This window comes from Galendromus occidentalis, unplaced genomic scaffold, assembly GCF_000255335.2.
Source record: "Galendromus occidentalis unplaced genomic scaffold, Mocc_1.1 scf7180000077525, whole genome shotgun sequence".
NCBI lineage: Eukaryota > Metazoa > Arthropoda > Arachnida > Mesostigmata > Phytoseiidae > Galendromus > Galendromus occidentalis.
The window spans coordinates 80,393-147,144 of record NW_003805513.1 but is presented as its reverse complement, the minus strand read 5'-3'; the positions used below and the strand labels follow the sequence as shown (position 1 = coordinate 147,144).

Sequence of the window (66,752 nt, the reverse complement as noted above, 5' to 3'; positions counted from 1 at the left end):
TTGAAACGTGGCGTTCATGCCGGATTTCGTCGCCCTTATCGAGGACCGACAATTTCGCTGCCCGCGAGGGCGTTCCCTCGTAAGATAGAGGACTATTGAGACTGGGGGAAAGTTTTCATGATATCGAGTCTCCCGTCGTGGTAGCTGTCGTCCGGACATATGTTCCGGTATAAGTATACGAAGGAGTGCTCGCCGGCTGGTTCAGGGAATGAACCCACGAAAAAACCTGAAAGGAAATCTCCTGTGTTTCCCTCTAGAGCTCCCATTCGAAATCGTCCTGATCGGTCTCCTCGAGGTCCGGAAATTCCCAGCTTTCTGGAATTATTTTCTCTGAGTGAGAGGAATCTGAGGGAATATCTTCGTTTCGAACGAGTGATTCGCTCAGGCGCGCATTGATCGACTGAAAAAAGCGCTCACCGGTCGCTCGACCGCGGAATTCTGTTCCTTATCCTTCGGAGAACGCGCCGAAATCATGAAAGCATCGTTCACGAGAATAATTAGAGTCCGTCACTCGTATTTCTGCCATTTCGCCTCTTCATCAGAATCAAGCGAGCCAACAGGATGTCTACCACGGCGATTCTCAGAATGTTTTGAATGTTGGCGCGCTGTGGGTCGTCGGCCTAAGCGTTACTTGAACGCGTTCATCCGACTCCGGGGGAGGGGTACCGAGGACGCTTTGGGGTATTTTGATCTGTAGCTGAAGGCCAGTTGAAGAGGCGAAGAAAACAAGGGATGTATCGGGGGTTGTTATAGTTCTGGCCTCGACTGTTTCCAACAATCATCGCGTGAAGTGTCTATGAGCTCCAGAAGGGAGCATCAAGGTGTGTGTGTACTTAATTTTCACTGCTGCGGCCACTGGGGTCTGTGCGTGCCGTCCCTGTGAGCTGCCTTAAACATGAGCGTTCTGAATTCTTCTGGGTGCTAATGCTAGTCTGCGAAGATGCCTGTCCGATGCCTTTTTTCCGCGAGAGCGCTGCGCTCGAAGACTACAGTGCCTGTAGTTTCTAGTGTTCGAGTCTCTGTGAGTTTGTGAGTCGCTGGCGGAGGCGTGAACCGAGGAGAACGCGTGACACGACCAAATAACGTACGATCTCCTCTCGGACTCCGGTTCGTTGCTGGAGGGTACAACAAGGTATCGCTCCCCCTTCCGGAGCGTCGGGCTCGAAACGCCGGAATGGAGCTCGAGTGCCCGCATCGTCGCTCGAGCCTCTCCGTAAGGATTTCTTGGACGTTGAAGTCAGAAGTTGAATTCGCGATCGTGTGCTTTCATGTTAGGTTGTTGCTGCCCTCACAGTGTGGCCTCGCCGCCCCAGTGTTCTCGGCCGAGGATGTGCTTATTGAGGATTTTTTGCTCGAACTTTCATGTGTCCGCCGCAGAGCGAACGGTGACCCGTCCCAAGGTGCCGCGAAGACGTTCACGAATTGGTTCGCGTCGCGTTGAATAATTGTATCTACTTGTTTCGACTCGTTTTGCAGTAGTTCAAATAGGAACGAGGCGACTTCTCAGCGTTCACACGCGTTTCGGGTGAGGGTGCACCGCCTCGAGTCCGGATCCCGCGGGTGAACGGAGCTAGAGACCGTAAAATGATTGGCATTTCGCTTCAGTAATGAAATAAACCGAGCTCGTGGCTGTCGCGGTGTCGCTCCCTGAACACTTGAGGGTCCGGCACGCTCCGATTGCGGTTAAACGCTGTTTCCCTGCGGCACCCTCTATGAATCAGGCGGGCGGCGATTTTTGTGGTGAGATGGTGCTGCTTGCTCTGCCGCTGCTACTGCGGCCGCCGCTGCCAGGATATATGATTTCATGTGTCATCCTTGTCGTTGATGAAGTTGTTATTATTGCCGCCACCTCAATCGATGCAGCTTCAAATGATTGCAGTCAGAGCATGGCGTTCGCTCGAGCTCAGCTCCAACATTTCTCGGTACACGATCAGTAAAAGATTTCGCGCTCGCGGTTCGAACCCTCATTTGGAAGAGGTTCATAAATTTGCATACATCGCTCCTTGCTGGACAGAGCTCAGGTGCTGTCTGTCATCACCGACTTTAGCGAGCATTCTTCATCCTCACCGGTCAGAAGAAATTTATCGCTCAGTGTATTTGCATGCTCTGCTCCTGCGTGAGTGTTGCTTAGGTCGTGAGTTCCGCTCGCAGAATCAGACGCACGCCTCGAGTGAATTTGAATAGCTCAGAAGAAAAATGAATGCGGCCGTCGCTTGACTTCCCGATCTGCTGCCGCTTTGATGGACGGACGGTCGGACGGTCGGTCAATCGGCCGGTCCGGCGAACGGTCGTTCGGCCGCTTGCTTGTCCCGTGCGTCCGTCTGCGGTCCGTCGATACGTTCGTTTGTCAGGTCGAAGATCGCCCCGCGAAGAACCACCTGGTTGTCCACACTATGTTGATAAATGGTGTGACACCAAGGCAAGCGGTTTGAGTCGATCAGCGTCTTTTTCGCTCCTTCTGTCGCTGTCGGCAATTAGTCCCCTCCTCTTGGAAAATTCTCCGTGAGCGTTGGCACGGACGATCGCGAAAAATCAACGCTTGTCGCTCGTCCTTCATTCGGCGCTCGATTCGTCACTCTCACTGATTTCTTCGCCGAGAAAGAAAATCCAAGGGGTCCTCACCCTTTTCATATTAGTGGAGATTTTCTAGAAAATGGCCAGGATGCGGCTCGGGAGCGGAATTCGCGATGATACGCTCTGGTTTGGAAGACGTTTGAAGTAATCTTGGAATCAACTCTCCGAATAATCGTTCCGCTATTCGCTCGAGTCTCCGAGGGAGACCACCCGGGACGAGAATCTATCCGTTCCTGAGGAACCCGAAATACTGGTGGACATCACCCGAAACTTGGTCTCAGTTGAAACGGGAGAATATCCGGTATGAGCTGACCAAATATTCGGTTCCTTCTCCCTGCAAGACCGGCTCGAGAGGGACGCCTGTGATATCTGCTTCCCCGCGAACTAAGTTATCGTGGGAACTACGCTCCCCGGCGGGCTCCGATCGACATTTCGACGGGGTTCGGCATCGAGAACCGATTCCGTTCCGAGAAAAAATCCGCTCAACCTTCAATCCCGAGGCGGCTTCCGGGAGCTGAGTTTTTCCCAGAGATTGTGGCTCACGAATGACCTCCGACGAATTGGAGAAATGAGCGGGGAACGCATCTCTGGAGCTTCGCTCGTAGGTACCTACTTCCCTCGGCCTCACCGCGAGCTTTACGGCTTGGGGACTGCGGGCTGGAATAATTCGAACGGCTCCGAGAAGCAGATCCGAATTTATGTCAACCAAACATTCATAGCTCTTACGGATAGGACGCGACTTCGTTGATAATCTGGATGACTTTCTCAATCATTCATGGTCCGGAGCATCCTCAGTCTTGCCACAGCATGACTTGCCTCCTCGCTCCTCCTCCTCGCAACGGATTCGAAAGCCGAGAGGCGGCGGATTGCAAAATCACGTGATGATTTTGTGTCCTCACTGATCATCGCAGGCTGGCGAGGTCCTTGCGTAAACGAACTCATAGAACCGTGACTCCAATTTGAGATGATTTTTGTTTTCAGCAACAGTGTGAAGAGGTGGGAGGTGGAGCAGTGATGTGATTGTCTTCGCTAGCTGACTTCACGGCCTGTCCGCGACCTCCTCTCCGCTTCAGCAAAGCCCGAACTCATCATGCTGTGAGTTTACGAGAACCACCCTGAAGCGGCCGACTTAGCTCGGTATGGCCTCTCACGTTGCAACAACTGGTAGGTTCTTACCCTCGCTGGGAAACGCGCTCGCTCTTTGTTCGAAGCAGGTTCCCATACCTGGATCGCAAGCGTTTGAGGGCATAATTCTCAAAAATTAACTCGAGTCGTGCGTCTAGGCACCGAGATGTCGTCGGAGACATCAACAAGAGTGGAGGCGTGGCGAGGCTTGGACAGGGGGCGGCCCTGGGCATCGGAACTCCAGGGGCGACTGGGTTCCCATGGGAATGCCAGAATGCCGAATTTCCATGAAAAATTATTCCCATTGAATCAAGATTTATCTTGACTCCCGTCGATATGCATAATGTGGAATGATAGATTCGGAGAAAAAACCGAGGAGGCATTGAGTCGAGGTTCCGGCCCGGTGTTCGAGGATTCTGCCCCAGGGCCGCTGATCCCTTGACAGGGAGGTGTCTCCATCTCGAGAATCCATGTCACGAGTATGCGCAGAGAGTCTGTCCTGAATATCTTCATCATGTAGATACCAGAGGTCTCTCGGATCATGCGCACTGACTAATAGATTCCCGACTCGGAATCTTTTCTACCTATCAGGCTCGCGGATTTGAAGCGGAACAAACTCGCTGCTACTACGGGCCTCGTTCGTTGACCGGGACATGCAATGATGAACCGCGCTAGCCGATAAGATCTCGCGAGACGATTCGCGTCAATCCAGGCGAATTCAGCGTACGTGACTGCAGAGCGTGAGAATGAACTCGATACGCAGAGCTCTGGGAGTCCCTCGATCTCGAGGAGGGGCGGCAAGAATTTTCTACCGGAAGCCACTTCGCGGTCCGCTTCCGACTCTATGGAGCAATATTAATTTTCGCCGCAGAGATCGATCCGCCTCAGTGGAGGCGACGCTCAAGGGACCAGTATACGTTCTCAATCGGTACTAACGCAGGGCCGACGCGCCCTAAGCCCGCCGGGGCTGGTAGGCAGTGGCGTAAATTCGGGAAAAAGAACTCCAGTGAGCTGGATAGCGGAGAAAGCAACTAGCTGCTACAGTTTTTTTTCTGTCTGAACGCTGATCATCATCCGAAACGCCATATACCAGTTAGACACATGTGTGTTGAACTGTCTCTTCTGTCCGTCTGCGTGTGCTGCTGGCTGTGTGTCTCCGCGACTGCTGGTGTGCTATGCCACTGGCGGTTATGGCGATGCTGCTGCTGTTCTTGCTGCTGGTCGTGATTGTGGCGGGTATCACTGCTGCAGAATGTAACTAAGAGTAGAAGTGAAGTTATCGTCTAACGTTCCGATGATCGATGAGCGATCTCTGGAGGGACGAGAGGAAGCGGAAGGAAGATCGGAATCATCTCTTGTGATGTTCTTTCGAGCTTAGGATGGCTCCGGCGACCAGCACCCGCTCCCGCACTTCGGCGCAACCTTCCAGCCCTCACAGTAGGCGATGCTATTGCTGTGTATCGAAGCGTGTGTAATTTTAAAGCATCAATAACTTGACGTTCCGACCGCCGCTTCCGGTTTCCGAGCGAAGTACTCGCGCTTCGCCGGCGCGGACCACCCCACCCCCCTCTGCTCTTCCGGAACTGCCACTGATCTCCGATTAGCGTACGAAAACACTGATTTCGGCCGGAGCTTCCGCGCGTGCGTCCCCGGATGCGTAAACGCCCTCGGGAGCTCTCACGCAATTATGACGCATTCTCGGGATAGTGACGAGGTGGAGGATCGCCGGAGATGAGCGCTAAGCAGTGATTCCTTTTCAGATGGCGGTGCGCCGGAGCTCAAGAGCGGTCAAGATGGCCACATGGCTACATCGGTTGATAAAGGCCTGAAAATGAAGATCAAAAGAAAATCAGTCAACTCTGGCCAGAGACATGAAATCGTTTCCGAAGATGATATTGCTCCCAAAGCGAAGAAAGCGGCTAAAGAAGACAAAGATAAAGCGGGACAGCATCGTGTCAATGGAACCAATGGCCAGGCGACGACGACGACAACAACGATGACGGCTGCGTCGGCTGCGCATCAGCAGGGACCGCAGAACCAACAGCAGCAGCTGCAACAACAGCAACAACAACAGCAGCAGCAGCAGCAGGCACAACCACATAATACACAACAAACAGCAGGTCAGCAACAACAACAACAGCAGCAACGGCAACAAGACCAAGAAAGACAAAGCCAGCAACAGCAAGCAACGCAAAATGGTCCTTCAATCTCCGCACCCGAAACTGTCGTGCGAAATCGCCCTACTGAGCCCGTTTTAAACCGGGATCAGGGCACCATCTGCAGCTCCGTTGGAATCGTAACCGAGCCAGACTCACTCGGTGTTTGCGAACCAGGCACCAGTGTTCTCCTCGAAGGGATCGTTTGGCAAGAAACAGAAGGCGGTAAGTGGCTCATCGCTTGTTTGAAGACTCAAGTCGGATTCAACGAATTCTCTCTTGACACGCTTTACGATACACGAGCATTCTACTGGGAATTTCCCCTAACCCGGTGTTCCGTTCCGCAGGAGTGTTGGTGGTGAACGTAACGTGGAGAGGCAAAACATACGTGGGAACCCTTTTGGACGCGACAAGACATGACTGGGCTCCTCCACGTTTGACGGAGGAAAGCGACGAACGAAGTCGCAGTCTAGGGTTCGGAGGAAGGGCCAAAAGAACGGGGCAGGCTAGGTCGCTGAGTGGATCAGAGGACAACAGTCTCAGTAAATTGAGAAATGGTTCGTGAAGTTCTGTTTCTTCGATCGAGTTCTTCCGTTGGCGTTCTCGAATACATTGACGTTCAATTATTATCATTCGATCCGTTAATCCATCCATGTTCGAAACAGGGAAAGGCAGGAGGGCATTCACGCCTGTGCCGGCTAGTCCCGGCAAGTGCGCCTCTCCTGTGGCGGCGGACTCGCCCAAGGTGAAGAAGCCGATGTCAGAGCAGCAGCTGGCAAAGGACAATGGGGGCCAGAACGACAAGTCTAATGAAGACAGAAACGCAGGAAGTACTTCTTCGTCGTCGTCTTCCGAAAGCGGCAACAACGTTAAATCTTGCGGGAACGGGACAACCGGCGGGAGCGGGGCAACCAGCGGCGTGTCCTCGTTGTCGTCCGCCTCAGCGGTGGGTCTGGGTCGAGTGACACGAGTAATGGCCGAAGACGAGGACGCCATCGAGGAGGCCAGCATGCTCAAGTGTCCGGAGCCCAGTTGCCACAAACGCTTCAAGCAGCTCAACGGCTTGAGGTACCACCAGACTCACGCACACAACGACCGGACGCCTCCGCCCCCTGCCCAGAAAGAGGGCGGCGACGACCAGGCCGCTGTGCCTTCCGCCAATTCCGACCAGGTACGTCCCGGACGGGGCTTCGAACGCTGGACGCGGCTCCTCTTCTCAGAAGCGGGGAAGACACAGCGAAGAGAATCTCCGTCCCTAAAGGATGTTTACCGATTTCAGAACGATCATTCGTCGAGTGGCGATGCGGCCGGAGTCGACAAGTCAGATGCGAAACACAAGAGTGACGATAGTGACGTATCGAAAGATAAAAGCAAGGAGTCCGGAGGGAGGATGTCCGCTGCCTGTGATAGAAATACTCCAAACAGTGCCCACACTGCCGAAAGCAATGGCAGCAACCTGAACGGGCCGTCTGCTGACGACACCGACACCCAGGTGAATATGACAAATCGTTTTTCCGCGCTCGACTCTCTCCGGATGTGTCTCGCCGACGATATTCCTCCGAGTTTCTACCATTCGTACGAGTTGTCTAGCCCCGAAATATGGAGTTTTCAGCTCACCCCAGAGTCTAACCGCCCCCTCTCCGCCCTTCACAGAACGTTGCGTCGAATGCGACTTTAGATAACGACGTGCCTGGTGGTGCGCCGAGCCCTGCCTACTCTGATATTTCCGATGACAACTCCGGGGCAAATCCAGCCAATGGCTCCCCATCGGCAGGAAGCACAGCAACAACGAGCGCGTCGACGTCGACGGCTACTTCGGCCACCGCGTCGACGACAGCGACTACACAACAAACCACAGCTACTGACGTAGCAACGACGACAACACCGTCCACGACAACGACGTCGTCCTCAGCAACAGTGACCTCGATGAAGCCAGTAGTGAGTGCAGCAGCTGCCACAACGAATTCCACGACGCCGACGATAACGTCGGCGGCTAGTCCGACGACAACCACGTCGTCGTCATCTTCGACCTCAACAACGACGGCGACAACGAAAACGGCACCTTCGAACGGGGATCATAATCGTCCGAGTCTGTCTTTGGGACAAACGTCGCTGCAACAGTTGCCACCGTTGCCTTCTCAGCCTCAAGCACTTCAGGCGCTGCCGCAACATTTACAACCGATGCAGCAGCTACACCAACAGCAGCAGCAGCTGTCGCTGCAGCAGCACCATCAGCAGCAACTCTCCCTGCAACACCAACAACATCTCAGCATGCAGCAGCAACAAATGGTCTTGCAGCATCAACAACAACAACAACATCAATTAAATATGCAACAGCATCAGATGTCGTCGCAACACGCGGGAAGCGACTCAAGGAGTGATTTATCAAATAGTCATCAACAAAATAATAACGGTCGACCCTCATCGACCGGGAATGTACATACTTCGACAGGTTTGAAGCTCACCCCGCAGTCCTCCAGAAGCACAACTCCAGCCGGTGCGTTGAGATTCTCTTTCGCCGCCTTCGTTTCTACTCCCTCTTTGTCCCGGTCGGTCGAATCACCGATGGCCGGACGGTTCGGCGTAATTATTCGAATTAAATCCCCCCTCTCCCCTACAGGTCTGTCGTCGGACGACCGGAAAGATCTCTCATCCCTCGGCAAGATGGCGTCCTCAATTGTCTCTTCATCTTCGTTGACCCCGTTAGGGGCATCTCTAGGTTTAGGATCCCCAGTGGGAATGTCTCTCGTGGGCAATCATGGCCAAGCCGTTTCCATGGCGAAAACGGCTCTCAGTCAACCGAGTCTGTTCACATCGTTTCCGCCCGGGCTCAAACTCGGCCAGGGTCTACCTCCTCAGTTGGGAATGCCTCCTCAACTGATGGGGATGTCACACGGGCAGTCGCCTCAACCTTCTCCGAGAGGCAAAGCGACTCCACCTTCTCAGGAGCGACTCACGCCGAAGAACTGCTCTTCACAATCACAACCGCTAGGGCCTAATCAATTCATGCGTAAGTTCATTTCCTCCCACGCTCACTCAATATATTGGCCTCTGCTTGTCGTTTATCCGTTCGCCGGTTTATGATATATTTGGTTTGATTCCATGGATTTCGTTCGTGGTTGCAGCACAACTCGGTGGCGAATCCTTGAGTTTCTCACAGTCCGCGCACAAGCGGATGTCGCCATCGATGGACCTTCGGAGGGACGCTGGGGGCCCGTCTCCAAAACCTCTCGGACAGGGTATGCCGGGGCCGTTCGGCGCACCTCCACCGAACATGTATCTTGGACCCTTCGCACCACCTTTCCAATCGCCTTTCGGATTGGATGTGATGTACCATCCGAGCTATCTATCCGAGCGTTTCGGTGGAGTGCCGGGGGTTCCCGGCTCACCCGCCGCTCCGGCCAAAGCAACTCTAGACTTGCTACAACAAGTCAGTGTAAGTACAAGTGCCTAGAGAATGAAAGGATGGCTTGTATGTTCATGAATAATCAGCGTGCATGATTTCGAATGGAGGCATGTGAAGCGCGTGAATGCTGTCTAGATTCCCCCCTCGACCTAGCGTTGTTCGTTCTATCCTCTCCCTGTCTGCCTCGAGTCCCTGTCTGCGACGTTTCCATTGCGAATTTACCATCAATAGGTCGCCGCCTCTCAGCAGACAGCGACAGCCGGCATCGGGCGCTCGGGTTCTACGTCTCAGAGTTCGTCAGGGCCCCCGAAGCCGAAAGCCGGTCCGTCTGCGACGTCGCCGTCGTCTTCGTCGGGGAAGACGGCGGCCCGACCGGGTCGTGTCGCGACTCCTTCGTCGCTTGGGGGTTCGAGCAGCGCTGCGACGGGAGGAAAGAGTAAAGAAAGCGTGTCGTCTCTCCCGCATCGGCATCTGCACACGCATCATCACACTCACCTGGGCATGGCGTACCCAATGTACGATCCCTACGCGGCGGGTAAGCTCTACGTGCGGGAAGAACATCGGTTGATCATTTCATTGAGGTTTCGGTCCCACGTGCGGCAGAACGGGAACGCGCACTTGTGCATGTTAGCTCCTGAGCATGAATTTTCGAGAGCGTCATGAGAGAAAGAGGGAGGGAGAGAGAGAGACATAGCAGGGGAGGATAATTTTTTTGTCGTATCATGGATGACGAATAAGTTTGATTGTGGGCGTGAGAGGCATTCTTCTTCGTTTGATCCGGATTTTCATGAGACGATTCCGTGAGAGCGAATGATTCTCGATGACATCCGATCGAGCATGAATGGTCGAGGCTGATTTATCATTCCATTTCATGAGCATGATGATGAATTCCTCATCGATTTCTCTGAATCCAAAAGCTGGAGCGTCTCGATGGGCGACTCGTGGAGGTGATGTTAGATGTAGAGACTCAATAATTGACTAACGATCGAATTTCCTTGCAGCGGCGATGATGACGACTCCGGTCGGTATTCACCCATTTGTGCCGAAGTAAGAGAACGTCGTGGAGTCAGAAGGTAGAAGGCGCGTTTCTGCTGATTAAGTGATCACAATACATATTATCGGTGGGGTACGCCATTGATTCCGAGTTGTTCGATAGCGAGATTGTGTATACGGGAGAGGGAAAAGCGTCCCATTATTCGAAGAGCCCTACGCGAGCAGTGAGAAAGACGCGAAAGCGGCGTCTGAGTAGAGAGTCGTCAGAGGAATGACACCAGAGACCACGGAACGGATTTTCGGCGTCGAAGTTCTTAATAATGCTTGACACGGATGATTCGAAACGGAACGACTTGGCAATCGGCGAAAGGAAGCCTCGCTGTTGAACATTTGTGCATCAATGGCGTCATCCTGTCTGGGGCGGACACGTCGTGAGCGGATCGTCACCGCTCGCGTGCCGGTTCGATCGGATCGCAAGATCGCTAGTTGTACATTGATTGAGCTGCGTAGCAACCGTGCAAGGCGGGTAGTTTGACCTCGAATCATCATAGGACTCTAACCTATCTCAGCGTAGTGATTTCGGTCCGCTTTTGGGTGGGGTCCTCTTCCTCAGGCCCGCCACACGGCGCCAAGCTGCTGACTCAGCTCGAGTCGATAGCGTCCCGTATCTGTTTCCGTTTTTTCCTACCTAGGAGATAAGAAATGATTCCTTCCTACATGTAAATACGATGCAGGGTCTTCACTACAGTAAACGAGGAAGTGTTGAGGAACTTTGAAAGGAGGGGAAGACTGAAAGAGCCGGACGCGTATGATTGATTCTGGTGTCCTGCTCAGCAGGAGAGCGTGTGCGGGCATTGACGAAAGTCGATTACCAACAAGTAGTAATATGGCTGATCGAAACGATAACAAGAATGCTGATTATATGTGAAACAAAGAACATGCAGATGTGTGTACGTACCTAAGTCGACGATGAAGAGAGCTCGAGTACCTTGGATCTGAACCTGTGTCCGACTCATCGGAAGCTACAAGCCTGGACCGCCGCCTCGGAGTGCTCCGAGAGTTCCCACATCAATCATTGATCTGGCCACCTCGAGTTAATTCACTGGAAATTCTCAGTGGACTCAATTCCTTCGTGGAAAAGTCTGGGTTCTCGCTCAGAGAACTCGGTTCATGTTTAATTTTTTGGTAATTTTTTCTTTTCAATCTCATGTGTGAAGCTATTCCTTCCCACGTATGTGGTGCCAAGCTTCGGTTTGTGAGTCACTTTCTGATCGAACGAGTGACGTTGTGATGTTCTAATGCCCGACTGTTTGATTCCACCCTGTCGCCGCCCAGGAATGTGATATTCGCTTGAGTTTCTCAGAAGTTGAGACGGGCGGGTACGAGCGGGCTTATCCGGGAACACAGAGTCGGAGAGTGTACGCACCACGACTAGAGACAATGTTTAGCCCTAAAAGCGTACACTTCGATAATTTCCTCTCTGCGGGAGATCGGTTGATCGTTCGATAGCTCACTCCATGAGAATCTGATCGATGTCGGAAATTCGGATGACGATCCGAAATGAATTATTCCTCCTTGCGGCGGCCAGCAATTTGCGGCTAACGGGAGTCGGACAATGAATGGATACCGGAAGAACACCGGTCAGATCCCTACTTTTAGACGATTTTGGAGGATCGATGTTTGGAGCTCAATCCGGATACTTGGCTTCGTCGGCCTCATCTCACGCGAACCTGTACATTCAGTCAACTAATCAATCAATCAGACATCGGTCTCAAACCGCTCCACATCATCGTCGTCATCATCCAGCGGAGAGAAGAACCGCTATACAAAGCCTCACTTGACGTCATTCCACGCAGCATCTATCTTTTCCACAAACCAATCCATAAAGGATAACCAGGAGAAGGTTCATCGAGAAGCAGAAGCTGGGAAATAGATGAGCGAAGATATCCGGAAATGATGAGCTGATGATTGAATGCTTGAGGGATTGATTGGAGATTTGAATGATAGACTTGTCTCGAGAGCTGTGGTGGATGAGACAATGAATGAGCATCGAGCTATCGAGCGAAGCGAAATCGTTGCGTTTGCTACTCGAACAAGCCGCAGTATAGCGTACATCGAGCCAGCGCATTTGTATATTTAGCGTGTAGAAACGATATGACCTTCGGAGACGATTGCAGAACGAGTGGAGAACACTGTAGCCGATCTGAAATGGAATCCAGTAGTTCTTTGGCTGACTGAGAATATCTTGTCTGTGTAAATATCCCCCAAAGTCAATGCTGTCAGCCATTGGCCGTACATTGATACATTGATTGCGCGGCGACAGGATTTCTTGTTCACGTACTCGCGGAATGATTCGGCACCAACTTTAAATATCGAAGAACAACTTTCGTGGGCATTAGCTTAGGGAAACCATGAGGAACGACGACGCGGTACGAACACAAAGAGGGAAAGCGTAGAGGGAAAGTAGAGTTTATTGGGTTGTATCATCAAGTAAAAAACACAAAAGCAAAACCATAAGGACATGGAAATGGGACGACGTTTTGGTTTCGGCTGTTCTTATGCAACAACCAAACAACGATCATGACGATTTTATTATAACTCTTGATAATGTGAGAAACTGAACGAACCAAACAAACAAACTGGCACGAGAAGAAGACGTGACATCAGAGGAGAACGACGCATAAATTCCACGGATTTCAGTTCAAATCTTCAAATCTCAGAGACGGCAACGATGACGAGAAAAATATTCATCCTCAGCATTTGTTATGTTGATCTGCTGATGAAAAATAAGGAGCGCTCTATTTAACTTTACCTTACGCCTGAAACGAGTGGAGAAATAAAGTACAATCATATAAAATAAACCGAGTGTCGTCTCTTGATGCGCGAAGCCGCGAGCACTATTTTCTTAAGAATCAATCCCGCTCAGAATCTCTGATGTATGCCGCCATCCTCATCTGGGCCTGATTTTCTTGAAAACTGTTAGACATCCAGGTATTCGGTCCGACGTTTCGGTACCCCTCATCCGGAGGGAAGGGTCCTCAAGATTCTTTGTGCGCCAGTGGAACTGGGAGGGAAAATGAGCCATTCTCCCTGTCGCTATCATTGGGGGAACCAGGGATTGAGAAACTGACCAATCAGGTACGCCTGGGGCGCTCCGAATGCGCTCATGATACATATCTCTGAAAGTCACGCTTCAGAAACCGAGAACACTCTTCTGGATTGAAAGCCGAATCGACATCCACGAGACGATTCTCGAGTGATGACGCTATCTAGGAGAGTCGGCTGCTCCCGGATACCCCACTGAGCGTCCTCGTCTCTCGACTCATGCTCGAAGCGATCCTCGGCTACGAAAGAAGCAATGACATAGCCATAAACCGAGTATCCAGTAGAATTTATCCCCAGGTGAATAATTCGGTGCAACAATCGGATCCGCTAGCCGCTTCTGTACAACAATCTCATTCATCCTGACCGGTGGATGTAGAGTGTGGCAACACTGCGGAGCATGTAGGTCATCGTTCCAAAACTCCCCGACGGAGCCGAGTCGATGAAGAACTCACAAAGACCAGCTATTTTGTGGCAGGGATCAGCCTGTGATGTGTAATTCAAGCAGCAGAGCGTCGAGTTCCCCTTGTATTGCAGCTGATCAGCGAGGAAAAGATCGTGTGCGGTCTGTACTATCGTGTCAACTCTTATGAAATTCGGCATCAGCATGTCCTGTTCGCAAGTGATGGAAAGAATCATCAGAGCTTCGACAAGCATCTGTCGGTACTCAGGCTCGGGTATATGATTGAGAAGAGCTTCGACGCGCAATGCGAACTTCAACTCTCCCGGGGTCATCTCTTTCGTCAAGCTGTTCGTCAAGCAGTTGTTGTTGTCCAATGATATCGCCTCGCATCGTTGCAACACCTGAAATGAAGTCGGAAACTCTTGCGTCACAAATCGATGGGTCAGATAAGATTCAGAGTGGGGACAGCCTCGATCAAGAAACACGAGGATCCCGGAAACGCGAAAACAATACTTCGGAAGGCCTACGAACGAACCTTCCAGATGAGCTCGTAAAAATCAGCCGGTACTCTGTTCAGAGCCCCATCGAGTCTGCGTCTCCTGAGCCACTGTCCACGTTTAGCATCTTCTTCGTCGTCTTTTTCGTTGATGATGTCTCCAGCTCGAGTTCCCCATTTGGAGAAATATTTCGACGTCAGGGACAAGCTCCCGGGACCCATCGATTTGAGCGAGAACTCCCTCCCGGAAAGAATGTTCTTCAGAAGGTTCTGCATATCGAACGGAGACAGCGACAGCAGCGCATCGGCAGCATCTTGCGTGCTGCAATCCAACGATCTCTCGAGTTCCGAGCACATCACCTGGATGATGAGACCGATCCGGAGGCGGATCATCTCGTTGAAGAGCTGAGGTTCAGTATTCATGAACATTGCCAAGTATACAATCAGCTCCTGGGTGAGCATCGCCGTGCTCTGATCTCCGGGATGAGCTTTCTCGATGATTGCACGAAATTCTTTCGTGGATAAGGGCCTTGTGAGTGTATGCTCGTTATTAGGGGGCATGCCCACCGTGACCTGTTTCTGCCGGACCAACAGATCTGTGAGGCTCTTGGCTAGGTCCTCGACCCGCTTGCCCAATGAGGCGGCGAAATGTCTGACCAACCCCCATTTTTTCGCTTTACAAGCTTCGTGGTAGAATCTATGGAACAGATCTTTCACAGTGATGACCGAATGGGCTTGACCGAGTCCCGTGTCCCAAGCCAGGCCTTTGTTCGTCGCTAGGAAATGCAGTATGTCCCCTTGCTCGTCCAGATCCTTCGTTTCTCCGAGTTGGCGCAACATCTCGGTCACATCCACCCTACTCCCAATCGTTCCGGTTGATTGCATAGATTGGATGTCACCGGGGTCACCGACGACGGAACGCGATCTGCTAATTATACCGGCGACGCCTGTGCGTCTGATTCGCTGCATCCCGGGCGCTTGCGGGACCACAACTCCGGGATAGCTGAGGTAGGTTCGACGGTACTCTCTGTCCAGATAGTCTCGAAGTTCAGGCTTCAACTCCTGTCCTTCCAGGAAGGATAAGTTCGATAGGCACGAGGTGTTGAGGAAATCCGATATCGTACCAACTGTGACTCGAGTACCGTTGATGTACCCGCTGAGGAGCTTCTTGACGGCCAGACGCAGCGGAGGAGGGATCTTGCCGTTGTCCAGTTGACTACTTCTGATCATCGTGATTATTGTTGGCCTGCCTAACATGTTCCAGCTGCTCTTGAGAACAGCGATATCCGATCGCATCGTGCTGAGGAAGAGGTCGATGTCGTTGACCAAATGGAATTTTTCTACGTCGAGGTTCTGCGGAAGGAAAGCGTAAACCTTCCCGCCCAATGTGTAAAGTTTACTTGTGCTGAGAAGTCCAACGTCGGTGGACAGCCGACCGCTGAGCTCCATCTTCTCGTTCAAACCAAGGCACGAGTAGATTTTCGAAAGCACCCGCGCGGAACGAACTTGGACCGGTGCGGCTTCTTGGATGCTTTGAACACAGGACACGAGAGGCAGGAGCGCCTCCTTGGTCTCCTGGTCTTCGGCAAGAATGGTGACTTGAACCACAATTTCTGGCTTTCGGTTCGTGCTGAAGCGTCTGTTCAGAGGGTCGAGTTCCCCTGGAGCTATCAAGCCTTCCATCAGAAGTCCCGCGATAACGTATAGACTCTGCGCCCAGAGGAACGGCGTGGTACCGACGGCGTGCCGCACTTGACTGTGGGGATTCCGTTTCTCCTCCTCTATGTGCTTCTCGGCCACTGCGTACATCTCGGGTATGAGGCTGAGGCCGTTTTCATCCTTGACGACGATGGTGTTCAGCAGTTTCAAGTAATGCTCGGCCGTGGATCTATCGTTCGTGAAAAGTGAATTTATCACCATGTAGCAGTAGAATAGGGGCCATTCGCACTCGATGTCCTCGAACATGCTGAGCTCCCACGGATCGTAGTAGAGGCGTTTACTGTCTTCCCGAGCTGTACGGTAGCCGTCTCGCAGGAATCGCTTGCAACCATATTTGCCTGGAATCGTTGTGGATAAGTGAAGGATCGATAAGCCCCTTGCATGAACCCTGGAAATACGATATCGACGGTTGCGAAGCTTTTTGCGGAAGTTGTTCCTTTAGGTACAGGCCTACCTTGCAGCTTCTCGAGTATGGTATCTCTGGTTTTATCGACAAGCTCTTGCTCGGAAACGGCGAAAGCCGGGAATCCGATTATTGACAACTCAGCCGCATCAACTTCCTTCGAGTTCGATTCGCGAGGCAGCATCGATCGAAGAACTGCGTCGCATTTTTGGGGCTCATCGGCGAGGACCTGTGAATGGGAACAGGTTCTCACCGTAAATCGGGAAGTCTAAGCTTTCAATCTGAGAACTTAGATCTGTTCCGGCAGATCTCGTCCCGGAAAGTAGTCGTACCCTTGATGATCAGTGATCACTTACTTGGATAACGGACTGAGGTCCGCCGCGGCCTCCGAAGAGATCCAAGTCGTTCAAAGCTTCCAGAGCGGCTTTCGCCATTCCTATAGAGCTGGCGTTCAACTCTGGGAGGCCGTGATTGGTCTTGTCGCCTCGTTCCCAAATGCCGTAGTCAGGAACGAAGTATGAAGATTCGATATAGAATACGAGATTCTGCACAAATGCCACCTCGTCCATATTGAAAATGATCTGGAGTCCCGAGGCGGTCATCTGTGCCAGGGTCAAGAGGTAGAGAGACGTAGCGTCCAGTTGCAAGTGACCCCACTCTGTGTCTCCCACGCATGGGTTACCGTCGACAGAAGAATACTTGGCGTGTAGACAATCCATTTGACACAAAGTCTCTTTGAACTTTTCCACTTTGTGACTCTGCCGCATCATCGAAACCAGGAGACCGCGCATGTTTTTCACCTGAAGATCAAACGCGGTCATGCGCGAATTTCATTCGGATGAGAGCACAGGATTATCATTATTACAATATGTAGACACGAGACTCGGGAGAGCTTCTGCTAGTAAGTCCTATCAATCAACTTACGCAGCTCTGTTCCAGTTCGTAGGCACGGGACGGGTCGAACTTCTTCAAGGCGAGGCTGAGAGCCCAGACGCACATTATCGTGTAGACGTTGTCCCGGACCCAGGCATGGTTTTTGAACTGGCCTTGGCTTGGAATCAAACCGCTGACAGGATCTTGATGCTCAAGAATATATTGCTGTACCATGCGGTTGTAGTAGTTCAATCGGGACGAGTACGTCCCCGCACGTGAAGCGGACATTTTGCTGTAATGACCAAACGGAGGAAGTTTAAGCGACTTGGAAGAGCTGCGTTCTTCCGAATACTCGATTTGAACGATTCGGGAAGCGTCTCGGCACCAGGATGAGCCATACTGTAAGGAGATCCAAGGCTCTTGTCTAGAGTCGAGATTGAATGAGAAAACCCTCTCATTCGAGAGCGATGTCCTCGATAAGGATCATCGCTCTCGAACAGCTGAGGTGATTTCCGCCGGATTGCGGGAAGTTTCCTTTTGTCAATTGTCCTTCGATGACAGAATTCCGCTGTGATTGCCGATAGAGCATCGGTGCCATTCCAGTCACTCACCTCCTCCTTACGTTTTGATTCTCCCGCTCTGATGGTTCCACTATCGGGATCGGGGGCACTGGCGAAATTCGAACATCAAGTCGATCTCCTGGGGAGAGCACACTCCGAAGAGCATCGTAGAGAGCGTGCCCTTCCTATGTGAGTGGCCTTCGTATATCTGAACAGTGCGATGAAAACAACGGTGGACGCTGCCAATGGCGTCGCCTGCACGAGCAACCGCTACAAATGAACGAGATGGCAAGCCACCAACAACCGATCACCAACACATCGTTTAGAGAGCCAGACAAATATTCCCACTGCGGGCCCTCTCCAATAGCGCATGCGCGCTATCGTGGTACCGGGTTTCCCGTTGGAAAGGGAAACCGGTTTCGGAGATCAACATGAGCTCACCGGGATTATCAGCGATTCGATATAGCTCACGAGCGGGGGGGGGGGGTATTCTTCAGATTCACCGATCTTCCCAAAACTTTGATCGGCGCCGGGATATCCCAACGGTTGATAAGTTCCAAGAAGCCTCCGCTTCCCTCTGACTCCATCTCCGAATGTGCGAGTCTGCAAAGTTTCCATGTATTCATCATCGGATCTGCGAGTTTGATTGAACGGCCGTTTAATCGAGGCCTCGAGTGCCTATCGCTGGAGAATCGATTAGAAATTCGGAACAGATATCTCTTTCCTCCACTTCCTTCGTGAGAATCATCCATTGAGCTTATTATGCAGAGCTTTGGATGTTTCGCGCGGTTGGAGTGTGACGGAAACCTCGTTACTGAGCGTGATCAATTTCAAGCTTCACTGACCGCCTGCGGCATTGAGGTTGTAGGTAGACAATTTTCGCGAAATTCGGAACCCCCAGATCTCATCTGGAACCCGGATTAGGTGATTGACTCGGGGAAGAGTGGCGCCATCTAGCGTATACGGCTCGCGTTAAGGAAGTAAACACAGCAATGCACCAGCTTGACGCGCGGATGACCTGCGTGACGCAGTGAAGCCTACAAGTCGGAGCTTGGTTCGCTATTTCTTTCTCGATATCAGTTCATGAATCGAATCGCCGTCGTTTCGCTAGACTTCACAAACACCCTTGCGAGATTCCGCCACGCTCCAGGCGGTGTATACGCCAAGGTCGCGCGCGAGTATGGAGTGGAATTGGCGATCGACAGCGTCGAAAAGTCATTCAGAACGAGTTTCAGACAGCTGAGCTCCGATCATCCCAACTCTGGCCGAGAGTCGATCGGATGCCGGGAGTTTTGGCACCGAGTGGTGTCTTCAACCCTCACCGGCGCGGGTCTAGACGCTCATCCAAGAAACGAGATGTTGCGGAAGAGGATTTCCAGTCATCTCTACGAGGCCTTCGCGACCGAAGAAAATTGGAAAGTGAACGATAACTGCAATTCGGTTCTCGAGGAGCTTCTCGCGAGTAACTTGAAACTTATCGTACTTTCCAACATGGACGAGAGATTAGACAGTATATTGAAAGCTCTGAAAATTCGGCAATATTTTCACATTGTGCTCTCGTCATACGACACTGGATTTTTAAAACCTGAGCGGGGAATCTTCGATTGCGCGCTTTCCAAGATTGACGATGCCGGAACGAGAGCTTCAGCGAAATCAATCATTCATGTGGGCGATGATTTTGACTGCGACTACATCGGTGCGAAAGGGGCGGGCTGGAACGCCTTGTGGTTGAATGAGAGAGAGGAGTTGAGACAGCTTCCGAAAGATCACATCGTGAGATGTCTCTCCGAAGTTCCGTCGAGCATACGCTGAGAGAACTTGAAGTTAAGACGAAGGGCTCCGTGACGCAAGGGGTCTGACCTCAGTAGAGGCTTCCAGAGCGGTGAAACGTCTTCCCCCGTTCCAGGAATGATTTACCCAGGCTCAAAATGAGGAATAAAATATCTGTAGAGTTTCCGAGCGGTTTGATCATGCGCTGTACATTATCTCAAATTCCTTAGTCTACGATGAATGAGCTCTTTTTGTTTTGCGTCCGAGTGGTTGCGGGCGACGATTATCTCTGTGAGTCGAAGGAGAAGAGCGAGGAAATACCCGTTTTTGACTTAAGAAAAACTTAAGATTGCCTATGAAATGCGCAAGTCTCTCGTGGGCGTCCCTGAATATTTCATTCGAGTTATCGTATCCACCGTTCGCAATCGTGTTAGCAATCATGTTGACCATACTCGACAAGAGCACCGAACACGCAGATGCGATCATTTACGGCGACCCAAAGCAATGCGAGAAGAATGTCTGAAACTTTCCGGACGATTCCGATCCTCGCGAACCCCCCCTTCGATATACATGAGATAGCCCACAGCAGCTGTCGAGAAGAGACACTAGCTTTGTCCAGAATTACCTTCTAGCTGCGTAATCTCGCTTTATGAGGGTGGACCGTTACAATAGACATGGAAGGAGCGGAGCCTGGCTCGTCTGCGTAGGTCGACCCGAAGAACAGATCTCGAGGATGCGGAATGGGAGGGAGACCGAGGAGCAGATGCACCTGGCGACGAATCCAAACCTGTTCCTCTCCATGTAGCCTGGCCCAGCGCGGATTCCGGAAAGAAAATAGAATTTTGCTCCCCAGATGAAACTGGAATCCAACGATCGACTGAGAGTCAGCAACAGAGTTCGCCCGAATCCCCCGACGTAACCGTTAGCTCCATTGGACATCTGACTAGCTCTCTCTGTAAGGGTCGTATATGAATTCGAAGATGTGTTGCAAGCCTTCCGTCGGGGTTTCAGGGTGAATGCTGGCACACAGTCCGTTCTTGTCAGCACATTCTCTTCGTAGCTGGACATGTCCAACAAAAGTGAGCCCTGCAAGCTTCTCATCGAATCGTCGGCGCTCTCTGTGCACCTCACCAAGCATGAGATTCCGATCCAAGGATGAAGGGCTCGCTGGGGTATTTCCAGGACTTTCGCTTGTAGTGACCCACAAAAAGGACGATACATCTGGGGTGTCCGGATTGCCGAAGTGTAGACCGAAGTCGAAGGAGAGGGCGTAACGGCATTGAATTTCGAATTGAAAACTTCTTTTTCCTGAGCATGGAGAACGCCACAGAGTTCGAGGAGCAGGGCTTCAGCCGAACCTGTCCGAGACATACCAGTAATCGACATTGGTTGGGCACGAGTGGGAGAAAGGTTGAAACGAGTGCTCCATTTCCGGTGTAGGCTCCCCGAAGTCAGCGGAAAGCCTCAAAGACGCATTCTCTCCGGCGGAGGTCCCCGAACGTATGATCAAGACATTACACCACAATCCTGCGACGAGAATCCGCCGTCGCGGGAGTCTGCCTTTGGTGAGGGTTCCTGCTGAAATTCCGGCAGAAGGTGTGGGATTTCAGTCGAAGTTCCGACGTTACTCTCGAATTGCCCTAGGGCGGCACATCCGAATGTAGGGAGCGAGCGGACATCTCTTTTGAATCACAACATCCGATTGCGGAACGTTCAAGGGACCGAGTTCCGTGCTTCAAGAAATCGAATTCGAGTGAAGGCTCGGGAGCCATGGACGACCTCGGACCCAGAGTCGACGAGGTCTTGTCGGAACTCAAATACCGGGTCGATGCTCTCACAACGGAAAACTCTCAGAAATCCTTGGAGATCGATCGCTTAACACAGAATATTTCCGATCAAGAGCAGAGCATATCGAAGGTGAGGTTTGATACTCGAGTTGAAAGAATTTAACACAATCAGGCCGGGAGTCTATTTCTCGACTGCGACTCACGAATTACTCAGGGAGTCTCGAGTCGGTTCTTATAGTGGTAATGAGGATTCGACTTCGAGATTGATGCCGATTTGAGACACCCGCGTTGGCACAAAGTGAAAGGCAGTGCTTCGAAATTATGGGCCCCTTTTGCTGAACCCATTGAGCGCTCCAGGAGCGCTCGTCAGATGCTCCCCAGAGGACCCCTCAACCTTCCGCTGGCAGAAGCGGAAGGTTCAGGGGTCCTGCCGCACTCCCCCGCCTTCGAGAGAAACCTATGCCACGCTCCTGATTCCAGCTCACTCAACACTTAGTCGAGCAAGGCAATAGTTTTCATTGGTTGGAACTGAAATTCGAATCTGTCCGGAAGCAACAGGCAGCCTGCATCGAGCTCGTGAGTCTTTGTTCCCCTATTCTGCCGTGCGCAGCTCCTGATGTTTTTCTGCGCGATTCTCGATCGCTAAACCAAAGAACCACCACAGCTGCTCTCTCCCGGCATGCATCGGGGAAGATCATTTCATAAATCAGATCTGAGAGTTTCCCGGTCGATTCCAGCTCGAGGGAAAGCTCTGCTTCTCGCGGAGGATAAACGAAATCCTATGCGCATTGCTCTCAGCTCTGTCAGCGAATCACCGAGAGAGATACGAACGGGCTCTAGGAGAGATTGAGAACCTCAGAGGGAAACTTGATTCCTGTGACTTCTACAAAGAGAGCATGGAGCATCTACTGAGTGAGAGCTTCGAGAAAAGCAGCCGGGAAACTTCAGAGGTTAATTTCTAAAAGTTGCTCCAGTATCTTCAGGATGAGCTCAGCAAAAGCTCGCGAAGAACTCGTCTCTGACTCTCTTCAGCTCCTGGAACGATACGCCGCGCATGTGCGGGAGGCTCACAAGGAGAAGGATCATCTCGAGTCGACTCTGAAAAACTTCGAGAGCGAGGACCGGACGAGTCGTCAAGAGTTCTCTCGTCTATGCGCCGAACTGATCGACCGACAGAAGCGATTCCTCGAAACTTGTCAATCACCCTGTCGCGGCTCCCCTTCATAAAAAATCGTCCTTGTAAACCTATATCATACCTACGAACTTCGTTTAAGTGGTTCCGTTGTCGTAGATGTTGAGTATATGGAGCTTCCCCCCTGGAAAATTGCAGGAACGGTGTGGTCTCGAGTTCTAGGATAGCGCTCGCCCGTTCATCTAATTGTGAGAGCGTCTCTCCACTAAGGAGCGAGCGATTCGGATGGCACACCAGAATAAATTCAAGAGAGTGGTCCAACTCCATGGTCATTTTCAGGGGGAGAAAGTGGGGAACATTCTTGATCTGTTCGCTCTATACCTCCGTCGCGTCGTGCGTTGCCCACGATGGGGTTGAGTCGCTCCACGCATCGATAGATCTGCGGAATTCTCTCCAGATCAATCATTGTATCCACGGAGCAGATCCAGACACCATCCCGGCTTCGGAGATTAGCTTAGGATGCTCATCCGCAAATTAAGCGAGCATCAGCTTGGTTCCTGAAATATTCTGCGGTCGTCTTCAGCACCCCGTATCGGAGCTCACGCTGCATAACTCGAGAATACTCTCAAGCAATCGGCGAGCTGATGTTCTCGGGGAGGATCGAGGCCGTTACTGTCGTATGTATCCGGCGTAACCAATTGGAACCCTTCCATGAACTCTAACGGAGGATGGAATAGCTGGTTATTCGCGGCGAGCAATTTGACTCGTCAAGAGTCAAAGGTAGAGAGTTCTTCTCTTGAATCAACATTACTCCTTTATTCTACGCTTTGAATTCACTTGAGAATCGAGTGGGCTGTTCATCTATACATGTGTGCTCTTCAGGATCACTCAGGCTTCTGAAGACCAGTGAGAGTGACCTCCAGAGGCTGATAAAGTCTTTCGTCGATGTCATTTTCTTCTCGGATCAAAGCAAAGTATAACATGAAGACGCTCAGCGAGACCGCGACGATCGGTCCTTGGATATCCGGAGCGTCCGTCTTGGGGCTGAAAAGCAATCGTCCTTAATGAGGGGAAATCATCTCGGGCTTGTGTCACCTCGCACCGGTGTGCTTGAGGTTTTCGATGTGCTCTCATTGAGTGGTGACCCGCTCTCTGCAGCCACCCGTACACTGGACAGCTACGCATGTCGCATGATACAGGATACGTCAGCGAGCACTCGTCCAGCAGCAATCGAATGGCTCTTGTAGTCGACTTACTGATTAGTGTATTCTGCCTTCCACTTAGCCGCATCCGACGTTGAGTACTCATAGGGCTCATTGTCGATCTCATCCTCGTCTTCGTTTTTTTTCTTGTCGTCTTTCAGAAGACGATTTGTGGTCGAGAATGGTCGGGGGACGGAGGTCTTCGAGCTCGCCAATGGCCTGATGAGAGTTATTGACCTTCGAAGCATCGATGTGCTGTGGACTTCTGCTTTTCCGGCTGATTTGCACGAACGATCCGAGAATGTCTCTATGCTCAATTCGGTGTCGCACTCCGACCCTTACTTATTTGTCGGAAAGGCGTGCCTCTCCGAATCTCGACTGACTCAGAACAGCGCCGGTACTCCACCGCGCACTCCCGTATTCGCCCGTTGACTTCTCCGCGGTTTCCCAAGTTTTCCAAAGTAAGGCATCGGAAGAAGAGAAATCTTTCACTAAAAAATCATTCGCATCGCTCTCCTGATGGATTTATTCCGCCCACCGCTTCCAACGGGAGCGGTTATCCGAGGAAATGGCTGGGAAAGACATGAGCTTCGACCGCGTCTATCCAACGGCGCACGGTCCTCTCCGAGCCTTCTCCCCGTTTCACTGCTGTCCCCACGAACACTTACATTGGATAATTAATTAATTAAATGAGGTGGAATCGGATCGATGCAGGACTTATCGTCAGTGGAGTTCAAGGGGTGAGCAGCCCGTCACTCGTCTCCGCCAAGGTCGGCAGCACCTTCATCATCCTAAAGTAGATTCTCTTTATTATCGACCTGAATTTAATGAGGAGCAAGGAAGCACTCCCGTAGAACAGACCTTTGGGATCTACTCTTAATCACTCTTAACTGACCCGGCTATGGCGGACCCGAAAAGGACTTTCGGATATTATCGACCGATTTCCAGGCCCCGGTCCGATCTCCTCTCATGATAACTCAACAAATCGGTTAAAAAGCTATAACTTACGACCCATGATCATGATTAGTAGAGCTCGGAAGTTCAGGCATTTTGCCATAAATGCCTATGGCCGAGTTTTTCGACGCTGTTCCATCGAAAATACCTTTTTAGGTTTTTCCGCGCCTGAAGTGCATTCTTGAGCCACCCAGACGCTGAAGTCCGGCCACGATTACTGACCGATACGACTCCCGAAGATCACGTGGATTCCTCATCAAACGGCACTGACGAACGGTTTGATGCGGCGTTTGCCCTGCCTATCACGCCTGTTTTGCCCAGTTTTAGTGCCTATTCTAAGGTATTTCAGTGCCTTTTTGCCTGCCCTTTTCGGCAGTTTCCAAGTGCCTGAACTTCCGAGCTCTAATGGTGATTCATCACGGACCGCTGCTCGCGAAGGGGATTTCCGGAGACGGTAGCCCATTGGACGGTTTGCGAGATTTATCGCCCTTGTGCGCGTCGCGAGAGAGGCTGCAGCGGTATCACCGATGATTCTCACCTTCCGTTCCACCTCAGATACCATCATCGGATACAAACTAGTATGAATACAACGAAGAGTTTTTGCCGGTCCCTTCAATTCCCTTTCGAGGAACATCTACCGTAGTAGGATAGATGGGAAACGGTCGGGCCCCTCTCGATTCGTTCTCTGACGGAGTTTCGAGGAGTTGCCGGTGCTGGCCCGGTACCTCTTACAGAGATTCCAGATCCCTTGGATCGCATTGCGATTATCACAAACGAAACCCTCGCTCCTTCCGTAATTCCCCCCCCTACATCGGCTCTTCAGCACCATCCCTTTGCCGCCATGGAGTAGGTTGACTCGAGAGCACACCTTTATCTCGAATCATAGAATCATTGAGTTTCCGGGGTGTAAGTCAGAGTTGCTTGTAGCAGTTCCATTGTCGGAACTTCCGTGCTTCTCCCATTTTTGTGTATCTCAAAACGATTAACCGAGAGGACGGTACGATGAAAGCTTTTTGTATTCCCTCGGAACGTGTGATCGGTATTTCCGCCAGAAGGAATTTTCGGCGTAGTGGGCTTCGGCTACCTCAACTTTCGGCGTACTGGGTTTCGGGTAGGCGAATTTCGGCGTTCTGGGGTTCGGCGTTCCAGGTTTCGGCTTTCTGGGTTTCGGCGTGAAAGTTTCGGCTTACTGGGTCTATACCCGATGAAACGAGGCGAAGAGCGACAACGCCGCCACGCACATTCGAACTAGAGGCCTGCTGCGGAAATCTTGAGAATATCTCGACTTAGATTTGGTGGTTTAACACCGAAAAGATACTCTCTCGGGCTCCCACCCTTTTTCCCGTCGGTCTCGTACGATTCGATCCATTCGGGGCGAGGCCGAGAGAGATCGACTTTAATGGAGGCGTGATAGCAAGACGTCGAGGTTTCAGGTAATAATCTCGTGGAGGGGCTTCCGACGAGCACAGCTGACGAGAGGCATTTCGTCTGCAGAGCTCATCAGATGCGCTCCGCCGATTCATCCTTCTCGGCCGAGACACCCTCCAATTCGTGTTCACCCTTGATAGAGACAAGCAGACTTGAGTGACCCGTCTCACGCTTGCCACCGCTCTCCCCGTCAGGATCGCGGCCAGAGGGTGGGGGAGAGGGGAGCAGCTGATTGTAGAAGTAGATTTTTTTCCTTTTTTTTTGTTAGAGTAATTGTAGATATCGCGGGAATTCCCAAAGTTTCCCATGGCCCGACCCCGACGAACAGCGATGACCGAGATTGCCAGGATTCCAGCAGGCTTGTCTTCTTCTTCATAGCTCAAGTTGTCCTCTCTCGAATTTATCCATCACACCGAAATCGCACAGACGCGCTAGACAGGTTCTGGATAAGAATCATAAGAGAAAAGAGTCGAGCAATCATTGCGTAGAATTGATGGGAGATCCTGCCTTATCGCCCCGAGTCCGTTACAGTAGCTCGATGAACCTGATCCCAAGCCAATGGAAATCCCCTCGAGCCTCCGTGTTATCGGGCTCGAATCCAGTCCCAACGAAGCGACTCCGAATTCAAGAATGATACGTGATCGGTGGGTTCAACGAAAAATTACCCGGTTTAATCTGCGAGTAGTTGTAGGTCTCGCAACCCGGTAATTAGCGCAAACGCGCATAGAATGTCGATACCTGACTGGCTTCATGGGGTGCCGAACAAATAGAATTCAGAATGTGGGTGGGCGTACGGGCGTGGTCACAATTCACAGCGGAATGGAAACTGGTCACGTAGATGGCTTTGTCTACGGAGATGTAGCAAACCCGCTATCACACTCAATGGGTGGACAAGTGCTCAGAATTCAACAAGCGAATGTATGGCTACGACTGTTGGACTCTTTGTGTCACTGGCTAGCGACCAACTTCTGCAGCGTGAGGCAACGCGGAGCCTCCCATTCGGATCATCGAGTAGGGATCAATGTTTCTCCGGAAGATTCATTCGATCCTTTTCCCTAGCGATGAGCCGAAGCTCTCATTCTGGAACTGATCAAGCCGCATATAGATTCATCCTTCCGTCCACGAGATTATTCACTCCGGCGGAACGTTACATTTTATTCATTTCATCATTCGCGCTTCTCCTCCCGCCATCGAGCACTCGAGAAGCCGCGTAAACGAATAATCCGATCCGGGTTGCAGACCGGGTCGAGATAGATAAGTAAGTACTGAAAACCGCCGAGCCCGCACCGCGCACGCGCCAGCTGTGAGGAGGCGGGACTTGGGTCGAGCTTCGCTAAGAGTCCGCGCACCGGCGGACATGTGTTGCTCATTCCTCCGACCTGAGGTATGTGACAATTCGAAATAGCACCTCCGGACACTCAGAGGTTCCGTCACGCCTTCGCTCATTAAAGCTCACGGTGATTGTTCCGCGCGTTTTCCGTCGCTAGAATCAACCGGACCTCGACCGGCGTCCGTCCAAGGGGCCATGCGACACTCGAGCTTCGGAAATTCCTCGATTAGTACGTACCTCCCGACGACCGCGCGTGTCTCCAATCACTGGGGGATGTCGGGTGAGAAATTGCCTTAATTGCCTGTCACCTCGGGGGAAATAGCCAAATTCCCTTTTCCTGGAACAGATGTCGATAGATTTTGGGTCTTCCTCAATATGTACTTTCATAACAGTCTCCCATCCGAATACTGGATGCCGAAAACGGTCTTCCGATGCTCTGACTCCCGCGGATTCCGAAATTATTCCTAGATCTCGAACCATTTTGAGAAGAAGGAAGCATTCCTTTCAACAGGTTCAGCCTCGTCCGGGTACTCTGAGCAAGGAAAACCATTGGAAAGCTGTGCTAGGGACGCGGGGCTCGACAGTCCGCGATTTGAATCGACCGGAGCTATCGGATGCCCCTTCCCGTGCAGTTCCTGCGGCAAAGAAATCAGTGAAAGGTAAAACCAGATGGCGGGGTCCACTCCTATGGTGGAGTCTGTTGACGTCTAGTTTCTAAAATTTTTTGAATGCCTCAATCGAATTCGAAATATTCCATGCGTCAAGATTCATAATGAAAGTCGTCGGCAAGTTCTGGCATCAAGACTGTCTGAAGTGCTCCGTTTGCGGGTGTCGTTTGACGACATCTTTATTCGAGAAACACGGCGCTTTCTTCTGCAGGGAGGATTATCTCAGGTGAGTTCCATCCCTTGAGCTTCAAATGCTGCCTTAGATTTCGGATATTGATGCTTACAAGCTTTCGAAATCCTGTCCACAGGAAGTTCGGTGTGGATAATCAGTGCTCCGGCTGTTTTGAGGCCATACAGGCGAGTGAGCTGGTGATGAGGAGTTCGTCTCACGTTTACCACGTTCGTTGTTTCTGCTGTTTTCACTGCCGGAAAGGGTGTGTAGGGATTTCGGACGATTCTGGTGATTGTGTCCACTTTTCGATGCGTTCGTTCGTCAGGGGGGCGATCGATGACCATCTTTATAGAATGTTCCTAATCCGTTCTTACTTCTCAAGGCTCAATACCGGTGATCGGTATGTCATCTCTGGCAACCGACTTCTATGCGAAGCTGATTATGAGGGAATGTTGCTGTCATCGAGGTTGTCCTATTATTTCTCAAGTTACGAACCGAGCGGAATGGACAAGCATCCGAGGAGCAACCCGGCGGCTTCGTATTGAATAGCGAAGCTCATTGCCCGTGTCAATGTATTCATTTCCGATATTTAGTCCGGGAAGGTGTCCTAGGGCTCTCGCATCGTGAACCTTTCCTGTCATAAATGACTCAAAGCTTGGCCTCTCGACTTGTCATTCCTGGGGAACTCGCTTCAAGCTCCGATATCTCTGAGCGAAACCATTCAGGCGGCAGAAATAGCCAGCTGAAAATCGACAGCATCGCTAGCCCATAGCGCCGACAGCACGGTTGCACAGGAAATCCCAATTTTCCTCCAGTCCAAAGCGATCCTCGCGGACATCAGGCGGCAGCTAATGAAGGGTGAGAAGGATGAGACAATGTGATGAGAGAACGCTAAGTGCTCCACACCGCAACGTGTACACAACTCTCCTGAATCGGCGCTTCTTGTCGCGCTCTTCCTTTTATGCCGTCTTATTCTGCTGCGCTGATAGCAATGCCATTTACTCCGGCATAAGCAAAGACCTTCGATTAGTATTCGTTGACTCTGTCCTCTCAGAAGACGGCTTCTCCTCGTGCGCCCGAGCCTTGCCAGGCGTCGAAACGTAGGTTCCGTCGCACCCGGTGGGCTGCCGGAGGGATGAAACCGATGCTCTGCAGGAAGGAAAAAAACTGAAAATACATTAGAGAATCAGGAATCTTCCAGTGCGTATCCGCACAAAAGGAGACGTGACCTGTCGCGTGCCGTCACACAGGAGTTGCAGTTTGATTGTTTGTTTGTTTATTTTAATTGGTTCCTCCCCTCATCCTCCTCCCAAGGGACGTGGACATTCCACAGCTGAGCCTCTTCCCTAGAGATTCGTGAGAGCGGTCAAGCGACTTCGCAAAGTCTGTTCCACTGCTTGAGGCACTTCGTGAGTCGTCTCATCGGAGTTCACGCTTCAAAACATCGAGAAAGCGATGCCCCCGGCCTTCGCGAAGCCGCTTCCTTGATCCCTGTCGCCTTTGATGCAGATGTCGTTGATAATGATGTCAGTCAGCCAAAACAACTGAAGCACTCGAGCAACATCGAACGAGCTTGCTTTCACGAGACGGTGATCGAGAGGATCCTCATTCGGGACACGCGCGATATATTCGAGAACCTGGAACGTTTCGATTTTCTCAAGGTTAGTTTTTGTGGCTAGAAGGTTCGATCGCCGGCAAGTATTCCAGGGCGAGAATGGCACGTTTTGCGGGCGTTCTAAGACTGAAAACCGTCTACACATTTTTTTGGGCTATTTCGCTTGTATGGTCCCCGGGCTGGACCAGGATGGGAGTTTGAGAGAAATCGCTGGACTCTGGATGGTAGTCGAACAGAATAGTAGAATCTCAGATGATTTCTTCCGTACCGACGAAGGATGGAAATTTCCTCTCTATTTTCTCTGCTCATGGCTGCGGTCCACAAGAATTGAGACTTGAAGACCGGTCAAAACAAATCTCAGGCTTCAGCTTACTCGTCCCCGCGCGGAGCTCACAGATCCATTCGATAGAGGACTCCCGAAGAACGGCCCAGAGCGAGGACATGAGACGGGCGACTGATGGGGGCGCTTTCGCGGGGAAGATCACACCGGATCAGAGTGACTCTGATCGACGCCTCGTCGCATCCTGCCGTTCTCAGAGACTCTCCGCAGAACCGCTTCCGCAAATGGCTCGGAACAACGTAATCCTATATCCCATAATAATTTTATTGAGCCATAATGCTAGCGCAGTCCATGCTCTTAAGCACGGAAGGCATTCCCCGGGAGGTCTATTCCGAGATCTACAGCGATGGACGTAGCAAGAGGAATCATAGCTTTCATGGTTGTCGGACTCCGGCAAAGCTCGATTGACCAGCCCGAGATTTAATTTCACACCGTGATATTCTCTCTCTCCGAGCTCAGGCATCGTCCCTCTCTTGAGAATCCCGATTCCGTTCAGAGCAAGGCTCTTTCGAGAGCTAGTGGCTTTTGGTCAGCGGCTACAGATCAGTTTGAAGGACGAGAATCACTTGATTCCTAATTCAATCTGGAATGGATACTGCGGTACGGGAAGTAGCGCGTCGATGAGTCGCGACTCCCCGCTCCTAGAACCTATGTAACAGTGACATCCGAAACTTCAAAACATTCCACTGGAGGGAATCGGATCTGCTTGCCAGGTGACCCTCGAAGTCGCTTTCGCTCGCTAGCAAGTGCGCTCGATGAGCACTTATCGTCGGTGGTTTCGACTGGAGCGGGAGCGTCTGAGGATCGGTGAGACAAGTGAGTACGGAGCTCGCACCGCTTTGCCAATCCGCGTGATGATCTCGATACCGTCCTGAGTAAACTCAATAATTCATCCCCCGCGGGAAATGACACTCGGGGAGGCCGAGACGCTTTCTAGAACAGTGGAAAGATGACCATTCCTTTAAACGGCCGTCGGAGGTGGAAGGCGTGAAAAGCTGCCCGCTCGCCGCCGTCTCGCCGATGGGGAGTGCTAGGGATGGGGCTTGTGAGCGCCATCTAGCGGCCCGAGCAATAGTCTATTAGCTCCTGACTCTTGACCAGGAACGGTGTCGGGCCGTTCACGAGCGGCCACGTTGCGCGGCTCTGCGTTTATCAGCCCGTATGGCCGAAAATAATGGAGTACTCCAAGTATGTTTTTTTCTCCCCAGAATTCAGTGAGCCTCTCTAGCTCTCTGGATCGCCGGAAAAATCTTCGAGTTTCCGTTGGATATCACGTGACAAGAGCAAGCCGTGAAGTGAAGAGAGTGTTGCTGAACGGGGCGCCCTAGAACGAGATGTGGAAAACGCTCCATCTCGTGGCTCGCACGTCAGCTCGGGATATCGCTGCGTTCTGGAAATTCGGCAAATATGTCACTTTCATCCGCTATGTCAACTTTCGTCAAAAAACCGTTCCGATGTGGTTCCGGGAGAAAGCGAGCAAGGTCCCGCAAAAGACAATGTTCATCTATGGCGATCGGAAATGGTCGTTCTCAGAAGCGGAACAATTCACGAACAAAATCGCGAATTACTTCAGCAGCCGCGGTCTCAAAGCCGGGGACGATGTCGCGCTCATGATGGAGAATCGTCCCGAGTCAGTCCTCATCTGGCTCGGCCTCTCGAAAATAGGTGTCGCCTCAGCACTGATAAACACGAATCTCCGCGGCGACCCTCTACTGCACTGCGCCAAAATGGTGAATAGCAAAGCTGTGATCTTCAGTCCTGAAATGGCATCCCAGATCGCAGAGATCTCCAGCAGCCTAGAGGGTACTTTAAATTCGAAACTATACCGTTTCGGAAGCCCACAGCACCAAGAACGCGGGGACAAAATGGTTGGATACGACGTCTCTCCCGACATAATGGGCTGCTCATCCGAGCATCCTGAATTCCATGGAAAACTAAGTGATTGTCTCCTCTACGTTTACACGTCTGGAACGACTGGACTCCCGAAAGCGGCTCGCTTACGGCAATCTCGTTTCTTCTTGACGTCGGGAGCTTCTCGATTCCTGGCCGACTGGAGAGATGACGACGTCTCTTATTGCTACCTGCCGCTGTATCATTTTGCGGGTGGAGTCATGCAGATGTCTCAGACCGTGCTCTTCGGGTTGACAGCCGTCATCGTTCCCGGTTTTAGCGCGACCAACTTTTGGAAAGACTGCATAAAACACGATTGCACCGTTACGCAGTACATCGGAGAAGTTTGCCGATATTTGTATCTACAGCCAGGAAAACCTGAAGATCGGCAGCATAAGATCCGTAATATGGTCGGCAACGGCATGAGGAAAGAAATGTGGATTCCTTTCCAGCAACGATTCGGCGTCAAGTATATCCGAGAGATCTACGGCGCGACGGAGAGCAACGGCAACAGCATGAACCTCGATGGGACTCCGGGCAGCGTCGGCATTTACCCGACGATTTGCAGGCTCAGTACGAGGGTAGCGAACCTGTTCTATCACCGTTTTATCATCAAAGTTCATCCGGAGACCGGAGAACCCTTGCGAGGCCCCGATGGTCTCTGCATTCTCGTGGGGCCGAATGAGCCGGGAGAATTCGTTGCCGAAATCACGCGCAAGCCCGAGGGCCAGTTCGATGGCTATACTGACACGGAATCCACGGAGAAGAAGATTTACCGCGACGTCGTACGGAAAGGCGACCGATGCTTCGCTTCGGGGGATATTCTATTATATGACGACGACGGCCACTTGTTTTTCAAAGACCGTACTGGAGACACGTATCGCTGGAAGGGTGAGAACGTCTCGACCGCCGAGGTCGAAGGTGTTGTGAGCAAGTACGCGAATCACTTCGATTGCGTTGTGATAGGGGTGGAGATACCGAACTGCGAGGGTAAGGCTGGAATGGCCACCATCATCGACCAAGATCAAGGAGTTGACCTCCAAGAATTATTGAAGAAGGTAGGCTGATCTCAGTTTCGGATTAAATCCCAACTCCGAACCGATAGAGGCTCTCCCTCCATTCAACGTCCACGGGAAGGCTGGAAACATTGCTTCGACTGATACTTGATTTCTTTCACAGATCTCAAACGAATTGCCATCTTATGCGCTGCCCCTCTTCATAAGGCTGACGAAACACATTGAAACAACCGGGACGTACAAACTGCAGAAGACGAAACTAGTCAAAGAAGGTTACGATATCAAGTCTGTCTCGGATCCGATTTTCTTCCTCGACATGAAGTCGATGAAGTATGTCAGATTAACTCCGGAACTCTACGAAAAGATTCAGAGCGGCCAAGTGAGGCTCTGAATCTTGCCGCTGGAGCCCGCGAGTAAGGTTCACGCACCGTTCCCAAACCAGGGAGATATATCCGCCGAGTACAGGCACTCCAAATCGACTCGCCATTCCATCTCTCAATTGTGCCATTTTAATTTTTGGATGATACGGACAGGCAGTGGCGTACCTAGAACATATATCCATGAGAATTCGACCTGGAGGCCGAATGCTCACGGACGTATTTTCTAGCTATGCAACTGCTGACAGGAGAATCTGTAGCAGAAGATCGTCACTGGGTGTATTTCATTGTTCATTCAATAAAGCATGTATATACATCGAGGACCTTCGTGATCTTCTCCCATTTGGGCCACTGGATCCTCGCTCCGAAGAGGATTGAGACTTGCGACTAAAACACGTTGGTGATAGCTCCCGCTCTTTTCCCAAGAGCTATACGATTGGATAAACAAGACCTTCTCGTGCATTGATAGGGCAAGCAGGTTCGAATCACAAGATATGCGACCGAGGCAGAAGTATTACGTGTCGACGGAATGCTCGGAATCACATCGAGGTCACATGTGTTTCAAGAACTCGCGAGAGCTGTGAGAGAATCGTCCGAATAGTCGTCTTGCGGCGCTCCGTAGCGCTACATAGAATCTAGAGCCTCATTTTGTTGTGTTCCACGTTCCGTGCCTCGATTCCCCCATTTTATTCTTAAGTTATCCGGAAAATGATATGATGTCAAATGTTCACTGTTCCCTCGCTATAAATCCGTTAACTATTATCAGTTTTCGTGGATTCAGTTCCGGTGGGTTCGTCTCTCGCGCACCTCCAAGGGTCCACGCACTTCGGAGAGGGGACTTGGACTGCGTAGAACAATGTGGCTCCGCACCGAAAGTACGAGCATGCCGCCAAGTTCCCGAGATTTGATACAGGCGCTTCCCCTCCTACTGTCGGATCAGAGCTCCAGGAGCACATTCCTCGGTATTTCCGACGGTATCAGAGAGAAGCCAGGCTCATTGAGAGACTTAGATGGCGGATAGTCAATGAAGACGATGATGCATGCTGGGCTCGAGCTGATTGCAGAGTCGCTGCTCCATCGCCTCTCTGCAAATCTACCGCTTCATCTTCTGCATCATGCGATCCTAACCCTCCGGAAAATTCGGAACAACCCGCGGAGAAGATCCTTGTCATGCCGTCGAAGTTCTCTGCTGTCAGTCTGCGACCCGCTCTGCCAGTCGGCGCTCCTGGCCCCTCTAATTCTGAAGGCATTTAAAGCTCATCGACCTAATTCTCCCTTGCCCGCATGCTTAGCGAATGAACGTGTTTTCTTCGAAATGCTCACTGGCTAAATTTTTCAGCTGTATTCCTCAGGCAATTCTTCGTCCGCGGACCTGGCAGAAGGCGAATTTCACTCTGATATGAATCTTTCCATGAGACCTGAGATTTTTGTCTGCTGAGTGTACTGCCGCGATCGATAGCGGAAGATGAATAATTCCGTGGATTTCCTGACTTGAAATCCTTCCCTCTCACACGAAGATCGCGCTCTCCTCCGACGTCAATGTCCTTGTCTGCATAGTACAGACAGTAGCGTCCATGGGGGGGCCCAGGGGCCATGCCCCCCCCCCCCAACGATTTTCAGTCGACCTGTCGTCAGATGGACGCACTTTCAGCTCACTCAAATTGCTGAAAACAGATCTTCGGAGTACGATAAAAGGAGAGAGATTGAATGGCTTGACGGCTTTGAAAATTCATCGAGAGATGCCGCTTACTGTTGAAGAGATTGTGGACTGCATGGCGGCTAATCCGAGAAAGTTTGAAATTGTTTTGTGAAGTAGTTTCGGGGAAGTAAATTAATACTCGAATAGTTCGATGGTTGTGCTCTTTGTGATAGATTAAAATCTGAAGTTCCTGCATTCCCCTCACTTATGGTCATGATTGTAAGTACGGGGTTTCGTGCTTTATCTTGAGAATCACCATCTCCGGACAAAATCGAGAAATTGTTCTTTTTGATGCGACTCAAGAAATCGGCTGCCCTCCTCCCAAAAAAAAATCGTATGGACGCGCCTGAGTACAGATCTCATTCCGAGTTAGCGGTTTGCAATCGCCTCTCCGCATAACGAGAGCTTCCCTGGTCGCCATGATCTTCCCGTCGATCAGATCTCTCCCTGCTCAGCCGACAGCACATACCATATGACATACCCATGAGACCATTTGATTATAACCACTAGGTTTTTCGCTAAACTATTCCTGGAACCCTGGTCGCGTCATCGATAGCGGCGATCATTATCATCAAGTAGAAGCCCCCTTCATTCTATCGCTATTGTCGCTCGTTCGTTATAGAGCGATAAAATTCAAGCGGTCATTTTCACCAGCAAATTCGTATCTGAGCCCATCATCAGTATGGAACCTTCAACATGTGTTCTCGCGGAGACCTTCCGAGATCCTCATGCAACGCTCCGGATTCCGATTGTTGCGTCTGATCGCCGAATTTTCTCAGGTAGAGCACCCTCTTCCCGGGAGCTTTTCCTCAGGATAAGCAGCTCTTCGAGCGCGTCTGCCCTCTCACACGTCGTGGTCTCGGCGATCTCCTTCGTCGAGCTCCTCGCCGCGCTCGGAAATCTCCTCTCAGCGCAACCGCATCGTTGAGTTCCTCCGTGGGAGTTCACCTTCCGACAACCGATCGGAATTCCCCTATCAGCTGAGTTACCTGATCTCATGATCGATGATAGCTATTGTGATCCTCCATCGGAAGCAGGCGGGAGTCTTTACTCGAGAATATCAGACTCTGTAGATCCCGCAACAGTATGATTTTCTCGGAGCATGCAACCTTGGTCTAATGCAGCGTCATTCAGAAAATCTTCCAGCGAACATCTCCGTGAAAGGGTCAAGGATCCATTCTCGCGCGAAAAGGTGCGAGCCGTTCAACCTCGCGAGATCTCTCAGACCAGCATCTCGCAAGTGTCTACGAACTCAGGTCTAGAAGCAAGGACAGATGTACTACACCGGTATCACGCTCTCGAGAAGCGAGGCGCTGATCTCTCTCAATGCGATTGAAGCTTCAGCAATACTTCCCGGGCCGCTCGTGTGCACGAAGCTCAATCGACCCTCAGAGAGTTCGTGTTTGGACCGACGAATCAATCACTTGAGTGAGATATGGCGAGATGGCGAGGAAGGCCGGTGAAAACGCGGAGCTTGGAGAAATCAATAGTGGGGTACTGGAGGTCCAGAGCGAGGGTCTCATTGATGCGTCGTGCCGAGCTCCAAGGAACGAAGTTCCGTACCATGGACTCACCGTCCTTCTAGAAGACTGATGATTTTCTCGATTCCGTCTGATCTTGCTCATCAGTACTCGGCATCGGAGAAACCCATCGGCGGCGATGCGAGACGCACAATCGCCGCGTCCCTGCATTCACGATTGGGTCGATGGATCTCCTTCCTCCATACCCCTGACGAGTCACAGCAAATTATGTGCTGTCACGTCGAAGAGGCGGGATTCCGGTCATTCGGATGCACCGATTAGGGTTCAACGATTCCCAAATACCCTTACGATATCTAAGCCCATTAACTCATTGACCTATTTCATACTACCTCGGCTGATCGGAAAATCTCATCTCCCTCCCTCGATAAATCGCGGCGCAGATTTCACGAGAAGCTACATCTTGGAGCTTGGCGGAATTTTTTTTCTTGTCGAGTGCATTCAAAAATTGGGATCTCCCGAAGCATCTCACCGGCGCACGGTCCCTCAGCCAGGTTCGCTAACAGATAGAAGTTCCGCGATCAGTGAGTCACCGTGCGGCACAGCGACTTAGCCAATCGAGCTGGCGCAACGCCAATCCAGGACGTAGGAACGCTTTGAGAAGGTTCCCAGCGCTCAAGCCTCAGCTCTCTCAACTTGCGTCCCCACAAACTGCGGAGGCAGCTCGATTGATCCGACCGCTGACAATTTTAGGTTCTGCTCTTCCTGACCCCGGATAGAGAGAAGATCAATACCGAAAGACATTTATCGGAGTCGGGAGAATATACACATACGTAAACGCGTTCCCCGATCACTGCGTTCGCCGATCGAGGGGATCGAGGCTCTGATGTCCTCGGTCATATTTCACTCAGGAACATCGCTTCGTTCAGCCCCGGAATCGCGAAGCTTCCGCAACGCCTCCCGGAGCACAGACACATTCGTTGTCATCGGCAGCCCCATCCCTGGCATCTGCTGCACTTCCTTGAGACAAGCGCTCATATGAAGCTCATCTGCCTACAATCCAATTGGTTAGAAACTCGCAAGACCACGCGTCGTCTGAATGATCTTCATGGCTGCCGACCGACGGTCATTGACGCCGACGCTCTTGAGCGATCTCGTGATAGATCAGGGTTGCTCACCTTGGTATTCTTCGCAATACGATCGATGTTTTCCAAAGTGATGCCTCCACCAGGCATGATGGTGATACCGAGAGCTGCTGATGCTCGAACGAGCTCCTTCAAATTTTCTTCGCCTGCGGTTGACGGAAACGGCTGCAGCGGTTTGCAGTTCGGCGGTAGCTCCGTTCTTGACCAGAATGGAATCGGCGGCGCTCTCTACTCGAGGAAATTTCAGAAAGAGACTTACCGGCAGTGACATTCACGTCCCTTCCGGAAGTCAGGATACGGCTGCAGCCGATTTGTTTCACTTTCCGAAGGGCGACAGGTATCGATTCTACAGAAAAATCGAAGGCCCTGGAATGTATTTGTTCGGTCGCAGAGAATTTCGTTACCCTCACGACTTCGGTTCTGAAGTCTTGAGTGATGGAAAGTCATGATTTGAAGCGAGATCCTCTTGCGAAATCGCCGCCAGAATAGCTCATTCAAGAATACGGAGCGATCGCAAAACTCAATTCACCTGTGGAAAGTCACTGGCAGCGAGCCGCAGGCTGCTCGGAGACGACTGCAGCTCTCCACGTGGATCTCTCCGGATTCGTTCAACACTCCTAAATTGAAATTATTTCAGTAGGCATTCACTCTTCGGCTGTCGTTGAAGGAACCCCCATCTATCCTAGTAGCTGTTTCCTTCCCATAGCGTTGCCGAGGGGAAGCGGGAGTCTGGATCTAGACCGAAGCTATTCGGTGGTCCACTGGAAGCCGAGCCCGCAGCTGGAATATTTCGCCTCGATCGCTAAGAATTCCAGAGCAAAGGTCATTCGAGATGAACATCAAGATGAGGAGTTTAGCAAAAGGACTCATGTTCTGAACTCGACCTCGAAGGGGACGTGTCTACGCGTCGAGCATATAAAAACGTTCAGCAGAACTTCGTTATAACGGACCCGGATATGGCGCACTACCACGGAAAAGCCTAAGGGATCTTCAATGTAAAGAGAGTCGGCCATAACGGACCCCATGACGGACTCTCGAATACAACAGAGTAATCCCCAGACTCCGGTCCCCTCTCCTCCCATTCTAAACAAATCGGGTATGATTAATGACGGACCTGTCCTTGCGCGTCGGAAATTCGGGAGCGATAGCGTATCGGGCGTCTTGCGAAGTTTCTCGCCCTCACACGCGTGCTGAGGGAAGCTGCAGCGCTCTCACCGATGATTTTCGCGATCCATTCCGCCCCAGAACCCATTCTTGGGTACAACGGACCCTTGATCTCCGGCAGCCGCTCCCCAAAACCCTCACAATATAACGGACCGTTTCGGCTGGTCCCTCAGAGCTCAAGTTTATACCACGGTTCTGCTGTACATATATTTATACATAAGATGAGAAAGTGTTTTCCAGAAGCCTATCTGGCGATCAGAGCGAAGTTTCTCGCCCCTGCGCATCGATCGCCCGGAGGCATCGAATCGCTTCAGGTCCAGTCCGGACTCCCGATTCTCTTATGCGGGGCATCTGTCGTCATATAGAGGTTTGTAGGCATTCGTCGTTTCCGAAAAACCCACCGATAACGAACCCGTCTGCTCCATTATCTTTGAGGCATCCTATGTCATAGAGCATCACCTGCAGGTCCTCTTCGGTGTAATTGAAGTTGCCCGATCGACATCGGATCAGGCACATGACCGGAACGCTTCCAGCATGATTCTTCACGGACTGGAATTCCAGTTCTTATGAGGGGATATCGGATGTTCTACTATCGCACGCCGGCTCAATTATTCGTCAAGAGCGACTCTCGTCCTGAATGAGCACCAAAAGCAACTTGCCCTCAAGAGACCGACGGTCGGCGTTAGACCGCCTTGTGAAAGCGCTGTGCACAACTCTAATCGATCCGCGCCGCAGCTCAATGCTCTTTTCGCCGACTCGACGCTTTCAATGCAAACTTCTAGGACAACCATATCGAAATCTATATCGACCGTCACCCCTTCGAGCATAAGACAGCCTGGCCTGGATTCCGAACGTCCAACGGAGGATAGTTCCAAGTGTTTCTGGAGATCATCCTCATTTATCGTGCCGGCGAGCTCTCTTTAAAGTGTACCGCTAGATGGCGCCTTGGGCTCACCGAAGATTCGGCTGATTGGACACATTCGTCCTGGGACGTGTGAGAAATCTTAAGATTAGGGCGAAAAGCTGCATGATATCCCAGACATTGGGGTATCGGTCATCTGCAGCTCACGTCGTCACAGGAGCTGCACCGCTCCCGGGTCTAGCTCTGAACGGACGTTCGGATAGAGCCGGCTTGGAAGTTGTCGATCGCCGCCGGCTCTCGCGCTTAGCAGTCAGAATCATCCTCCGGTTGATCGATTGCTTCGACAGTTCTGAGCGCGATTAAGACACAGCAACTCTTCGGAGAAGTGATACTTTAATCCCTGACGGTCAGGCTGGAATGAAAGAGTGCTCCCGCGTTGAGGGAGTTGTGCGAAGCACGCAAAAGCGTCGTAAGTCGTAAACCAAGGCCGGGAGCCAGAAACTCTCGTGAGTTTCTCTATCGTCCGAGTCGTAGAAGGAGTGGTGAATGAAAATCGTCTGTTGGAAAAAGATTTCAGTTCCCACAAGGGCCCGCAAATGAAAATAGGGGAGCGAGACAGTGTCAGCGACATCGACTCGAGCGTTTCATACATAATTGACAACGTGCCCCCCTCTCCCCCCGCGCGGTTCAGGACTTTTGTGTCAGAGATGCTCTCCGGTCCCCGTCCCTCCTTACATTTTCGCGCATCCTAGAAAGATTCGCATTTTCGGGCCGTTGTTCGTAGGACATAGCGTAAGAGCTGTGGCAGTCTCAGCAGCTCTCTACGAGTCCAAAGAGTCTTCACGTCATGATACCGGGGTCGCTTAGAGAAGGAATATGCGACGTATCTTCTGCTGACCAGCTCAGTATCGGAAGGCCACGCCGATTCAGTTCCCCGGAGCACAATGCCCGATTCTATGCGATCATTCTCCGGAACTTGATCGGGACTACAAGACATTCGCATCAACAGGACAGCCTCGACCCAACCGACTCCTTACTATCAGGCGTAGCCGGCCGTATATTCCGAGCACCGATAAGGAGAATACTCATCGCTGAATCCAGTCATGGACTTGCTGTGTAGACTCCAGACGAGTGACATCTCTGCTCGCGGTGCAGATAGCGTCGGCGGAGCCAACGGACAGTTTTTACGTGCGAAACTCTTCTGTCTCCCGAGGAGGGGGAATATAAGGATTCAAAGTGCATCATCACGTGCCGCAATCTGGCTCCAACATTACCCTCGTTTTTCATCCGTCTCGTTCTGTCGTGAATCTCACTTGAATCATTCTCGTTCTGCCGCAGGGGACCCCGGGAGACATTCGTTCGAAAATGGTTGATTGGCTCGGCTTAGCATGCATCATCGCAGTTCCGGTAGTCGTTGCTATCGGAGTGAAACTCTACCGCCGATGCACCATGGGACGCTGCAAATGCGAGCACCGGCTAGACGGGAAGGTTGTCATCATCACTGGCGGCAATTCAGGTATTTCCTTGAGAGAAATCATCATTCTCCTCGAACAAGGATCCGCCTGAGTGTGAAGCGGAATATATGCCCGAAACTTAGGCAGGAACATCTGTGGGAATGCACGGAATTCACTCATTGGAGTCCTTCCTACTTCGCTAGGAATCGGAGCACAGACCGCTGAAGTCCTGGCCGAACGAGGTGCGAAGGTGATATTAGCCTGCCGCAACATGCAGAAAGCCAACGAGGTAGCGGATCGTATCCGCGAGTCGAGTGCCGAATGTGACGTTTCTGTCAAGCAGCTCGATCTCTGTAGCCTGAAGTCAGTGAGATCTTTCGCTGAAGAAATCCTGACTCAAGAAGATAGGTGTGACATACTGGTCAACAACGCCGGCATAAGTGGGGGAGATTTCCGGTTGACTGAAGATAATTTCGAGGAGGTCTACCAGGCGAATTATTTGGGCCCCTTCTACCTCACCGAGCTACTCATGCCTCTCTTGAGAAAATCTGCGCCGGCCAGAATCGTGAACACGGGTTCCTCCGCCTATCTGCTCGGTGGCGTCAATCCCGCAACATTCTCGGACGATATCAAGACCGGCAGATTCATGGCACTGTATCGTTACGCGGATAGTAAACTCGCGATGTTGATGTGGACGAAGGCCTTGGCCGAAGAGCTCGACGGCTCGGGTGGGTGCGATGATCGCGGGATATTCTGATTCTGTGTCCCTCGTCTCCGGAATGGGAGTGGTTATCCCCCGTTATCCTAACAATTCCTCTTACGCTCTCTAGGCATCGCCGTCAATTGTGTTCATCCGGGCGTTGTCGCGTCACCGATCGCAAGTCACAGCTACAACGCCACGAATCTTTTCTTCAGGATGAATATCTTTCTCTTCGGAAGGGTATGTGCTTCACGTTTACCTCGGGTTTTCTCCAAAACCGAAAACCAGAGCCCCCAGTCTGGGATATATAGACGAGATGTATCGTAAGAGTAATAATTTCGCAGACTGCTATGGAAGGTGCGCAGACTCTTCTACATCTCTGTCTGGACCCAATCGGAGCGGAGCTCAGCGGACAATACTGGGAAGAATGCAAAACTTCGAGGGTGTTCAAAGCCTCCGACAAGACGAAGAATGGAGCTTTATTAGACGTGACGAGGAAATGTTTGGAGTTGCGACCAAGGACCTCAGCCTCCTGAACGGGCATCCAGGCCCCGTATTCAGTGACTAGGTGTGATGGCTAGATCTGTAAACTTCGCTCCGTCCGAGTGGAAGAGACGATGGGCCAGGAATCCAAAAACTCCTCTGAGCTCAGCAACTTCGCTGTAAATGAAAAATTATCCGAATAGCGATTGATGAACGTTCGATGAGAGCCTATTCAATTAGTTATTTAAACATATGGAACTGAATGTCTGTCCGTACGCCCGCCTGTACGTTCGTGATTTATGCATCCCCGATTTGCGCTCTGGATAGGCTTCGAACGTTAATGAGCGACTCCGTATTGCCAGAGGATGCGTCAGAGTACGCAGGATTGATGAATATTGGGGTGTGATCGCGGTTAGACTAACCGGCTTACTTTTTCTGAAACTGATTGTTGTACCTTGGGGTTCTTCGTTCTACTTCTTGATGAAATTGGTCCCCTTTCGTCCGGGCGCGCACAGGAGTTTTTTTTCGGGGGGGGGGGGGGCAATTCGAGTTTTGGAGGGGGCCAGACGACCAAAAATGATGACACGCCTTCTCGGGGTGCGTAATCAAGCATTGAGACCAAAGAATCTCGGAAGGGGGGGGGAAACTCTGAAAATCGACCAATCACTGTGATCGCGATGCTTCGTGGGAGGCCTCGAAAACTTACTCGAGATTGGTCTCGATCCTCCATTCCATAAGGAAGCAGGTGAGTTCGAGCAGTAAGGGTTACTGCAGAGGCTATGGTCTGCGACCTCCAGAAGAACCGTGGAGCCACGTGAACATTCGACGGCGCTGTCGACGGTGGTGGGTCGAGTCGTGGGTCACTTGCAGGTGGGCCAGCGACCCCTTGCCGGCGCACCTGCAAGTCTCCTCAAGCAATGGGCGGAGAAAAGGTCAGGAGACCCAGAGAATCACAACAGGCTCAGGGAGAATCAGTTCTCGACAGCATCGCATGTTTGAGTGCTTTCCACCGGATACCGCGGAGCACATTCTCAAACTCCACCCCCATCGTGTGCGAGGCACCAGGAGGGTTCATACAGCTCATTTCATGTAGGAGTTTTACAAGGAGGAAGACAGGCTCATCCATGTGGAAGTACCTCGATGTGGAACACGTCAGAGTTCTCTACGTGCGAGGTGACCTCCACATGTCACAGAAGGGAGAGATAGCCCACGAAGACGTCCGCGTCGGAGTCGTCGACACCCCGATTTCCTAAGAGAAAGACGGTAGCCGGCGCATGGAAGTATGTGGATGTTCGCGACGCTTGAAGGGGGGGGGGTTTCGGCAGCTTTTGAGGGAAGACTCCGCGAGTCAGCAACTCGTTTTGATCAAGACGAATTTAAGAAATCCACCACATGGAATCGGAAGATTGGAGAAAGGAGAAGCCCCCCTCGTCGAGAGTCCCGAAGTCTCCGGAGGAATTCTCTGAGCCCTGGTCTGGCCGGTGAAAGACTCCGAATTAAGTGTAAATCTGTCCTTAGTCGAAATCCTGACTATGAACGAATACAGTCCATCGCTCTTGTTCAGAGAGGAGACTCTTCCGATAGCATCCTCGATGATTTCAGTCCTAGTAGTTATCACTTATCAGCCTTCGAATTCGCTCCTCTCACATCGGTAGACGAGGAGTTTCCTCATGCTTAAGTACATCCTCGACAATCGAAGGCATAGTTTCACCTCCGAGAATCTCGAAATGGGACTGGGTGATATATGTACTGTGATCAATAAATCAGCGGACGAATCTGGGGAAGATATCTCGGACCCGCTCGGAGCTCGGTTTTGCATCTGGGCGATCTGAACGATCAGAGGTGGCGGTGATTTTGGCCCAGCGGAGAGGGTATCATTGAGGCGTCCGCTGAGCTCGTTTTCCAGCCGTGAGAGGAAACAAGAAAGTATTTCAAATAAGAGAGGCACTCAGATAATGATAAGGCTGCCATCGGTGTCGCACACTTATCGCTTCCCTTCAATGATATTCTTACATCACGTGTCAACGCAGTGAAACCGACCGCAGCGGAGCGCGGTTGGCGCGCTGGTCATGGATAACTTCTGATCAGGGAGCATTTAACGATGATGAATAAAACCAAATAATCGCCTATGGAATCAATTCCCAATGTCTGACTGTCATCGAACCCATCTGCGTCGAATAATGATGAGGAATGTGGGGAAGTTGAATGATGTATGCGTAGGCGATGAGGATCCAGGAGAGCGCTCTCTGCTCCTGTTTTCCCACGAGCCCCAGAAGCCTTCGACCGTAGTCGAATCCCAAACGAATGTCACGGTATAGTAAACGGGGATGGGAGTAGACTAATCCCCACGCATAGCAGAGCCACAAATATTCAATTAAATTGCGTTCCTCCGTCCTCTCAGTATGGCTAGATATTCAGGCGCCTTACGGATGGTCGCTTTCCTTGCGAGCTATCGAATATACTCTCCCGTATGATATCGACCGTTTAGATCGAACTCCGTGAGCCCGAAGGTATCGTGGCACTCTTTTCCGGGAGCCCCTTCAAGGAATTAGTCTCATGTCATCGAAAAGCATACTGATTCTCAGCGGCTTCCTACCTGGAGTAAACGTCGCATCACATTACTACTTGACTTTTGTGTCTGAAATCCGTCGCGCTCTCACCGTGTTGTCACACTGTCGCATCAATGCTCTCGCTCTCTTCAGGTGACAGGCCTGTCGGAGAGGGGAGGAAAAATTTTCGATGGTGGAATGTCTGACGATGAGAATAGTCAACACGTCAACAAGTTTCATTTCCCGAGAATATTGGGAATGTCCGTCAGGCAAGGTAAGACTCATTTTCTCGCCTTCTAGTAAGACCGAGTCGATTCCTACGGGTGAGTCGCCGTTACCTTGACGCTCGGAGTCGAAGCCTCCTGGGAAGTGTGCTTGATGACGTTGTGAACATTGTTGCGCGTATCGGATACTGAGTCCAAGACGAGCTCACGAAGCCTGATTCGTATGGATGACAGCCAACCTCGATGCCATGGCATCGAGGATACGTTCCAGGAGCAGCCTATGACTTTTCGGATCAGGTATCATGAGCCTGAGGTCAGGGTGAAAGCTCGACCAAATTCATGAGATACCTCGATAGCTCGAACTGTAGGATGATATATATATTTTTTAAATTCGCGCTCGGGGAACTCTTAGCCTCGCCGATGAGCTCCATGGCATACTGTCGGCAAGCGGAGTACCGTTCATGTCCGAGCTCGATCGCCGCCTACGCGGAGCTTTGCATGTATCTGGGAGGTGTATCTACAATGGCGACCGGCCCTTCAGTGTTGAAGCTTCGGGCTCTTCTCGTGCGCTGTTAAGTGTGTATCACGCTCCGAGCCCTCGGCAAGCGACGAGCGGAATGAGGAAAACAGAAAAAAACGTCCGGTCTTTTTCCGCTGATAAAGCACTCGAGTTGGGCAGCGTACGGCGGGAGTTCTTAGAGGTGAAAACTTTCCGTTTGGGGACAACGTCTCATGCGGAACCCGAGTCCGGGAGTAACAGGATGCACCGGATAAACCACCGAATTATCCATCGACAGCCCCCTCTGCTGGCTGTCCTCTTCCTTCGGACAGCCTCCGATTCAGTTTCCGTGAAGTTGAGCTCACAAGAGGCTGCATCGAACTGGCGGAATAGAGGAGATTTATATACGGGAGAGAATCCGCTCTAATGAAACCCTGGGATCCGTCGTTCGAGGATAACGCACTTTCCTGAGCCGACACCGACTGTGAAAAATAGCACCGGTGGAGGAAGAGCCGGATTTCATTTGTTTAAGTGTTCTGGAGCGCTGTGTGCTTGTACTTGTCTCCGGGAGCCTATCCGCATTTGAAATAAGTGCCGCTTCATAGTTCTCCATAGGTATGTAGGAGCCTGTTCTGTTCTCTTCTTCGAATGCATCGCTACCATGAAGTTCAGAGTTCGGTCTTTCAAAGGTTCCAAGTTCGTTGGCTGGGATATCCGCTCTCAACCTGGGGAGCACCTTTTTCTCGAGCTCCGTGTGTTGGGAATGGGACAGGGCGATCCCCAAGAGCAGTGAAAGTCTATCGGCGCTCCTTACGCTTGTGACGAGTCCTACGTTCACGCAGCTGAGTTAGGCTCGCTCCTCTGTCTCCGTAGTCGACTTGCCGACCCTTCGGGACGACCGGGAAACTCGGCGGATCCAGACAGTGATTGCGGTCTGGAAGGAGCGAATGAGTTTGGTAGATAACTCGGTCGCTCGTCTGACCACAGCCGGATTCTAAGCTCGCGCTGATATCCTCAGAGTTTTTCCCGCAACGACTCTTGAAAAGAGCATTTTCGGTCATCGAATCGCGGTCGAATCGTCGAGAGCGAATGCCTGATATTTTCTTCGTTCGCGTCAGAGGCTAGTTGAATCTAGCGGATGACCGAGCCGAAATAAAAAATTCGAGCGGAGCGGATCAACGCTCGGAAATTTCCTGAAACTCTTATTATTCGTCGGTTTGAGACTGCCGCCGACTTTGTTTGGAGCGCCGCTGCAGGGGAGAATGCTCGGCTCTGGCAGGACGTCCGCGCGATCGATTCCACGCTGAATCGAGTTCGATGGCGAATAATGTATGCTTAGACGATTGAGGCAGAATCTTCCTCCAGACCGACTCCTGCTTCAGAAATCCAGTGCCGGAAAATTCTTGATCAGCTCGACAACCACAATCGGAGCTATTTTACAGGGGATACGGATCTCTCGGGCTTGAATCCTCGTAAGACACCGCATTGAAAACATGTTCGACGCATTCCCCAGTGTCATTGGCAATGGAGTGGGAATCGCTATCTTGATCATTTCCCTGCTGAAGCTTTATGCGAAATACTCGATCGGCCGCTGTACATCGACCAATCGTCTGGACGGGAAAACGATCATCATAACTGGCAGTAATTCTGGTACTCATCCCTCATTATTGCATGAGATAAGAGGGAAAAAGAGCTGCGGCTTTGACAAAAATCCCTTCGGTTCAAGGTATCGGTAGAGTCACCACGGAAACCCTCGCCAATAAGGGAGGGAAGATCATCATGGCATGTCGTAACATGGAGAAAGCCGAGGAGGTCGCCCACAAAATCCGGAAGAAAATTCCCAAGTGTCATATCGTTGTGAAGAAGCTCGACCTCTGCTCGCTGGCATCGATCCGAGACTTTGCCGAAGACATACTCAGATCGGAGGACAGGCTTGACATTCTGCTGAATAATGCGGGCATGACCGGAGGAAACTTCACTCTCACCGAAGATGGCTTCGAAGAAGTGTGGCAAGCGAATTATTTGGGACCCTTCTATCTCACCGAGCTTCTTCTGCCTCTGTTGAAGAAATCTGCGCCCGCCAGAATTCTCAATGTTGGTTCCATAGCCTATGTTTACGGTCAAGTACGCACCGAACGATTCGTCGAAGCTGTTAACAACAGTAGAGTGCCCGGCCTATTTCGTTATGGGAACACCAAGCTCGCCATGCTAATGTGGACCAGAGCTATGGCCCAGGAACTCAGGAAAACCGGTGAGTCGGTAGCGTGAGCCGATTTTCGATATTGGCCGGGAACGGTGGGAACCGATTTCAGCCTGATTCCGGCCGCGAGCATAAGCATTTTTTCCATGCACAAGTTTCGAGAGCATAAAACAACTGAGTGCCGTTCAGGTGTGACAATCAACTGCATCCATCCGGGCGTAGTACGAACTGGAATCGCGCAGCGGAGCTTCAATTTATCGAACCTCTTGTTTGCGTTGAATATCTTCATCAACGGAAGGGTACGTGTCCCTCGTCATGCCAACTGTACCAAGAGTTTCCTGAAATTCAGTCGACAGATCTCCTCTACATCGATGAGAGGAATTGAGCGTGACGTACTACGCTGTTCTAAGATTTCATAAAAACCTCCGTTTCAGTCCGTCGAAGAAGGCGCACAAACACTGCTGCATCTGTGTCTGGACGAATTTGGAGATAAAGTGAGCGGCAAGTTTTGGGCAGATTGCTGCCCGACTGATATCATGAGAGCTCACGACCGTAGCCAAAACCGCAAACTCTTGGAGGCGACCAGAGAATGTTTGAAACTCCAGGATTAGACAGACTATAAATCTATCGATTCCTCTCGGTTTTTTCACTCTCTCTTAGGATAGCCGGCTGAGTCATTTTCCGATGAGTCCTTGAAAATGCATTGGCACCAGGCGGCCGCGATATATTCCGTGTATTGCATCGCGATTGTATTTCCGGGCTTTGTGGAGATTCGAGGCTTCTTCTTTTTTCGTGGTGCTCAAAGATTCTTATGCCCGATGAGGGTGTATATACCATTCAAGCGATCCCCATGTCCGGCGCCCTCACATTTCGGAGAACACCGCTCCAACTTCGCTTCAAACTCGAGCTTCAACACCGTCTAACACTGCTACCAATCTAGCGGAACATTGGTTCGTATTCGATCTGGTTGGGTTGATCCGATCGATAATCACCGAATGTATCCGAAGGAGGTCTCCCATTGAAGCGTCGAGCGAGACTAAGCTATCAGCGCTGAGATGAATTTCGGCTCGTCGGGTGCCTTGAGGAATTATTGAACTGAGATTTTAAAGAAAATTTTGGTGCAAATCGTCCTCAAAATTCATGCCGGAAGATTGGGAGAGTTAGCCAGAGCTCGATTCGGTTTCCTCCAAATCTTCATCCGCCGCGGAGCCAGCCTTTTTGCGCCAGCGATCACCATCGTCGAATACGTCATAGGTCAGATGCCGAAACTGGAAGTTATTCCGCATGCCGCATAGTATCTCAGAGAGCTACGATTGCTACGACAGCGTCACAAGGTCACAAGCGACAATTAGTTGATCTCGTCGTCGTTAGAGGGCAAAGAGTAGGTCGCAGGGTTCCACCTATTCTGAGCTCTGTGGTTTCCGATTGACTTGAAGGCTTCCGACAGCAGCTCATCGTTCTCGCTCGATCTGGTGGCGCTCCGGATGAGCCGCATGTGTGTTATTAGTCCTTGCCTTGTTGTCCGCCGTTGTGGGACTCGCCGGACGCTATGCCTCCACCGCCATCATCGTTGATGCCAAGATGCTAGGTATTTCACCTGGCTGACCGGAGCAGCAGAACGAGGCAGCCCAAAAGGAACTCGTGCTGTGCTGTTCTGCATCTTGTTCCAATCCGAGACTCCAACGACGTCCAAACCCGCAGTTTTTATGCTGAGAGGCTGGCTTGCCGTATAGCGAGGAGCTTCTCCAGCTTCAACAGCACCGGCGCTCTTTCCTCAATCTGATCGTGATGACGTCGTCCGTCAGGAAGTTAGCTTCAAATGAGCTTGCCTTCTGCGACTTTCCGGGTCTTCCATGCTCTCGCTGCTTAATTGTTCGGATTAGCACAGCGGTTGTGCGGGCAACGATCGGTTATCCGATTATGAGCGTGGGAGAACCGATTGCTTTGTCGTGTCAGAGAGTCAAGCCGAAACTTGCATATATTCCTCTGAGCTCGAACATGGATGATTCTTTCCTCCGGATCGGCTGCGTCTCGCTTCTGCTCAGAAGAAGTCGCAGTCCAGTGTTTCATCTGGTCTTATTGGCTGCAGCGTATTCTCCCACGTAGCAGCTGACTCGATGCATGTTTCATTCATCCGATCACATCCGGGACCCAGATAGAGTCTCTCCCTAGAAGTCGAGGATTGGACTATCCATATCATATATCGCGATTTCGCCAACTGAAGTGCGAATTATGGAGTCATATGAATGCCCTCGTCACACCAGAATGCTGCCGCCGCTCGCCGTTGCTCAATTGTGGTTCGTTCTAGGAAGCATTTCCTCCTGCTCTGTCGCTCGAAGTCATTCCTCAGTCAGTTTTCCGGCAGACGGAAGAAATCATATCCACACTCAATTCATACACTTCCCGCATCGCTCAAAAGCCTATCACAAGCTCGAACGTCATCCCGAAACCAGGATGTAGCCTCCGGAGAGAATCTGCTCGCCGCGCCGTCGCGCTGTGACGCGGTCGCTTCCCGTGCTTCAACGGTCATTCCCATGTTGCGCAAGGGAATCGCGGAGCGCGAACATCCGCTTATGTCGCTGACTCCGTGCTCTTTGATAGGAAGATCTGCAGCGAGATCGCCGATGTCTATGATTCCTCCCCCACGCACAACACAGAGAGGCTGTGTGCCATTCTGTCTGTCTGTGTTACTGTATCTATTGTTAGAAATCCGTGACATGGCGCAGCGAGGTAGTCTCCCATTCGAGCAAACGGTGATATCCTATTCACCCCAAAACCACCTTCCCTCCGCTAAGCGCCCCCGATAAAGTACCCGCCTTTCCTTTCTTCTTTTCCACGTCACGCGGAAACCCAGGTGCGCCGTTCTGATTCGATGCTAGGCGGAGGAGACTGCTTTCCGCGGAGATGAATCGCCTTCCGCCAGCTTTTCGGAAGGACATTGCTCATTTCGTCCGGATATTTGAATAGCAAATGGCCTGTCATCCGGTTCCAGAGGATGCTCAAAACCAAATTCTCGGTGGCGATGCGTGCGCCAGAAGCGCACCGATCCAGCTGGTTAATGCATGTATGTCGCCGGAAAATCAACTCCTGATTTTCGCTGCCGCGAGATCTCGGGATGGTGAGCCTGGCAGCCGCATCACATAGCTGGGTTTTCCCCTCTGCCATGGCGATCGATCGTATCCCTTCTCCCCAGCTAGAGAGCCTGCCGTCGGCCCCAGAATCCCGCCACCAGAAAACACCTCCAGCCCCAGTGAATCCGACAGAGGAGCCGTCGTTGGAAGGGTGATTATCCATTCGTTGCCCTACTTGACATTTCACATTGAGTAGGAGCGTTCCATACGGAAAACGCGACAGGTTTCGGTCGCATTTGTCAAAAGCGGAGAGGATTCCTACAGAGTCGCTCATTCGAGCAGAAGCCGAAGACACGACGAGAGTAGCGTTCCATTTATATGCAGGCGTCATTCTTCCAGGTGGCTACGGAAATACCCGCCAGCAGCAGCTTGGTGGAAATCAGCAAATCGGCGTCTGTCATTTGAGAGTTGTTCGGCAAAGAGTGAACTCAAGCCGGGCGGAAAAAAACCCGTTCTCGCGAGCAGTGACCACCGTTCTTGCAAAGTGAGGTAAATCCTAAAGAAGCTTCCCTGAACGGCGGGGTGTCGTCTAATTTAACCTGAGGAGTAGACTCGAGGCTGAGTTCAATTGCTTACATTGAACTCGCATAGCCCCAGCAAACGAATGCTGCGTCTCGCTCAATAAGTAGGGTCATATCGCGAACGCTCGTGGATCGACTGGGACTAAAGAATCGCCCAATCTTTCAGAGTCTATAGCCGTGAGTTCGATTAGATTCCTGCTCCTGTTACCACCATTCATGAGAGCAGTTCCCCGACTTTCGGGTTCTCGGGGCAAAAACTCCGGTAATCAGTCTCGAGCCGCGTCTCTCGATACCGATCTCGCGGCGAAGCATGTATATGTACACTTCCAGTGAAGTGGTACGGTATGATAATATCGCACTCGCTGTTTGTCGAGCCTGTTCCAAATGCCCAAGGTTCCCTCCTCCCGATGAGCGAGGGAGTAATTCCTGATCCATCGTGCGATGCACGAATCTCCGGAGCAGCGAGATCGAATTCGTGAGATCGTAGATCCGCGGGAGAACGGGAAAGCAAGAATCCGGAGAGGATCGGAACCGGGTAGATGGACTCGTCGATGAAGATAGGAGTCAGCCTACTATTTGATATGACACACAAGCATAGAATTCAACATTGCGCTAAGAAAATTCTCACTCTTCAGGTAGAGAAAGATGTTTGATATAGTCGGCATTCTCTCCCTCTTGCTGAAGCTGGCCCTAGCGGCATTCCTGGTCCTGAAAGTGTACCTTCTGTGTACGACGGCCCAATGCACATCAAAGAAGCGCATGGATGGGAAAGTCGTGATTATAACTGGATCGAATTCCGGTGGGCATACCATAATTGAATCAGTCCTATATCGAGTAATCCGATCGAGATATCCTCGAAAACCAGACGAGATTTCGTCGGGATGAGCTCGAGCGCTTGGGCGGGCTCAAGCGAGACTTGCACCAGGGATGCGAGCCCACCCCCCTCTGCCTGAAAGGACTCAAACGGGATGACGACTGTTTCCCCATCCGCAGGTATCGGCAAGCAGACCGCCAAAGACCTCGTACGTCGAGGAGCTCGAGTGATCATGGGCTGCCGGGATTTAGTGAAGGCCGCCGAAGCGGCCACAGAAATCCTCGACGAGGTTCCCGGCGGTCAAATCGTCATGAAAAAAATCGATAACTGCGATTTTGAATCGGTTCGCGCCTTCGCAAGAGAGATTCTCAAGGAGGAAGAAAAGATCGACGTCTTAATCAATAATGCCGGGACCACCGGGGACTCGAAATTCATTCTCACAAGCGATGGTTTCGAGCAAACATACCAAACGAATTATCTCGCTCCTTTCTTGCTCACGGAGTTACTCGTGCCCATATTGAAGAAATCCGCCCCATCTCGGGTGATAAACGTCGGTTCCTTAGCCTATATGTTCGTCCGAACGGACACAGATACGTTGGCAAGGGATTTTAGGTCTCCGGGCAAAGCTCCGCGCCTCCGATATTGCGAAACTAAACAGCTGCTCCTTAAATGGACTAGAGCACTTCATGAGGAGTTGAAGGGTTCTGGTGAGGATTTGATTATTGAATGATTGTAGAGCAATGCGAGAATGAGCAGACATACAAAGAAGAACACAAAATATGTAAATTCCATATCGACGACATTATCCAATCTTTCTGAATCAGGTGTGACCGTCAATGTCGTCCACCCCGGTGTGGTTCTCACACCCTTGACTTTCAAATGCTTCAGTTGGTACAATTTCTGGTCCAGCCTCTGGCTAGTGACTTGTGGACGGGTAAGTGGAACCGTATCGTCATCGAACCATTTTCGTAGACGCTCGGTAGACAGGCGAGCCTAGGAGCCATACCATGGATCGAGGTACCTATGTCTCTTATCCGAGAAACTCAGGACTTCAGATTGCGTGGGCTTGCTTTTTTCTGACTTTTTTCTCCTTTTTAGAGTCCAAAGTCTGGAGCTCAGACGTTGATACACCTGAGTGTGGAGTCGATCGCGCCAGAAGACAACGGACACTACTGGGCGGAATGTCGGCGGAAGGCCACATCGAGGGGGAACGATCCACATGACAACGCCAGGGCAGTCGATATAACGAGAAGAGAGCTCAAAATAAAGAGGAGCTAGCTATGAGCTCTATCTCTGTTACTACACCACGATGAGACTCAGCGTCGCCTGATCCCGTTCCTAATTGAGAAGATTATTGTTATTCATGAACCATAATCTACGACTCCATTCGGTACTCGTATCTGATGGTTTCAATTAGCGAGCCTCATACTCATACCTCCCGCTCTCCGTCCCTCGGATCAGATCTCGAGGTTCCGGGCGCGGTAGGATCTCTGGGTGAGCTCTGGGAGGAAACTTTTCCTTCTTGTTCGCAATCGAGAGCAAAAAGGAATCAGAGATCCTCCGAAAGAACACCCCGAAGCTTGAATCAATATTTTAAACCTCGGAAGAGATCAGGAGAAGAGGAATCCCACAAATCACTGCGGAAAGGCGATCGCTCAGCCATCGAGCTCCATATAGGACAAAGATAGGTTGTTGCAGAGATACGATCGAATTCAAGGAGGGGAATGTTCGGTGGGATAGAGGGAATGGTTTTTGCAACCGCCACGAAATTCGCGATCCTGCTTTATCGTGTCCAGAAAAGCCGAAAGGAACACACATCTGTGTCGCCTTGGAGGCTCTTCTTGCACCTTATGAAGTCAAGGCTCATAAGTCATGTCTGACTGACTCATTATCATTCATGAGTCATGTTATTGATATCCTTCTCGATATTCAAGACGATCGCTGATGTGAGGCAAACCAATTTCTTAGTATTCGATCGAGAACGCTCAGAGTGTGCGATATTCCCAGCGTTTTCTTATCTCCCATCTCACGTACATTTCTGCCGAGTCAAAGCTCACCGGAATCTTGCTAATCAAATCGAGTATTTCTTTCATCAGCATCGCTCCGTCAGAAGGGATCTTTAAAAAAGATCAGAATATTTCCGTGTTCTACGCAAGTTTCCTGTCTGTCACGAAACTAAGGCCGCGGACCGGCCCGGCCTCGACTACCGTAATTTTTCATTGTACCGGAAGTGACTGAATTTTCGAAGCATCCGCCACAGCGACAAGAGCAGCTCGTTTATTGGGAGGCAAGATTTGTCTTCTCGTATGGTTCATGGGATGGAGACGACTCCTTGCACTGTTGGAAACCGAGTTCTGCATATGTGCATTGTCCGATCAATCCCGTATAAAGATCGAGCGCAGACTGTACAAAATCCCAAATCGCGTCGTCCTTTCGAATGAAGGGAATCGACTCAGGTAGGAGGTGAGAGCCTCGAACCCAGCACTCAGCACGCCTATCTCGGAAGCTGTCGATCTTGTTTTGCTACCCGTTTAACCCAGCATGAGACTCTTACCCCGCGGGGCTCGACGATGCGCTATGTAAGTCTGACAGCCCGATTCTGTCGAAGCGGATTGCCAGTACATCATTTTCTTCCACAATTGTAACATTCATCGCCAGAATATTCGGATTTAGGGAATACTCGGAGTTTTAGGAGATCATTAGGAGATACTCGCATTTAGCATTTCCCGTCTTGATTCCGGGAGCATTCCCTTGCGGCAAAAAACGCTGACCGAGTAGTGTGTGATAGTTCCGCCCTATCCGGGGTGTCCCAGGAAAAAGGCGAAAATTCCGCTCCAGAAGGTCGAGGGATTCCCACCAAACCGGCCACTGACAACCAGCGTGTAAGCTTCGCGAGTGGCTTCGCATTTGCAGACTCGTGCTCCCCTCGCCACGCTCTGCGAGCTGCGACGAAGCGTGTCCGACACGCCGCCGCAGGCTCTATTGGAAAAAGTCGATTATTTCTCCAACCACAGCAGCGACCCGAATATGAATGAGAGGATTCGCAGATTCCGAAGATCACGTGAGACTCGGAACTGCGGATCTGCATCATATAGATCTAACTCCGACAGGGGCAAGGGATTCGGAGGAGAGCATCCTTGAGGAACCGAGTATTCCCGTGAGGAATCGGAGATCGGATACTTAATCGCATAATCCCCCTGGACCCGGCCTTCTCCCCGAAGATTCTTGAGCATTGCTCAAATCGGTCACCCGCTGTGCGTATGTGAATGGGGAAAGGGGGAATCCCGAATCCCGATTCTTAATGGAACCTTACGCTTCATCTTCATCATGACACGCATAAAATGGCGAGGATCGGATTGTGATGGCAGGAGCCCGTTTTTCAAGAGGACAATGAAGGAACGGATGCGTCGGGTATTATTTGATACGATGTGGTTGAATGATTCGCCCATTCCATATAGAAGCGAGGTCCCAGATGTTCAGAGGGAAGTCGCATATGGAACGACCTACTTTGATCAGCGCGTAACCACGGCTACGCCGACAGTCGACTTGGATGTTTCGCCGTTGACGTACGCAGAGCAAGGTATAGTTCGCAATACTTCCGGTAGGGAAGTGGGCAAGCCGACAAGAGACACTTTACTTTGAGCGGTCCGATCCCTGCGCGATCATCTATGAGTCCTACGTGACAGTCCGTATTTACCGATTTTAATTCCCGCGGATGCTCCAAGCTGAGCTGCGAGAAATGTGTGCCAAGAAATAAAAGTATCTTCTTGTGTCGTCCGAGACGGTGGAATGTCGGTCGCCGGATTATTCCACGCCGTGATGGTCAATCCAAATTATTGATTCTCTCTGAATTTATAATAATCACCTACACTAGGTGGGAAACGGAGATTTTATTCTGATAACTCATGGCTTCCAACCTCTCATACGAGCTCGTGGACGTAACTTCTCCGATGTACCCGACTGAGGGATGCCTAGCATGATTGCGGCATGATATCGTCTCGCTTCCAGTTCTACAGGTTCCCCGTGTTCATTCCGGCTGGGATAACGGGCCGTGGATCGAACTCTCAAGGAGAGGAGATCAAACAGAGAATACCTATAGATATGCGCATGAGAGACTAATGCGTCGCTTCACCTTCTCCTCCTTATACCCTATGGTGCCCGCTCGCCGATGAGGAGACACGACTCTATTCACTTATTTCTATTTTCAGGTCAATGGAGATGTCCGACTTCCTTGGATCAGTGTTTTTCTTCGTAAAATTGATTTTGGTTCCATCCCTGCCCTTGAAATTATATATCATGACGGGGCAAGTGAAATGCAAATCGAGGAAGCGAATGGATGGAAAGGTAGTCCTGATAACTGGCGCAAACTCTGGTAAGGATGGCGACGTCCCTTGGCACACGAGTATTTCGACGCAAAGAAGGTCTTTGAGAGGCTGGCTCCCCGCTTTAGCCCTCCGATTTCGAGCTTCTGAAACGCAGGTATCGGCAAAGTAACTGCGAGGGATCTCCTGCAACGTGGCGCGACGGTCATTTTTGGCTGTCGGAACTTGAAGAAAGCCTCCGCGGTAGCGCAGGAACTGCTCCAGGGTAAATCGGACGGTAGAATCGTCATGAAACGGGTCGATCTATCCGATTTCCATTCGATTCACACAGCCGCGAGAGAGATCTTAGCGGAAGAAGAGAGATTAGATGTATTGATCAACAACGCCGGGACAGTAGCAAGTGATTTCAAACTTACAACTGACGGTTTCGAGAAAGCATACCAGGTGAACTATTTAGCTCCAGTCTTGCTCACTGAGCTTCTGTTGCCCTTGCTGAAGAGATCGGCGCCCGCTCGAGTTGTGAATGTGGGCTCCGTCTGTTACATATTCGGTTCAATCAACCCGAAAACGTTGGCGGCCGACTTCAAGTCGAAGTTCTCTACAGAACTCATGCGGTACGCTTCTACGAAATTAGCTCTCCTGGCCTACACGAAAGCCTCGAACAAAGAGCTCGGAAATTCGGGTAAGACAATCGTCGTCTATCGAAGCGGTGTTCTTCTCCGAAGTCTTATCATGAGTTGCGCGGAAATCTGAAAGTGTTCATGACAGACTTCCCAACCTCTTTCAGGTGTGACCGTCAACGTTCTGCACCCAGGCGTCGCGCGAACCACTATCGTTCCGGAGCGGACCGATATCTTTGCAATGCTCTACAAGATATTCGATCGTCTCATGCAACTATACGGTCGCGTAAGTAGACCACTGTAGTCTCTGTATCGACATGCAAGTTTATTCAATCGGACTCCCCTCGAAACCTGAGTGAATTGAACGCAGATGACTCGTGGTGTTCTTTGTGTTTGACCCTTGCGGAATTCTGCAAGCCATACATATATCTCTCAGAGTGCGAAGGACGCGGCTCAAACCGTGATACACCTCAGTGTAGAATCTATCGCGCCGTTCGATAAGGGTCAATATTGGGCTGAATGCAGAGCGCAGGCTACTTGGAGAGGGAACGATCCCTTCATTAATGGGCGCGTGTTGAAAATACCAGAAATGTTATAAATGCCTCGCTTGACTGAGAGGAAAAAGTATTCAATACAGTTGATGAGAAGTTCTTACCTGGATCAACTTCATTCGCCTTGGGAAATCCGGTCGTTAGAGCGAAGTCCACCTTATTCACAGCATACTGATTCAGTCCTAGAGACTCGAGAGAGTCTGCTGATCCCGGAAGAAATACGACGATAAAACGCTTTGTGCTCGCTACTGACTGACCCTCGCGAAATTGTGCTTCATCGGCAATTCGACTACGTCAACAATGAAAGGGTCTGCTCGATCCTGCCCCCTGCGAGACTATCAAGCCGAGGATAGAGCTAAATGTAGCTTTAAGATGCCGACGTCCGGAGCATGTGGATCCTAACGATATTGCCTCGGCTTTCAGGCGGCAAAGGGGATCCCATTGCCCGTTTTCGGGAGGTCGATTGGGAGGGCACCGGAAAAGTATTGGTCTTCCGAGCGGAGACGCGCATTTGAGCCGACCCCGAAAATTCGGGACTCAGAAGGGCCTCGATATGAACAATCTTTGATCTCAATTGGCCGCGGAGGGGATATCGCTCTCTCCACTTTGCGGACAAGCAGGCGGTGTGAAAGAATCAACAACACGAGCAGCGTTTCGGTGAGAGATTGAGCCGAATCGTGGTCAGGCCGCCTCGTGAAGTTTTGTTTCGGTGAATTGTTTTCATTTCCTAATTTCCAAATCGCTGCTCGATGGTTTAGTTCCCATATCAACTCCATCAGAACAGGAGGGGACCGCATCCCGAGGCCGCCGAAATCCACATCCGATCGTTTCGGTGCGTTCGAAACGAACCATATTCATTGCCGTATCGATTCTCTCCGTCTAATCCGCGCCGTCTAGGGTGAATTCAATCTATGCTGGTATCTCACTCAATACACCATATTGTAACATAGTGTAACAACCAGACTAACGTAAGCATGTTCGCGATTCTCTTGGATTCCAGTCGGTTGGCGAGCAATGGATTGCTTCAGTAGTCTACTGTTCCTTATTTTGCAAATCATAGTCGTCGTTTTTTTGATCGTAAAGGCCTACATCGTTCTGACAATCGGAAAGTGCAAGTCAACGGAACGGCTCGATGGAAAAGTTGTGATCGTAACTGGCGCTAATTCCGGTGAGTTCCACGCGGTCTCCTTATCGGCTATGCCCGTATCGGCTCTGCTGGAACCTCCTTGGAAGGCCCGGCTTTTCGATACCAATCGACGACGGAAGCTACGAGCACCAGCAGGACGAATGGAGCTCAGTGGAGGAAATCGAGTGATTGCAGGACAATTCGGTCTTCTTCAATGCAATGAGTCGACTCTAGCGAAACTGATTCTGAGTGATCCGGAATTGACTCAATTGGGAATCTGGACATCGTGATCCGTGGCCGAGGCTAGAAGCCAAGGCCTCAAGGGTCTTGGAGCACTCGATGTTCTCGGGAATCTCAACGACATCGTATCTCAAAGTCTCTTGTCCTCAGGTATCGGAAAAGAGACTAGCAGAGAGCTTCTCAATCGGGGAGCGAGGGTGATTCTTGCTTGCCGGAACTCGTGGAGAGCAGTCGAAACCGCCAGTGAGTTCCGAGATGCGAACCCTGACGCGGGCGTCAGCGTCAAGCAGCTCGACCTGTGTGATTTGACGTCGGTGCGCACTTTCGCGGCGGAGATACTGAGAGAAGAGGAAAAAATCGATATCCTCATCAACAACGCCGGAACGATCGGAGACACCTACAAATTGACCGCGGATGGCTACGAAGAGATTTATCAATCGAATTACCTGGGTCCTTTTCTACTGACGGAACTTCTGTTGCCTGTTTTGAAAAAGTCTGCGCCATCCCGCATAATCAACACTGGATCTCTCGCATACGCCGGGGGGCGAATAGATCCGTCGAGCTTCGAGAGTGAACTCAGCAAGGACTTCCTCAGTGCGGGCTCTCGTTACTGCGATTCGAAGTTAGCCATGCTCATGTGGACCCGAGCTATGGCCGTCGAGCTCAGGAATTCCGGTGAGTGTCTGAGCCTCGAACCGTATGCCTCATTTAAGTAGCTTGGCTCGTCAGGGAAGCAGTTATGCGAGATCCGACTATCAGATGTCGCAATCGAGGGGAGTTTTCTATCGATCTCAGGCGTGACGATCAACGTTGTACACCCCGGAGTTGTCTGGACTTCGTTCGCCGGAGGGATGGTCACGTTTGGCAACTTGGTCGCAAGGATATTCCTCTTTCTTTTCGGTCGCGTGAGTACTGGTTTTGCCCCGGATCATCATTGGCACAGAAGGAGCGGAGTTTCGGGGACATTTTTAATCTGAGCCATTTTCCCCATGCATATCGGGAGGACTCTGCGGCTTCCCTCTGAGTGAGGCAATCCATTCTGATTTTACAGAGTGCCGTATCTGGCGCACAAACGATCCTCCACTTGTGTTTGGATCCTGCGGGAGAAACAGAAAACGGCCAGTATTGGGCCGAATGTCGTAAAATGAGAACGTGGGGAGGCAACGACTCTGAAATGAACGAGAAGATCGTTGACATCACCCGTCAAGTGCTGTATAACAAGAAGGGACAATGAGCCGCAGCCCCTTCGGACGGTCTTCCGTCCCGGGAGGGATGGCTCCTAACAGGAGAAAACCGGGACGAAAGAAAATCCTCTCAATGTCGCTACTTCCGTCGTCTCGGTTCCGATAAGGGTCGAAGTGAAGTGACCCAAGATTCCACGTGACTCTATTAGAATAAATTCTCGATGAGTGATTGATTCAGTTCCATCAAGAATTTACCTCGGTTCCTCGGTCACTTATACTTTCCATGAGGCTGCCGTTTCGGAATCATCGGCGAACCGCTCAATTTCGATTTGACACGCTACAGGATTATAGGCCATAACAGGCAGAGATCGTACCAGGAGAGAAGACTCGGAAAAATTGTATTCCTCTTCCGGCCGATGAACTCACCTCAGACATGATATTCATAGGGGAGATTTCATTTCGGACGCGGTGAAAAGAGCTAACGATATGAAAATCCTCTCTAATCTTCCTTATATCGGGGCACTAAATAAAATCAGCAAGATTGAGAGCAGGGCGAGAAGGGGAGCAACTGACTGACGGGTTCATAGAAGGGATCGGACGTGTGAAGATATCCTGGTGACGTCCACTGGATTTTTTCGGCTCACGGCAGCCTGGAACGTGGAGTGGTCTCCGACAGCTGCGTCGTGCTGCCGGGGCCACCTGTCGCGTTCTCGTATTCTAACGCCGAAAGCCCTGGCCCCTGATGGGAGGATTTGGTGGATGTAAGGGATGACGCGTGCTACATGCGTCGATTTCCGACCGAGAGTCCCCAATGCTGACACTGACTACAATGGTGACCTCTGATCGGTTTGATTTCGATAGCCTTCACGGGTGGAGCGAAGGGTCTCGAGGATATCCAAGGGGATCGAGATGAGAGTGAGGAAGGCAAAATCGCGATAACTCCGGCGGCATCGAAAACAGGAGTTATCTCGATGAAGACACTCTTTCTAGTCTTCCGATAAACTATGAGATTCCTTTTGGAATTTTTTGTTTGATGAGAGGTCATTTCCCGCTCATTGCATATTTGGAAACGAATCGAACTCTCCTCGAGCCCATCTACAGAAGCGTCCGCATAGTCATCGAGGAGCCTGGATGGATTTATTTCATGGATTTATTTGAGGACACCGAGGAGCGGGGCCTCAGGAGCGGTTTTTCTCAGCCGCATCCTCGCCGCGTTCAACTTGTACAGTTCTGATGTCGACGGTCAAATAACATCAGCGAAGTCCTCAACCGGGAGGTACTTGCAGAAATCCTTCCTGTGAGGCCTCGTGCTTCGCATGATCGCCTTCCTCGTTGGGAGAAAAAAGAGTCAGAATTCTCCTATATTGCAGCTTTCAAGAAATTTTCGAAGTTGGGATTGATGAGCCCGCGGACCCAACAAAGATGATCAGCGCAGGAACGAAAATCCGGCATGTCTTGTTGTGTCAAATCATTACTTGAAGTTGATAGAACTATACGAGTAGAACTCTAAAAGGCGAAGCAGCTGCAAGCGTATTTTTGTCCCTTGCGGGAGCCACCCCTGTTCTCTCGTCACAAGCCATCCTACTTCATCTCACTCAGTCGCTACCGCATGCACGAAATCGCCAGGCTGAGTCGAAAAGCTTCCGTTAGCCGGGATGCGCCCACCAAGGATGATCCCATTAGGTAGAACACTTTTCTGGAGCTGTCGCGATGAACCATCTGCTCGACTCGCATTCAGGAATTGGTCCCAATCTTGAGAGGAATATACGACGAAGGTGAGGACTCATGGGAACTACCGGCAGATAGCATGGATGAGTGCTTGATCCCACCAGGTCGGAAGCTGAATGCTCAAGGGGACGGTAAATGCACACTTCGTGAAGGGGAGTGCTGCAGATCGAGCCTGCGCCGTTGGAATGACAGAGCAGTTCCGAGGGCGGGTACCTCAGAGCTCGTTCGTTACCCGCGAGTTCCGGAGAGGAGTCCCAAGCATTCCCTGGAGCCTCCTGGGAACTCTCTGGGAGACCAACAGGAGGCCGAGGAGTCGCTTGGTACCCTTGCGACTGAGCTGCAGAATCGCTAGGCAGCGCTCCTACGCTCGGCACTGTGTCTTTGAGATGGCAGACACTGATGAAGTAGGAGATTCCTGCCCAGGAAAGGTCCGCGTTAGAATCTGCCAAGAACGGAGGAAGGAGAGAAATCTGCGCGCTGGCTCCTCCTGATGATGGGAGGAAGCGGAAAATATTCACGGAGACTTACCGGTAGAAAAAAGCCAAATTCCGAAGAGCACTCCTAATGCGAGGTAGAGGCCGAAGCCGAAGAAAATAGCGCATCGGCTGTGACTCTGTTGATTATCATCCGGAAACTCTTCGTCGAACTCCAGCCGGCAAATACCAACTGTGTTCTTGTCCGGGAATGTGGACACAGTCATGACGAGGCGATCGCTCGAGTTATCTGGCCGTTGCCGATCTCGACTTGCTCATTGAAAGAGACGTCCCTCGTCATATTCTCTCTCTTCCATTCCGAGTTTCTCAAGACGCGAGATCCGACTGCGACTCAGTCAGCGGACATCCGTTCCAAAGTGAACCGTACTAAAAATACTGGATGCCGTAAGATCTCATGCATTCCGGGACAAGAGCTTCCTCTCGCGAGCGACTCTGAGCGAAACTCGAGACTCCAGACAGTTGGTCGGGAATGCGATCGTTCGACCACGATCAAAGCTCAGGGAGGTCCATCGGAACGTCCTTTGCCGAGCCGTCCGTTGCTGAGCTGAATATAAGCACTCGATCGCTAGAATGATGTCTCGAAAAGTTCGGTCGCTTCCCATTTCCAGGTCGATTCCGGATTATCACACCTCCGTCATCGTTTCCCGCGTTTGAGTCAGGGCTCGGGGACCGCGCATGTGACTCCGACGTTGCCCCGAACGGGGCCGGATGTTTCGGGCTCAGAGCTCGAGGTCGATTCTACCGGAACTCCGGCCTTGCCCTCTGTTCCAGAAGGCTGCCTCCGCCTCCGATAGAGCCGAATCATCAACCTAAGTACCTATGTATATGATTTATCGCAGACCCAAGGATCTACCCACGTAGCACCGCCGACGAGCTCGCTCTACGAGACTTTCGACTTGCTGACTGAGAGAAGAGAATCAGGGGGCGAACGAGACCCGGGACGGCTTGCGCGGGTCGCGCGTTTCGCTTTTCCTTCAGCTTCAATCAAACTACCAGTCTTCATCCGGAACACTGGCTGCTAGCAGACCCATGCGGACCTCATTCCGGGGGAAAAAGGGTGGCATCTTCTTTTCGGAAAACAATCATGAGGAGGAGCAAGCCCTCGAATACCCTTGCTGGGTACATCGCGATGGCTTGTCCTCATTTAGGGAACAAATCCGTTTACTAGAAGGGCTCGTAGGCAAACAATGGCTTTGAGCGAAGAAACAGAGAAGAACAGCGCGCACGACTTTCCGTGTAGCAACAGGGTTTGGCGTCCGAGCCGGGTTCAGCGCTCGCGGTCGAGGGATTCCTTCCATGACTCCTCCATATTCAGCATGCACAGCGACGCTGCGATCCGACTGAAGGATGCGAAAAGCGAGAATCAGAATTACAAATCTGTTTGCAGAAACTCGTGTTAAGTTCTCTAGGCTGGGCCTACGGTGACCGAACGGTGGAAGCGTAGACGCTATGCCGAGCTTTCGGGGACGGGGATCGCTGGACCGAGTTTTTCTCCGCGAAATCCGTAGAAGGAGTGGTGATGCCCCCTTCCCCGAGCTCTTTCTGATTCCCCTCTTTTTCTGCCTGAATCCCTGGGAGCTCCCGCCTTCTTGGGGTTCGTAGCGAAAAATGTCTCATCACGACGTCTTCCAAAAGTGGAGCAGAGGAGGGGCGTCAGCTGCTATCGTATTGCCGGCATTTGTTGACCCTCAGGTATTGACGAAGCTGTCAGCACGGTGAAGAAATTCGGCATGCGGTACCTATGCGGCAGCCTTCCACCAGAGCGACCAGCAAGCGGCTCGATCGTTCTCTACAGCGTACCGAATAATTCCTTGGTTGGGGCTCCCTACTCATATTACTCCAGCGGATCCATGATACTTTTTTTCGGCTCAGCGGATTCATCTGAATTTTGACAGCACCCAGTCGGAAGAGTTTCCAACTCTTACCATGGGGGCTCGCTCTCAAAGCTCTGAAACCCGAGAGTTTTCGAGAAACCGCGATCCTTTTGGTGGCCCTCCCGGAGACTAGACCAATACGTAGCTGACCAAACGAGAGAGTCATCCACTTTGATTCGCGACGAGACCCTTTCCCTCAGAATGATAATCCCGGCGATGAACGGCGACGTAAGTGACGCTGGTCTGTCCTGCAGCGACGATTTGACGCGCCAGAGCCAGTCACCTGGCAACCCCGTGGGAGTCGCCCTCGCAGGCGCTTCAGGCGACGGAGACAGGAGAAGGGTTGGAAATCAAAAAACGAAGGTCCCCGTGGCGGGAAAAGAGCGACCACGCGAGCTAGGTGACGCAACAGATTAACTTTCTCTCTGTTACGCCGAGAGGCAAGCGAATCGGCATCAAGGATGGCGCGCTCTGAGCTCAATGAAGCCATTCGAGCCCGGAGCTTCATTTCTGGTGGAGCCGAAATCGCTTCGCCGCAGTCGCGATCATTCTTCGCTCTCAAGAAGTCTCCACTGGAACCTCCGGATCCATCGAGACCCGCATTATACGATGTATCTGTCCTCAGATCCACCAAAAGAAACTCCAATCTGCTTCCGATTCGATTCAATGTGGGATGCTGGACTGATCCGATACCATAGGATTTCTTCCATCGATTTCATTCACGAGCTTCCGACGTCGACCAAGGAAGTCACACCATCAAGCTGATACAGCCGAGGGCTGTCAATTGTCCTCGGTTAGTCGCTGGCTGTAGATCTGTCCTTCAATAAATGGCTGTAGATCTGTCCTTCAATAAATGATTCACTTCGAAACCCAGCACACGCTGCTGCATCGAGAGAGTCGTGGCCCCTATGAGGATCCATCGTATCCATGCATGTCGACATTCTCCTTGGCGAGGCCAAGGAAACTCTGAGAAAGGGTGAGCAGCTCCCGCCGCACCGAGACCCAAAGGAGCGAAGTCGGAAACGGGAGTTTCGGATTGATCTTCGAACGTATATCGTGATCAAAATTTCGATCGTCAAGCTGCCCTCTATCTAGAAATCGCTTCTGAGGGAGACCTTCGTATCCGACACGATCGAATCTCTAAAACCACTCTCATTCCACAGATCCCGATCCGCGAGTGAGACATTCCGATTCCGATGCTCTTGCCAACGGAGGAATAGGAACGCTCTCTTCAATTTCTGACTCGATATCAAAGGATGCGGCGGCCTGGAATGCGAGCAGAGCTGTGCGCCGAGCATTGCAAGTCCCATAGATTCAATGCCCATGGCACGCCGCGACGCTTAAGCAGTGGGACGATTCAAATCGGCGGGAGTATCACTGATGCTTTAGTTTTGTATCCTCCGATAGCCCTCGAGTCTTCATGTATCCCGGTAAGAAATCACGGATCAGATCAGAAATCACGGTAAGAAATCATGGATGGAGCTAGGAACGGTGGTCGTTGATGGAAACATACGATGATTGTCTCTGATTACGGACGTATGTGCAGCGAAGCGAACGTAGAAGGGGGCCTTCTTCGACGGAACAGTAGATACATGCGTCTCCTCGGGAGAAGCGAAGCATTGATCTGTTTCGAATGCAACGGCATGAGTTCATAATCGATTCGAGCACGGAGCGTTCTCTGAAAAAACTCCGAAACCTCCGAGAGCGTGCTTTCATTTCCGGTGAGAAGTCGATCGAGGAGAAGAAAACACCGTCTGCGATGAACAACGCGAACAATCGATCCATTCACATTTCTTACCCTGTCGTTCAGCCGACAGTAACCAGCGAGAACTATGGGATATCCGTGAGCGCTGAGTGTTCTCGGGAGAGGGTGTGTCAGACGCGATTATTCGCACAAAAAAGCTCGGACGGGTAAGAACGTGCTCGTCTGTACATGGACGGACCCAGATCCGGGTCAAAAGACGCCGCCGCCGCGTCGAGATTCCGCCGCTTGCGCTTGATAGTTGGCAATTGCGTCGCGTGACTGCTGCGGCCGCATCTGTCAAAGAGGAGCCGTACTGCCTTGGACATTATTGCAACGATCACTGTGTACGTAATGTTGCGGCAGTTCTTGTCGTAGCTTCTGCCCTGCCGTCCCATGCCTCGCCTATCGAGTACGATCAGTGAGCTCATCCGACGATTCCGTAGCCCGGATGCCGA

General features: G+C 51.3%; 10 protein-coding genes across 10 annotated transcripts; 7 read left to right on the top strand and 3 right to left on the bottom strand.

Moving 5' to 3' along the window:
• Positions 1–13,628: 13,628 nt before the first annotated feature.
• On the bottom strand, positions 13,629–18,142 carry LOC100907045 (probable phosphorylase b kinase regulatory subunit alpha). The gene is made up of 6 exons (XM_003747847.2): positions 17,873–18,142; positions 17,302–17,542; positions 16,734–17,177; positions 16,429–16,606; positions 14,295–16,312; positions 13,629–14,160 (listed from the first exon to the last, which is right to left on the bottom strand). Exons 2-6 carry the CDS (start codon positions 17,536–17,538, stop codon positions 13,714–13,716), a joined length of 3,324 nt encoding a protein of 1,107 aa, XP_003747895.1. The 5' UTR covers positions 17,539–17,542; positions 17,873–18,142; the 3' UTR covers positions 13,629–13,713.
• A 682-nt stretch (positions 18,143–18,824) lies between these two features.
• LOC100909181 (haloacid dehalogenase-like hydrolase domain-containing protein 3) lies at positions 18,825–19,759 on the top strand. The gene has a single exon (XM_003747861.2). It carries the CDS (start codon positions 18,894–18,896, stop codon positions 19,620–19,622), a length of 729 nt encoding a protein of 242 aa, XP_003747909.1. The 5' UTR covers positions 18,825–18,893; the 3' UTR covers positions 19,623–19,759.
• A 3,526-nt stretch (positions 19,760–23,285) lies between these two features.
• Positions 23,286–24,046, bottom strand: LOC100906756 (uncharacterized). The gene is made up of 2 exons (XM_003747846.1): positions 23,756–24,046; positions 23,286–23,543 (listed from the first exon to the last, which is right to left on the bottom strand). The coding sequence occupies exons 1-2, from the start codon at positions 23,947–23,949 to the stop codon at positions 23,384–23,386; spliced, it is 354 nt and encodes a 117-aa protein (XP_003747894.1). The 5' UTR covers positions 23,950–24,046; the 3' UTR covers positions 23,286–23,383.
• Positions 24,047–27,686: 3,640 nt separating this feature from the next.
• On the top strand, positions 27,687–28,798 carry LOC100909037 (LIM domain only protein 3-like). Its single transcript, XM_003747860.2, has 5 exons — positions 27,687–27,693; positions 27,925–28,072; positions 28,179–28,307; positions 28,390–28,515; positions 28,636–28,798. The coding sequence occupies exons 1-5, from the start codon at positions 27,687–27,689 to the stop codon at positions 28,796–28,798; spliced, it is 573 nt and encodes a 190-aa protein (XP_003747908.2).
• A 2,515-nt stretch (positions 28,799–31,313) lies between these two features.
• LOC100908893 (long-chain fatty acid transport protein 4) lies at positions 31,314–33,808 on the top strand. Its single transcript, XM_003747859.2, has 2 exons — positions 31,314–33,156; positions 33,278–33,808. Exons 1-2 carry the CDS (start codon positions 31,543–31,545, stop codon positions 33,503–33,505), a joined length of 1,842 nt encoding a protein of 613 aa, XP_003747907.1. The 5' UTR covers positions 31,314–31,542; the 3' UTR covers positions 33,506–33,808.
• A 3,653-nt stretch (positions 33,809–37,461) lies between these two features.
• LOC100906608 (copper homeostasis protein cutC homolog) lies at positions 37,462–39,848 on the bottom strand. The gene is made up of 6 exons (XM_029112722.1): positions 39,637–39,848; positions 39,379–39,526; positions 38,343–38,430; positions 38,073–38,179; positions 37,847–37,978; positions 37,462–37,721 (listed from the first exon to the last, which is right to left on the bottom strand). The coding sequence occupies exons 1-6, from the start codon at positions 39,802–39,804 to the stop codon at positions 37,714–37,716; spliced, it is 651 nt and encodes a 216-aa protein (XP_028968555.1). The 5' UTR covers positions 39,805–39,848; the 3' UTR covers positions 37,462–37,713.
• Positions 39,849–40,177: 329 nt separating this feature from the next.
• LOC100906465 (uncharacterized) lies at positions 40,178–48,579 on the top strand. Its single transcript, XM_029112725.1, has 10 exons — positions 40,178–40,308; positions 41,178–41,355; positions 41,497–42,021; positions 42,124–42,233; positions 42,338–42,520; positions 45,179–45,294; positions 47,226–47,398; positions 47,475–47,999; positions 48,138–48,247; positions 48,383–48,579. Exons 2-10 carry the CDS (start codon positions 41,205–41,207, stop codon positions 48,557–48,559), a joined length of 2,070 nt encoding a protein of 689 aa, XP_028968558.1. The 5' UTR covers positions 40,178–40,308; positions 41,178–41,204; the 3' UTR covers positions 48,560–48,579.
• Positions 48,580–52,245: 3,666 nt separating this feature from the next.
• On the top strand, positions 52,246–53,692 carry LOC100908751 (retinol dehydrogenase 12-like). Its single transcript, XM_003747858.1, has 4 exons — positions 52,246–52,399; positions 52,594–53,121; positions 53,239–53,348; positions 53,513–53,692. The coding sequence occupies exons 1-4, from the start codon at positions 52,246–52,248 to the stop codon at positions 53,690–53,692; spliced, it is 972 nt and encodes a 323-aa protein (XP_003747906.1).
• Positions 53,693–56,604: 2,912 nt separating this feature from the next.
• Positions 56,605–57,954, top strand: LOC100908611 (retinol dehydrogenase 12-like). The gene is made up of 4 exons (XM_003747857.1): positions 56,605–56,786; positions 56,894–57,418; positions 57,524–57,642; positions 57,793–57,954. The coding sequence occupies exons 1-4, from the start codon at positions 56,627–56,629 to the stop codon at positions 57,952–57,954; spliced, it is 966 nt and encodes a 321-aa protein (XP_003747905.3). The 5' UTR covers positions 56,605–56,626.
• A 615-nt stretch (positions 57,955–58,569) lies between these two features.
• Positions 58,570–60,682, top strand: LOC100906176 (retinol dehydrogenase 12). The gene is made up of 5 exons (XM_018641199.1): positions 58,570–58,805; positions 58,908–59,075; positions 59,424–59,948; positions 60,069–60,178; positions 60,325–60,682. The coding sequence occupies exons 2-5, from the start codon at positions 58,922–58,924 to the stop codon at positions 60,505–60,507; spliced, it is 972 nt and encodes a 323-aa protein (XP_018496715.1). The 5' UTR covers positions 58,570–58,805; positions 58,908–58,921; the 3' UTR covers positions 60,508–60,682.
• The last annotated feature ends 6,070 nt before the right edge of the window (positions 60,683–66,752 follow it).

What these genes read in the sequence shown, in the direction of transcription:
- LOC100908893 (XM_003747859.2), top strand. Translation starts at nt 31,543, where the DNA reads ATGTGGAAAACGCTCCATCTCGTGGCTCGCACGTCAGCTCGGGATATC. An exon ending in TCCAAGAATTATTGAAGAAG is followed by an intron (nt 33,157 to 33,277) that starts GTAGGCTGATCT and finishes TTTCTTTCACAG; the next exon opens with ATCTCAAACGAATTGCCATC.
- LOC100906608 (XM_029112722.1), bottom strand. Translation starts at nt 39,804, where the DNA reads ATGCTCGAAGGGGTGACGGTCGATATAGATTTCGATATGGTTGTCCTA. An exon ending in CGACCGTCGGTCTCTTGAGG is followed by an intron (nt 39,527 to 39,636) that starts GCAAGTTGCTTT and finishes CTGGAATTCCAG; the next exon opens with TCCGTGAAGAATCATGCTGG. An exon ending in AGCAGACGGGTTCGTTATCG is followed by an intron (nt 38,431 to 39,378) that starts GTGGGTTTTTCG and finishes ATTTCAATTTAG; the next exon opens with GAGTGTTGAACGAATCCGGA.
- LOC100907045 (XM_003747847.2), bottom strand. Translation starts at nt 17,538, where the DNA reads ATGTCCGCTTCACGTGCGGGGACGTACTCGTCCCGATTGAACTACTAC. An exon ending in GACCTCAGTCCGTTATCCAA is followed by an intron (nt 16,607 to 16,733) that starts GTAAGTGATCAC and finishes TCCCATTCACAG; the next exon opens with GTCCTCGCCGATGAGCCCCA. An exon ending in TTTACGAGCTCATCTGGAAG is followed by an intron (nt 14,161 to 14,294) that starts GTTCGTTCGTAG and finishes ACTTCATTTCAG; the next exon opens with GTGTTGCAACGATGCGAGGC.
- LOC100908751 (XM_003747858.1), top strand. Translation starts at nt 52,246, where the DNA reads ATGTTTGATATAGTCGGCATTCTCTCCCTCTTGCTGAAGCTGGCCCTA. An exon ending in TATAACTGGATCGAATTCCG is followed by an intron (nt 52,400 to 52,593) that starts GTGGGCATACCA and finishes CCCCATCCGCAG; the next exon opens with GTATCGGCAAGCAGACCGCC. An exon ending in GGCTAGTGACTTGTGGACGG is followed by an intron (nt 53,349 to 53,512) that starts GTAAGTGGAACC and finishes TCTCCTTTTTAG; the next exon opens with AGTCCAAAGTCTGGAGCTCA.
- LOC100909181 (XM_003747861.2), top strand. Translation starts at nt 18,894, where the DNA reads ATGAATCGAATCGCCGTCGTTTCGCTAGACTTCACAAACACCCTTGCG.
- LOC100906176 (XM_018641199.1), top strand. Translation starts at nt 58,922, where the DNA reads ATGGATTGCTTCAGTAGTCTACTGTTCCTTATTTTGCAAATCATAGTC. An exon ending in CGTAACTGGCGCTAATTCCG is followed by an intron (nt 59,076 to 59,423) that starts GTGAGTTCCACG and finishes TCTTGTCCTCAG; the next exon opens with GTATCGGAAAAGAGACTAGC. An exon ending in TCCTCTTTCTTTTCGGTCGC is followed by an intron (nt 60,179 to 60,324) that starts GTGAGTACTGGT and finishes CTGATTTTACAG; the next exon opens with AGTGCCGTATCTGGCGCACA.
- LOC100906465 (XM_029112725.1), top strand. Translation starts at nt 41,205, where the DNA reads ATGGTTGATTGGCTCGGCTTAGCATGCATCATCGCAGTTCCGGTAGTC. An exon ending in CGAAGAGCTCGACGGCTCGG is followed by an intron (nt 42,022 to 42,123) that starts GTGGGTGCGATG and finishes TACGCTCTCTAG; the next exon opens with GCATCGCCGTCAATTGTGTT. An exon ending in CCAGGAACTCAGGAAAACCG is followed by an intron (nt 48,000 to 48,137) that starts GTGAGTCGGTAG and finishes AGTGCCGTTCAG; the next exon opens with GTGTGACAATCAACTGCATC.
- LOC100906756 (XM_003747846.1), bottom strand. Translation starts at nt 23,949, where the DNA reads ATGCTTCGAAGGTCAATAACTCTCATCAGGCCATTGGCGAGCTCGAAG. An exon ending in AAGGCAGAATACACTAATCA is followed by an intron (nt 23,544 to 23,755) that starts GTAAGTCGACTA and finishes ATTGCTTTTCAG; the next exon opens with CCCCAAGACGGACGCTCCGG.
- LOC100909037 (XM_003747860.2), top strand. An exon ending in GGCAAAGAAATCAGTGAAAG is followed by an intron (nt 28,073 to 28,178) that starts GTAAAACCAGAT and finishes CCATGCGTCAAG; the next exon opens with ATTCATAATGAAAGTCGTCG. An exon ending in TGCAGGGAGGATTATCTCAG is followed by an intron (nt 28,308 to 28,389) that starts GTGAGTTCCATC and finishes TCCTGTCCACAG; the next exon opens with GAAGTTCGGTGTGGATAATC.
- LOC100908611 (XM_003747857.1), top strand. Translation starts at nt 56,627, where the DNA reads ATGGAGATGTCCGACTTCCTTGGATCAGTGTTTTTCTTCGTAAAATTG. An exon ending in GATAACTGGCGCAAACTCTG is followed by an intron (nt 56,787 to 56,893) that starts GTAAGGATGGCG and finishes TCTGAAACGCAG; the next exon opens with GTATCGGCAAAGTAACTGCG. An exon ending in TCATGCAACTATACGGTCGC is followed by an intron (nt 57,643 to 57,792) that starts GTAAGTAGACCA and finishes TATATCTCTCAG; the next exon opens with AGTGCGAAGGACGCGGCTCA.